Source organism: Lactuca saligna, chromosome 6, assembly GCF_052625555.1.
Source record: "Lactuca saligna cultivar CGN05327 chromosome 6, ASM5262555v1, whole genome shotgun sequence".
In the NCBI taxonomy this organism is placed as follows: domain Eukaryota; kingdom Viridiplantae; phylum Streptophyta; class Magnoliopsida; order Asterales; family Asteraceae; genus Lactuca; species Lactuca saligna.
This window is the reverse complement of record NC_136422.1, coordinates 179,683,539-179,755,627: the sequence shown is the minus strand read 5'-3', so window position 1 is coordinate 179,755,627 and position 72,089 is coordinate 179,683,539. Positions and strand designations below refer to the sequence as shown.

The 72,089-nt window shown below is 37.1% G+C and overlaps 1 protein-coding gene and 1 long non-coding RNA gene across 2 annotated transcripts; one reads left to right on the top strand and one right to left on the bottom strand.

The window, feature by feature from the left end:
• Positions 1–31,573: 31,573 nt before the first annotated feature.
• On the bottom strand, positions 31,574–32,392 carry LOC145001899 (root allergen protein-like). The gene is made up of 2 exons (XM_078961231.1): positions 32,176–32,392; positions 31,574–32,000 (listed from the first exon to the last, which is right to left on the bottom strand). Exons 1-2 carry the CDS (start codon positions 32,354–32,356, stop codon positions 31,705–31,707), a joined length of 477 nt encoding a protein of 158 aa, XP_078817357.1. The 5' UTR covers positions 32,357–32,392; the 3' UTR covers positions 31,574–31,704.
• A 1,639-nt stretch (positions 32,393–34,031) lies between these two features.
• Positions 34,032–36,568, top strand: LOC145003243 (uncharacterized). The gene is made up of 8 exons (XR_013661895.1): positions 34,032–34,291; positions 34,777–34,894; positions 35,276–35,408; positions 35,534–35,665; positions 35,763–35,831; positions 35,956–36,007; positions 36,171–36,246; positions 36,345–36,568. It is a non-coding gene; the product is annotated as an uncharacterized LOC145003243 (long non-coding RNA).
• The last annotated feature ends 35,521 nt before the right edge of the window (positions 36,569–72,089 follow it).

Sequence of the window (72,089 nt, the reverse complement as noted above, 5' to 3'; positions counted from 1 at the left end):
CTACTATTAAATGACTTAAATCTACAGAAAAGTGGATAAAATTGATTTCTGAACACTCAAAATGCGAAAGTGTCTTCAAGAAAAACCAAAAGAACACATTCCCTGCCATCAGAATCATGCCTTATTCTCGCCTGCCTCTTCTTTTTCTAAGACAAAATAAAAATGGTCAAAAACGTGGTTTTCGGCAACAAAAAGAGGCAAATCAGGAAGATTTGCATACCGACATCATGCGGTTTGGCAGTCCCTCCTTTTGGTTCTATAATACAGTTATACAACAACAACAGAAACAGAGTCTTCAAAACTCACAACACATTGCCGAGTAATCTTTCAAACTTCCAAACTGATTGACTTGAACATCAAAACTCCTGGTGAATTGGATGGTTTTTTCAGATGTAAAAGAAAGAGACTTTACGCATGTATATGGCTCACTTGGGCATAACCCAACTTTATGTAATTATGTACCAATTCTTAAAAAAACATTTAAATTCAGAAAATGATCGATAACACATGCAGATTGATTAATTGATTATGATTGTCAAAAATCAAAGCATTTTGAGTTTAAATCTTCCAAATTAAAATCCATTTCACATTCACATGACACGTCTCCATCATAATATCTACAACTTTGCATTAATATTAGATAGTACACATATACTGTCTTCACTCCCTGTTTAATAAAATTTTGAGGAAAAAGTCAATATTTTTAGAAAATAGGACCAAAGCGTTGTTTCTTTTTTACACACTAAAGTCATTAAGTGAAACAAACACATCCCTTAAATCTTTAAGAAATATCATTTAGTAAACCTGAGTTCAGATAGTGTTTCATATGTTCCCAATTATGCATTCCAGAGTACTTTTATAAGCCAAATCTTCATGGATACAATCTTGTGTATACCTTCTAAACTAACTCTCCAAAATTGCATGCATAACACCAAGAAAAAAAAGATTATTGATTTTATATGTTAAACAAAAAATATTAACCTCAGTTCAGATTGTCTTTCAGTTTACGTAATTATCTGTGTAGGTCAGCCAGACTTTTCAACATATAATAGAAACATATTACCTTCTCTTGAGCATTTCCACAAACACTTGATGTGCACTTCACTTCATCATATTACAGCTTCTATAGACAATTTTTTTCAACCGATATGCAGCCAACTAAGCTGAAAACCGACATGTATGGAAAAACGGTTCGGGTTTGCCCTTGATTTTGGAGTTGTTGTTGGACGTGTTTAATGAACTTATTAGAATAAACCTAGATATATGAAAAGATGATGAATAAATAAGTAAACACTCAAAATAATCGATGATGAAGATGAGAAACATATGGGTTGCAGTAACCTTCCCCTACTACAACCAAGAAACTTGTCCACTTCTTTCACCATTTCCCCTCAATAAGAGCTACTGTAAATAACAACTCATAAACTTGCTCCCAGAAAAAAAAAATATAAAGTTAAAGTTGACAAAATTTTTCTCAATTGATTTGTCATGGCCTATTTAACCTAAAGTCTCACATAAGCTGTACTCTAAAGAGAGAAGAAGTAAGAGAATTTGTCTTAGCAAAAAGATATTATGTATGATTGATTACCTGAAAGCAATAGCAATGTCATTGCCATATTTCTCCAAGGCTTTATCCATGATTTCAAGTGGGGAACCATTCTCAAGATCTTTAGCCAGTTTTTCAAAGTTCTGAATTTCTACCACATTCTACACAACATCTGTAAATTTAACACAAAAGGGCATTCTTGTCAATTTACAAAACCTCAAATTAATTTGTACAAAATTTTGAAGTCGGTTCTGAAGCAGAAGTATGAATAGCGAATCTAACTATCTAACCACTTCACTTAAAACTACAAAAGCAAGTTAATGAATTTTGACTGCTCATTTATACCTGCATATGAATCTAGAAAAGGGTGAAAACACCACCGAATCATCAATAAATAAATACATAAATTATTACTAGGAGCAAAAGTGGTGGGAGGCTGATAGGGGATCCGATGTGAAGTCTACAAAACGTCGACATCGGTAGACATCTGCAAACAGTATTTCAAACTTCAACTACCGTGATAAGGGTAGACATCTGCAAGCAGCTCAGGAAGTATCACCGTTAGATAGCGTCTCTCTTAATCTGAGAACGTCATGGAGGGTAATACGTTGTGGAAGACGGTGGAAGATATGTTGTGTGAATCCGATTGGAAGAGGTGGGAGGTGATCAGAGTCGTAGCACTGTAGTAGGGTACGTTGACATTATCGGCGGTGGGCAAGCAGCCTCCGACTGCCTTCCTTCCGATGGATTGAACACAGGACGCAGACACGTGACATGTTGCTTCTTTTTCCCTGTATCGATCTTTCGTCTGTTATTTGAGTTGATGTAAGAATTTTGGGGAAGCAAAGAGGATTATGATGTGAGAAGAATCGGTGGAGTAAGTGAATAAAAGGGGAAAAAATCGACAATATATGATGAAATAAGAAACGTAAATTGAGTGTGAAAACCTCGTGGGCTTTGCCTCAGTGAGGGGCTACTGCAGCAGTGACGATATCGCGTCTCTTTAGTTGGATGTAGAAGAAACGCACCTTCATAAGTTTAGAGCGGAATCAACATCAATAAACTCAAAGGAGATATTCGTTGCTACACCAACAGGTGGTGACGAAGAAAAAAGGATACGTGGTAGAGACAATCGATGGGTTGGTTGATTTAAGGAGGGGTGTAAGTGTGGAGCGATAGAGAAAAAAAGAAAAAAAAATCGATGTAATTAGCGGTGAAGAGGTGAGCAATGACGGCGGAAGATAGATATTGGGCAAGAGAGGCGGTGACGAACACAACATGAACACGTTGCAAAGATTAAAGCCAAAATCAGGGTCAAACCATCGATGAGGCAAAAACACGTGGACATACAATATAGAAAATGATAAAATATACCCTTCTAAAAGAAACAGACCACAATTATAAAAAGAATATAGATGAAGGACTATTTCTGTCAAAAAAATACATACTTCACTGTAGCTAAGGTAGGATAACTTTAAAAATATATATATATATATATATATATATATATATATATATATATATATATATATATATAATAGTAAAAAATTTGTAGGATAGCGTTCGGATGGGAAAGATAACTTTATGGAAAGATAGAAAGGAATGTGGCTTTTTTTACGTAAATGATAGAAAAAATGGTTTTTCTTTTCTATATACATTTTCTTATTAAAAAAAAATTGTATGGTACAATTGTTTAAAGTTTTTTGGGTACAACTGTTTAAAGCTATTTCTAATTGTATGTTAGAAAAGCAAGTGAGATTCGTCTATGTGAGTATTTTATTAATAGAATAGGTAGACATGTTCTTGATTTTAAGAGATGTGCGGGATTACTATTATATTTTTTATTATTATATTAGTTGTCTTTGGCTATAACTAGTAGATGTGGTCAGCCTTTTATTACAACTTATGTAACCGTCTGTTTTCCTTAAATAAAGATTTAAGCTTTAAACTTCTAATACTTTTTCTCATTTATTTCTTCTGTCTCTTTGCATTTTTTCTGGCTCACACGTTTGAACAATAATTTACCTTTAATATTGTATATAGTTAGACCTTTATTTCCCAACAAGTGGTGTTAAAGGAAGGTGATTATATGCCAAAGTATATGATAATGTTACTGATGGCAGATAAAGGTGAAGGTGTTCAAAAATCTGAGAAAAATTATAGTGTTATGTTACACTATCTAATGCTTAACAAGTTAAATTACTCAGTATGGGCGATAAAGATGAAAGTGAATTTGCAAGAACAAAGAGTGTGGTGTGCAATTCAAGATAATGATGTAAACGAACGGAAAGATCGAAGAAAGATCAAATGGCTCTTGTTGCTATCTACCATGCATTTCCAGAAGATGTGCTACTTCTATTAATTGAGAAGGACACAATTAAACAAGCATAGGAAACACCAAGGTGATGCACATGGGTGCCAATTGAGTAAAAGAGTCTAAAGTAGAAACCTTGAGGAGTGACTTCGTGGTTATCCGAATGAAAGACGATGAATCGATGGATGATTTTTAAATGAGATTAACTACCAATTTGACCGATATTCAATCTCTAGGTGAGAAAATTGAGGAGATTACGGTAGTAGAGAAATTTCTTCGAATAGTCCCACCTCGATTTATGCAAATTGTGATATCTATCGAACAATTTCGAGAGTTAAAATACATGAATATGGAGGAGGTTGTGGGTCATCTAAAATATCATGAAGAGAGGCTTTGGAGTTACGGAGCACATGGAGACGAACCTTGTTACTTACGCATGCCTCGTGGGAATCATGATCCAAGAAAACTGACAAGGGAAGCTCGTCAAACACCTTAAAGGATAGAGGTATTCATGATGGTCGAGGTCAAGGAAGAGGACGAAGACGAGGGTGTGGCCGATGAGGTGTCTATAAATCCAATGCAAAACGGAATGACCACAACAAAAATAAAAGCAAAGTAAAATGCTTTAAATGTGAGAAGTTTGTTCATTATGCATCAACGTGCCTGGAAAAGAACCGCAGTGAGGAGGCGAACCTCTCGCAAGCCAATGAAGAACTACCCATCTTAATGATGGAAATTAATATTGTCATATTTATACATATTTTTATGAATTATTTCCTTATATTTTAGTAGTATTTTGGTCTAAATACAAGGACTTTTGGTACTTATTTGTATAAATTACATATTTCAGACACAAGAAGACATTTTTGAAAAAAAGGGACCAAAATGGAAAAAAGTGGAAGTTGGAGGGTGAAGTTAGCAAATAAAGACCAAAGAAGCTTCAAAAGCATGTTTCAGGGCAATAACCACGGCGCGGTAAAGTCTAGCCCATGCTGTGGCGTCTAGAAGCATCTCGACTAAAGTAGATTACCTTGATGATTACGATAAGGAAATTGTTACCAGGGTGTAGCTAGCAATTAGCCATGTTGTCGTGGCTACTTTATGGTAATTTTTCCTCCTATATAAAGGACGAATTAAAATGCCACGAGGATGAGAATTTTCGAAGAGAATACTTCTAAGAAACCATAGAAGACATGATTTTGGCCAGGAGATAAAGAGAAGAAGAATAATTAGCATGAAATAGACTCAAGCATTCAGTTTGCATGATGTTTAGTTTTATCTACTATTTGATTGCATTTTTTTCTTTTCCAATCATGGGCTAATACCCTTAGTTTTCGTTTAGTGTAGTTGAACCTCAATTTACTATGAGTTAATATTAGATACACTGTTGTAAAACTCGCCGAGTTGGCCGATTACTCCTCCGAGTACTCGCTACTCGGCCCCTTACCGAGGCGAGTTACAAAATCCCGAGTACTCCCTAATCGGCCTATTTACTAAACTGAGTAGTTTTGTAAAACATGGTCAACTCGGTGATTAATATCTATAATATACTTAATGATTTATTATTTAACACATACATATGATTATTACTACATATATATATCTTAAATTTTCAGTAATTATTCGCAAAGTAAGACCATTATGTGATTTTTCAGCTTTTGTGTATTCACATGTATCTAATTTTGTTATATATTTCAATCAACTTATGATTTTAACTTATGATTTTGACATATATAATTTCCCTAAAAATATTTCTACATGAATTACCGAATCCGAGTACTCCCCGAGTACTCCCGAGTACTCCCGGGTACTAGCTACTCGGTAGTCGGCCGAACAGGTACCGAGTAACGAGTTCTGCAACCTTGATTAGATATATGGATTATTAATATTGGTTTTTACTTGTGTTTGCTAGATCAATCCTATCATGTTAATGTTTCTTTCTCTATTACATTGCCTTTAAATTATGTGTAGTTAAATAGCCATTGATTGTATGTTAATGATTTTTACTTGTGCTTGCTAGATTAATCCTTCCATTTTGTAGCCTCAAGTCAACCATTTCTTCCTTGTAGTTAGCTGGCTCATCAAAATTTACCATAGTTTTATCACTGATAAACGTATCACAATATGATGTAATATGATGTAATATGGAAGCCATAGAACGCAGGTGTCACGCTAACCCTACTAGAATGAAGAAGGGGTAATGAGTTGTCCATTGGCTCAAATGGAACTTCTTCCTTATGTTGAGTGCTAGTGTTTTATGAGCTTCCTTCATTGGATGACTCTTGAATTTCTTCAAGATCAATAGTACTCTCACTATCCTCTTTGAAGTTGAGATCTCTGTCATGAAAGACTCCTCTTCAAGCTATGAAGACCACGTTCTTACTAGGTCTGTAGAACAAATATATAAAGGAATTATGTGGGTAGCCAATGGAATAACACTTTTCGGCTTTGGGTTCAAGTTTATCATGTGTATCTCGTCTTACGAGTGCTTCACAACCTAGACCTTGATATGTGCGAGCGAGGGAGCCTTCCATGTCCACATCTCATGAGGTGTTTTGGCAACCCCGGACCTTGATATGTGCGAGCGAGGGAGCCTTCCCTATCCACATCTCATGAGGTGTTTTGGCGACCTTCTTTTTGGAACAAGATCACGATATGGGCGACTGTCTCTAAGGAATACCCCATAAATGAATAGGAAGAGAGTCTTGACTCATCATGGAAAAAACCATATTAAGCAAGGTTCGATTACGCCTCTTAGCCACACCATTAACTTGCAGTGTTCTACTAGGAATCAATTGTGAAACGATTCCACATTCCTTGAGATTGTTGCGGAACTCGATGCTAAGATATTCACCACCTATATTAGACTTAAGCATCTTTATCTTCCTACCTAATTGATTCTTGACTTCGTGCTTAATATCTTTGAACCTTTTCAAGGTTTCCGATTTATATTTGATCAGGTAGATATAACCATATCTGCTATAATCATTCATAAATGTCACGTAATATCGATTAACATCCTTTCTAGTGGATCTAAATATACCACATACATCCGTAAAGATTGGGTACAATAATCCTTCACCTCTTTCACATGATCCAATGAACGGTGATTTTGTCATCTTTCTCAAGAGACAAGATTCACATTCATCGTTTATCTTAAGATCAAATGATTCTAACACTCTATCCTATTGGAGTTGGATGATGTGTTTCATGTTTATGTGCCCAAGAAGACAATGCTACAAATATGACTTATCCACACAATTGGACGAATCATTATAAAAGACACTATTGCCTAGATTACCAAAACAAGTCAAAATTTCATACATACCATTACAATCTAAAGTGTTAAACATAAAAAAGACAATTGTGAAAAGCAGGAATAGATCAAATATAATTATCAAATAAATATCTAAAACCTTGTGTGAAAAATACATGAAATGAAATAATGTATTTTATCAAATCCGATAAATAACATCAATCAATCAAATTAACCATAACATCACTACCGAGCACAAGCTATGGAAGCAAGTGCCCTTTTTGGATTACTGGTCGCAAGGATATCAAAGTCGGGCTTAGACTTGGACTTACTGCTAGACCCTCTACCATGGTCATTCCCTTTTGTTGGGGTGCAAAGTTATTCATGATTGACTTTGTAAATGTTTGACTTGTGTAAAACCCACTTGCATGTGGAGTATTAGCCTTTTAACACATGTGTTAGTGAGAGTGGGAGAGAGACATGTAAACATCTCTATATAAAGTGGGTTTTTCCATGGTCTTTGTCACCATAATTGGTATCAGAGCGGGTCTTCAAGATCAAGGTGATTTTTGAAGAACAATTCTCGGTTTGGTAATTTTTGTTACAATTTGAATAATTTTGGTGAGTTTCTCTCTATGATCTCTCTTAATCTCATTGAATTTGTGTGTTGCGTTCTTAATTTTTGATCATTTGACTCATTGGATCAAATTTTCTTTGAAAAACTCATTTGTTGTGATCCAATATTTTTTGTTGATCAAAGCCCGATCCAATTCCAAATCTATTTGTTCTATTTGATTTTCAAATTGTAATCATTCTTTTAAATCAAAATTATATTCAAAATCAAATCAAAATCTTTTGTGTTACTGTTCATATTAGTTTTGTACTCAAATAAAGTTTTTGAATATCATTTAAATCATGGATCAACTTCAAAGCCCAATTGATGATTCATTTTGAGTGAGCTCATTACTGTTCATGTCCGATTTCTGTGAAGCCCAATTTGTGAATTTTTATTGTTCATAGATCATTAATAAAGCCTAAAATTGTTTATCGGACATTTATCAATCAAAAATCTATTTTCGTTCTCACGATTGTGTTCTTGGCTATCTATCTATTTAGTTCTTTATTTCAACAATATCAATTCTTGAACGATTATTTTTCTTCAATTGATCTTATTCTTATGTCAATTTAATATGAACGACTTGAATTCATCTGATCTAAATTTTTGTTTTTCTATCTTATTCAACAATTTATCAATCTAAACTCGTTTGAATCATATATTCTGAACTATGCAAATCAATAAACCTTATTCAGTAATTTGTGTTTCTTTTTGTTGATCTATTCTTTATTCATGTTTGCTGAACTGATTTTGATTTCATGAGATCGGAAATGATTTTGTTGATTTGACATCAAAAGTATGTTAAAAGTCAAAATCAATGGTTGACTATGTGATTGAAAAAAAACAAAGAACGATAAATATAAGATTGATTTCGAAGGTTGTTAAATCAGTTGAGGGTTGTCGATTGGTGTCTGGTGATCGATTTTGGAGTCATGATAGTCAATTTTGGGAAGCGATAGTTTTGTAACGAACTGGGAAATTGATTTGATTTCGAAGGCAATGATTTGGTATCGATCTTATGAGTCAAGTCTTTTGGTTTTGATTTGGGGTCTGTTTATTTGGAGTCGGGAACTCGAAGTTGTTTAGATGTCGATGTCGACTGGGATAATTTGGATTCAAAGAACGAAGATTTGGAGTCGATGGGTTGGGGATAAACACGAATTGGAAATTTTGATTTTGGGTTTGATGTTCGAAGGAGGTAATGAGGATTAAGAATCGAAGGGAATGATTGAATGTTCGAACTAATGTTGGATTCGGGTTATTGAACGAAGGGTATTTGGAAAAAGAAATTTCATTCACAGGGAAGAATGTTCGAAGTATTTATAAAGATTTTATAAGAAGGGGTCAATGATTTGGGAAGATCTGTAAGAACGAAGAGCTTATTCTTCAACAGGGAAGGCATCGTATGCTTCGTGTTTGATTAGGGAAGATAAAGTTTCGTACCAAGGGAAGATAAAGTTTCGTACCAAGGGTGGACAAGATTTCATATGAAAGAATTGAAATTTCGTATGTTTTCTTGTGTGAAGTTTCGTACAAACCGTGCAGTTATTTTGTACGAATTGGTAACGAGTAAGATTCGTATGAATTGAAAGATGAAGAGAACATAAAACTTACAAAAATGGTCCCTGCAACTTTAACGAAGTGGCACAAATGGTCTAACTTCGAATGTTAGGGCAAAGTTTTGTATTATTTGCAAAATGTTTCGTACGTATGGAATGCAAAAGAAGAAAGTTCGAAAACATCCCCTGCAACTTTCGAATGTTTCGCAGTTTTCGCCCAAATTTGAAAAAGAACTGTTTTTGCTGAAAATTGAAGAATATGCATTTCAAGCCCCTGCAGTTTGTGAAAATTGATGCTTTTTACCCATATTTCAAAAAAGGTGGAGAGTTTTGCATATTTTGTTGTATTGGGCGCAACGGATCACTCCAGAATTTTGAAATTGACAATTTCTACACATTTTTGAGAAATTTTGTCAAAGGCAATCCGTGAATGAAGCTAAAAATTGATTATTTTTTTGATTTTTGGGTTGAAGCACAAAGTTTATGCCACATGTTAAGGAGGAGTTTTGACATGAAAAATTCCAAATAGAGCACATTCTTTTTCCTTTGGAGTTTTATAATCAAATTTTGATTATAAAAAGGGAGAGAAGTTTTATATGAAAATTCGAACTTAAATTTTCATATTACGTGGATTTGAAGACTGGACTGATCTTGAAGTTTTAAAGCCGCGAGATGATGCAATTGGAAATTCGGAAGTGATGTATTCGAAATGAGTTTGGTTTTATTGAAGATTTTTGGGGTGTGCTTTTATGTGCAACTTTAGGATGATTATTTAGAGTTAATCATTCGTTGCTGCTCGGATTGTATGGTCTCACATCCTAGAGCCCAAATTAAAGAATCATGGAAGAATTAAAGATTTATGTTCGTTTCGACATGTGTCACCTTTGAGGCTCGAACCGGGTAGTTGCTCGACTTTGAAAGAATTGAAGTGGGTCATTCATTCCTAACTTTGAGGGGGAGAATGTTGGGATGCAAAGTTATTCATGATTGACTTTGTAAATGTTTGACTTTTGTAAAACTCACTTGCATGAGGAGTATTAGCTTTTTGAGACATGTGTTAGTGAGAGTGAGAGAGAGACGTGTAAACACCTCTATATAAGGTGGGTTTGTCCACTTGTAGAGGTGTGCTTGAGAGATGTAAAACTTGACTATGTAAGTGTGTGTTATTTATGTAGTCTAGATCTAGATCATTTTTATGTAACACCATATACAATCAATACATCTCTTGAACACCCAAATCACCATGCTTATTTGTGCAAGATTTAATTCTGCATGTTAAACCATGGTCTTTGTCACTACACCTTTCCTATTGGATTGGGAAGGAGCCCTCCTCTTTTTCCCTTTGCCAGATCTAATGGACAGGATAGATCACTCGTTGTAGAAAGAGCATGATTTTTTTTCATTCCCGACTTAACAGTTTACAACAAATTATGGAGGTGGGTCAATGTCATTTCCATGTTGTTCAAATGATAAGTCAGAACGAACTAATTATAACTAGGAGGCAAGGAGTTAAGGACCATGTCAATAACCAACTCCTCGTCAAACGACACATTGAGCCTTTGTAGTTTTTCCACGTACCTTTCCATCTTTTAAACATGAAGGAAAAATGATTCTCCTTTCTTGAGCTTGCAATCCGTAAGAGACTTGACAACTTCGAAACACTCTTGTCTCACCTTCTTGTGAAAATTTATAGAAATGTTGAGAGCCATATCATATGGCTAGTATTATTCATAGAACTTAGCCAGCTCAGGTGCCATAGTAGCCATGATAATGCTAGTAACCTATATGGCATCATTAGAGTGTTTGTTATAGGAGACGATCTCCTTAGGAGTAGCAGTGGAATGATTAATTTCAATAAGAGGCATTTCGAGGATATATTCCTTGCCCTTATAACAAAGAGTCGGCTTTTCGTTTGATAGCATCGAGAGTAATGAGAAGTTTGAGTTGGAGGGGCCGGATTGAGTAGTAGCGAGATCACCATTTCCAAACATCTATATAAAGAAACATAGTTTTTAGTTAGTGATGTAAATTCTTAATACTTCACCAAATATAAATATTCAAGGCTAGGATCCAAAAATACAATTCATAATAAAGAATAGTGATGTTGTAATCTAATAGCAAATTTAACAAGTTAGGTAATACAAAATTACCAATTTCAATCTAGTATGAAACTCGTAGATCATTTGAGATTTATTGAATCTAATCAATTACATGTTTAATCTCATATTATGCTCTTCAAATTTGTGATTAGGATGCCGAAGATCACAAATAATATGTGAATAATCATGCGAACTCTCTTAAAAACCTTGATTTCATTTATCATCTCGAATTAATGTGCCAGTAAACCACACACACTCCATTAACAATGATGATTTTCGATTTGTTCATCACTCAACTTTATACTCCCAAATTAGTGGAACTCTTAACCACACGCGCTCAACTAACGACATGTAAAGAGTGATGTGCGTTTTCATGGATTAACATTAACATGCACTTCAGATTTTTTCCTAAAGTAACAAGAGTTCAAATTTATTCAATAAAGGTTCTAGTACTTTAATAGCGTTATAATCCATTCAGCCAATGACCCTCCCACAAATAAGGGAGCGGTGGGTGAGAGAGGATATCCAGTCACCGGTCATTTTATAGGCTGCTTTTTTATACCCCCCCCCCCCCCTTTAGAGTATGGCTTCATGAATGAGGTGTACTAACTATTCGACTGAACCAAACAAGGAACAAGAAATTAAGTTGAACCAAACATTCTTAGGCTATAAGATCTTAATTATGCACAATCGTGATGCATACACTAAGAAACTACAATAATGATGTCAATATCATTTAAGGAAAACCCTAGGCTACCAGACATCATACAATCAGGAAATTCTATCATGCAATTCCAGAGGATCCCTAGCCTTATACTAGCATGTTGTTCAAACATATCACATAATCAAATAACTGCATGGTATTTTGGGGTCTACTTACTGGCTCCGGCTGATCGTATACTCTACATCCTCCTTTACTTATTTTGAAAACCATTTAAAAATCATTTGAAAATCTTTCCTTGATTTGAGACTGGATTCACATGAGTGTTCCTCCAATTCACTCAAACCAAGTCTTTGATACGAACTTGTAACACCCATAAAAATCATGCCAAATTTAAACTTTTAAAAATGTTTCAAAACCATTAATCATTACAAAATCTTGTTTTAAAAATAGTATAATATCAGAGTATCCCAGAAACAAAGTCATAAACATGAGGAGTTGTATGATCAAGCCTTTGCCTTCCCGCAATCACCTGATGTACTTGAAACAAAACTGAAATTGTAAGCCTAAAGCTTACTGAGTTCCCCCAAAATACCCATATACACAATAATACACATATAATCACAAATAGCATAGTATGGGTCCAATCAAGCATCGGGTTTGAATACCCCAAGCCCTCAACCATCCGGTTGGAATGCCAACATACTATGGGTCCAATCATCCTCGAGATGGAATACTCACGGCCTAAAACCATCAGGTTGGAATGCCCAAGTCTATTGGCTTTCGTACAAAGAAGATAAGCCTCAACCATCAATCAAACATGTGCACAAATAACAGCTAACCAATTAACAATCTATAAACAGACAAACCGATCTAACCGATCATAACCGTGTATAACATCCTATCTACTAGGATATTGATCTAAGAGATCATAACAACGTATACTATCCTATTTACCAGGATACTGATCTAACAGATCATACAATATTCAAGCATATAACATATACGGATAACAATCCAAAAGGGTTGGCCTTGGTGCCTTAGACCCTTGAGTATAGTGAGGAAACTCACCTCGCAAATGTTGATCTCAACTGCTAAACCGAACTCCTGAATCGTTGACTCCCCAAAAATCCCAAACTATTAAATAATGAATATTAAGTCAATAAATGGGAATATAAATCTTGACCAAGAGTTCTACAACTATCATAATCCATTTTGCCTCTTTCCCAAATGTGGGACACGACCCAGTGTCAAACCATGGGCCTAACTTCCTATTTGGGCATTATTCCAATATCCATTTTCAAAACTGGCCCAAAACACCATTATTTAGAAAACCCTAGCAAGGCCTAAGTCCAATTAGTCTAAGAGGTGGCCCAATCTCGAAGCCCAACTTGTACAAGCCCAACAGAGGGTCGTACGTTGGGCGTACCTCTCTGGTACGCAGGGCATACTCCGTCTCGCGTTGATTGAAAAACGAGGCCATTGACTCTGTACATGAGATGTACTACTCCCTATGCGGGTTGTACGTGAGTCTGTACTAAAACTCTCTTAAGTGATTAATGGATTAAGCACTTAAGCCCATATTTCATATCCATCGACCAAAAGTTTCTTAGAATCATAAAGCCTCAAACTTTATCACTTTGGATGTCTAGAAAGCTCTTAATCCATGGTCTTAATGTAACGCTCTATTCCGAATTGACTCCTAGTCTGAGGTGGTGGCTTGAAGGTCGGTCATTCTAAGGATTAAGGCTCTTGAGAAGGTAAGATCTAGCCCTTTTGGCTACGGGTGATGTATTAGAAGTGATACGGGTGTTCAGTTCGTGTTTTGGAGCCTAGAGGTATTTTGGTAAAATGGTAGTTCCGGTTTTTGTGGAAAATGGACTTTTGTTTGAAAGTTATTTAGGAAAATATGAGTTGATATAAGTCTATGGCTTCTCTTTACCTTTCTGTGGATATAAGGATCATCGAAAATGTATTTATAATGAAGAAGTTATGGCCTTCGGAAGTTTAGTAGTTTTAGGCTTAGCCGAGTACGTTGGGCGTACACAAGGAGTATGTTGGGCGTACTAGTGAAGAAGGCAGTAAGTTGGGCGTATTTTTGAGTATGTTGGGCGTACTGGCCATGAGGATCGCGAATGTTTCCCGGAGTACGTTAGGCGTACCATATGTATGTTGGGCGTACTCCGGTCAGATCAGAACCCAATTTTAGGGTCTTCGACCCTATTTAAGCTCCTTATCTGATAACCTAACCCTAATATCTTCAGCCTCCATCCCTCTAAACCCTAGAAATTGACCCTTAGCCTCCATTTGAGTGATTCTTGAGCTTTTTGGTGATTTAGTGTGTTTTTGTGCTTATGGTGGAAGAAGGAGTTCCTTGAGGAAGCATTAATGGCTTGAAGCTTGTGGATCAAAGCCTTAATCATATTGATCTAACTCCAAAAGTATATACTTTGGATCTTGGTGGCTTTCTCATGTGGATCTAGTCAGGTTATGACTTGTTTTGTTGGACATTGAAGAAGAAGGAACTTGGTAATCAAGTTATGGCTTGAGTCAAGCTTCTAGATCCAGAACCTTCATCAACTTTGGAAGCTTTTGGAGGTATAAAGTCTCAACCTTGTAAATTCTTTCATGTAGATCTACCATTGTGGGTGTTGGATCATTTTGGTCCCAAGGATGGAACTTTATGGTTGAAATCCGATTCTTAGGCTTTGAGTTGCCCCTCTCAGTGTTAAATAAGTCCCTAAGGAAGAAAGTTGACATCTTGATGGTCTTATTGGGTTCATGCTTGAGTTAGAGTCACTTTTATGGAAGTAGAACGCCATTTTTGGACTTTGGGCTTGTTTGGGGCATGCAATGTCACCAAGTCAGTGACTTTATGGGTTTAGACGTTAAGTATAGTTCAGATCTATGATTTGGACTTATTGGATCAAGTATTAAGCACTTAATGGATGTTGTGCATGAGCTGTTTGTACGTTGGGTGTACTATATAGTACGCTGTGTGTACAACCCATTTGCTCAGTATGCTAAGTGTACAGAAGAGGTATGCTAGGTGTACGCTCTCAGAAGGACTTGGGCCTTAGTGAACTTCAAACCTTTGCGCCATAATGGTTTTCGGCCCAGATTTCTTGATAGTTGGGCCTAAATTCATCTTTATGCTAATAATGGAATAGTTGGGCCTAGTAGGCGTTGTGGCCCAATATAAAAATGAACTTCGCATTATGGGCCTCGGTTTGGGCCAATTCGTGGACTAGTTGATGTCGACCTTCGTGGGCAATTTGGGTCAGGATTATTGACTAAGGAAAGTATTGGGCTTTAGTATAAGGTCCATTGGAAAGGTATGGGCCCAATTTGGAAAATCGAGCCATTGATGGTTTTATGGACATTATAATGTTGGGCTTTTGTTTTGGGTTTAGGCCCTTAGTTTTCATATTTGGCAAGGGTAAAATGTTCATTTTACCCCATGCATGGATTAAGGATTATGGTATGGGACCCAATTGCTAATTGGGTATATTGATTGGTAGTGATAGCTCGGGTAGCTGGTGGGGTAGCAGCTAAGGATTTCTTCAGGAAGCTTCTGCATTCGAGCTGAGTGTTCTCACCATGCCAATGGGTTTAAGGCACCAAGGGCGGCCCATTTTATGTTATGTGGTACACTAGCTGTAGTAGAGATATGTGGTATGATAGTTAGCTTTATGCTAAGTGGCATGCTAGTGATTATATGATATGTGTTATGCTAATTGTCATTATGATACTTGCATGGAAGACCCTGGGGAGAGCCCGTGGCATTGGACGTAAGACCATGCGGGTTAGCCCATGGCAGTCCTGGGTGAAGACCATGTGGGGTAGTCCATGACAATTTTGGTTCAGGTATCATCAATTTGGAAATGAAGAGCTCGGAGTGATCACAGTGCACACACCTATGATTTCTGCAATGAATGATTTTGGGATGAACTCTGATAAGTGTTTTACTTAATGATGATTTGGAATGTTTGGAATAAATGGTGTCAATGTTTTAGCTATGTTAAAAATGAAATTTTTACCCTTGATTTTTGGGTCGTTACAAGTTGGTATCAGAGCCTTGGTTTGAGGGATTTGGGGATACCTTCGGGTGTGTTTGGACTCAAACTGAGGAGCTGTAAAGCTTTCAAAATTTTCAAAAGAAAATGTTTCAAGGTAAAGGTTTTCTAAGTCAAGAAAGGGTGTGGTCCATACAATCAACCGAGCTCAATTAAGTTTCCCAGAATACCCACAACTGTTATTTGTTATGATATCATTTATGAATATGAGAATCGCATGCTAGTTAGGTCTAAGAGAGATGCATTTATAAGTTGTATGAGCTGGTAGACTTGCATGCTAGTGCTGAGTAGTCAGCAATAGGTTGGCCTGATATGTGGTGCTTGTAGCCATGAGGATATTGGATGTCATGCTGGAATTAGAATGATAATTGGTATTGGTAACTTTTAAGTGTATGTTTTAAAAATTGTATATGGTTAGGACTCATTCTTGTTCTGTGTACAATTTGCATGCATAAAGGAAGCCGACAGCGAGGATGGATGGATGTGGACAGCATGGGTTGTGGTACGTGGACTAAATGTCTGATGATAGCTTCGCAGGTTGGAGACTACCCTAGGGAGAGCCTATGATGAGATTAGTGATAGGTGTTACCTGCTTGAGGATTGGATGTGAGGATAGACTGACTTGTCTAGTGTATGCTGGTTAGATTTACCGATTACCTGAATGTTGCTTGCTTTGTGCTTTGTGGAACTCTTGGGTGATGAGAGTCAGCTACTAAGTGGATATGACGATATCCAGGAGGTGGATGGTTGGCATCATGAGGAGTCCTTAACAGTTGATGGTAGAGTGAGGTTGGAAAGCTAAGAAATCCTAGGATATGCTCTAGTGAGATTAGTAGGGCAGTTCGGTGAAGTTGGGAACCTAGGGGGAGCGTAGGAGGTGCTACGGTAGAGATTGTCTTGCTATTTAGCAGACATTTAGTGTACTGGTGGAGTAAGCGACTTAGAGGATTCAGGAGGATTTCTAAGGAAACTATGGATAGGTGTGAAGGTAGTATTGGGCCCGTACTACTGAAAGAACATTATCCATACTCGAATCGGTGAGAGTCTTGGAGAATTTAAGAAGCTTATGCGAAGGAGAATTCTTGGTTATGCATTGATCTTACGATTAGCTGCTTTGCAGAATGAGGATGAGCGTGCAGGGATGGGACAAGGTCTGGTCCCAACTCTAGTGGTGAGCCAGTTAGTGGAAGGACTGCCAGGATTTCGAGTTCGCCTCGGATCTTTTATATCATGCGGCAAGGGTTGACTGTGCAATCTATTTCACATTCGGGTTTGGAGACCAAGTCACAGGGATAGTTGTAGCCCGGTTTACAGCAAAGATTGCTCCAACTATTGTAGTATAGTCGTGGCGATTGAGCTGGTGAGTGTGTCAGGGTGAGAGACCCTAAATGATTTGAATCTCAGAGTTGAGGATGGAAGATTGATTAGGAGTACCTCATGAGAGAGGATCAGGTTAGGCGAATTTATTTTAGGGTCTCTAGAAGAGATCAAAGAGTGTGGATCAGAATTTGAGAGGCTAGCAGGGCCAGATCCAGTGCAATGCTTACAAAAACTGCGTGATGAAGTTTTGTTCCGAGGGTTTGGACTGTTATTGTGATCGGAATAAGGTGCTACATTATGTTCTCAGGGTGGTCGGTGTACCACAGGAGGAGGTGGTCAGGAACCCTTAAGATGTTCGTGGATATGCTATCTTCGACCATTTCCAGTGGATATCGGGTATTTGTAACGCTTGGGGGATTGTGATGAGTTGGATCTCAGCTTGGTTGACTGCTATTGTCTGGGTTAGAAAGGGTTGTTAGATGTCATTCGGCATGTCAAGGAATCTTTGAGAGATCTTCTAGCGAATGTATCTTGCGAAGCGAATTCTGTTTGTACCATGATTGCTCCAATGTCGTTATCGGAATCTATCCAGTGATCCAGGTCGCTACAGGTGTAGCAGGTTTGGCCACGTCAACAAGGATTAGCCATAAGGATCAAGCCCATTACTTTTTCGTTATGTGGACAACAAGGAGGTCGACTATCTGGCGATCAGGGAGGAGTAGTGAGTGGACCTGATCCAACCATTCTTGGGGTTCGCTCAAGGGCTTGAACGAGGGAGTATGGCTTGTTTTCAGTAGCCTTAGTATTTATGTTTTAGGAGGAGCCATTGGGATTGTTGGGGAAAGAGAAAGTTGTCACTGAGGTTTTGGTTGGACTATCCGTTCGTTGGACTCCGAGATCTGAGCGTGATGTCGCTTTTAAGCGTTTGAAGTCATTAATGTAGTTGGGATACAAGAAGTGTTAGCTGGATTTCATGTAGTGTGTTGTTTGTGCAGGGTTATTCATGGTGTTCTAGCTTTGGCAAGTACCGGTCATCAACAATGTGAACATTGGAACGTAATGAGGATTAGGAATCATTCAATTCTTGTGTGCTGGGCGGAATTAGTTGAATCTAAGTGGGGGAGAATTATCTATGTATCCAGGATAGAATCGAGTGTAAGACGAGGATGCGTCTCATATTTCCCTTTAGGGGAGGAAAACTTTCCCATAGGGGTTGACTGAATATAGGATGTCGTGGATGGGAGTTCGGGAAACTCCTAAATATTTGGATTGTATCGTCTGATGCCATATAGCAGTCTTTGGGGGAGGGAACCAGGTAGAGTTCCAGTCAGTGTTTGAGTTCAGTTGGGAGGATAGACCACGTAGGCGCTCAATGTTGAGATATGTTTGGATTGATAGATGAGCAATAGGGCTATGGTCAGTGATAATGTTTTTGGATAAGGTGTCTAAGTCCATAACTATTTCTGGTATGTACTTGACACGACCGACATGATCCATTTGGGTTGCATGGCACCATGCAATTGGATAGAATAAATGAGAGAAATAACACTTGTGGATTATTAATATATTATAAGTTCTAATATATTAATACTATTATTTAATTAGTTTGATCAAGAATTAATTTAGAATTAATTAAGTGATCAAAAGATAACTAATTAAATATATGGATTGATTGTGTAAATCATCCATAACTTGTATAGTGGGCTAAGAGGCTCCATGGATTATCAAGTTGGGTTAAACCCATAAGATGCTCCATGGATGCTCCATGGGAGTTACAAACCCATGGGTCATGGAAATGAAGAGGCATGACACATTAGGGTTTACATGGTGTACCCCTAGATTTGTCACACTATATAAGGAACATACTATCCACCAAAATCAGCTACACAAGTACAAGAGAGGGCTAGGCTGATTTTCAAGTGTGTGTATTCTCTCAAAGGTCATTCAAAAGGCATTTGGTGTTGTGTGAAGCATCACACTTAGCATGCTAGGCTCACAAGGTTTCAAGGAATCAAAATCAACTACTAGGTATGTATTTCTAGCTATCCTTTTAGGATTAAAGTTCCCATGTATGCTAGATAGGATTATGAACCTTGGAAACCAAATTTTGCATGTATTTAGACAAACATAGATCCAAGGTTTATTAGGGTTTCATGTACACTTAGGAAGTGTTAGAATACTCAAAACCCATCAGTGGTATCAGAGCCTAGGCTTGTTTGTTAAATACCTGATGCAAACTTGTTTTTCAAAAGCCAAAAACTATCCAGACAGGAAAACTCGACGAGTTCTGACCAAAAACTCGCAGAGTTTGTGTGTTATAGCATGAACTCGACAAGTTTATCACCCAATGAGTAGTTTTTGGAGCTTGGAAATGGACTAGAAACATTACCCTAAACTGTTTTGGTGTTATAAAACTTGTTTTAGATGGTGTAATGGTGGTTCTAATCCATTTACAATGGCTAATATCAATTTTTCATGATTATATTTGTTCATTTGTTCTTGAAATTTTGATATGAATGTTCATGTTCTTATGAGTTCTTGATAGATCATAGGAGTTACTTGTTTATATGATTAATTCATGATCTTTATGTGTTTTAATGGAGTCTACAACTTGTCCTCAAGTTATTGATAACCAAAAGTCTTTTTGTGTTGAAAGCCATTAAAAGAACACATAAGTTATAAAATGAAGAGTCTTCATTTTAATGACTCATACGTTATGAATGTGAAAGATTTTGTAAAGTTACAAAACTTTCCCTCAAGTTTTGGAACATGTAAATTCACTTAATAAACTTTAGTTCCAACCCTTAGATTTTTAAAAGTTAAAAATCAAACCTTATACTTTATAATATTATAAGTTAATAATATATATATATATATATATATATATATATATATATATATATATATATATATATATATATATATATATATATATATATGTATAAGATTAAGTCGTCTTACCACAAGTACGCCTCATTCACGAAGCCGGTCTATAAGGGGGTATAAGGTTGTTGCCTATAAAATGGCAACTTAATGGGTGTCCACTCTCACCCACCGCTTCCTTGATCGGTGGAGGGTCGTTAGCCGAACGGGTAGGACAAGGACTTATAAATTCTCATTAAAAGTATGATGAATATTATAAATTAACTAAATGATTTTATTAAATTCCCAATCTTAGTTACTTTAGGAAAATGTGAATAAGGTGCTAATCCATGAAATTACACTTTACACTTTGTTTAAGTCGTTGGTGGAGCAAGTGTGGTTAATTGGCACACTAACTTAGACTTAACAAGGTAGGTAAAGGGTGAATTAAGGTTTATCATAGTATTGATGGAGCGTGTGTGGTTTACCGGCACATCGATTAAGTGATAATCTTTAAGGGTACCAAGTAATTTGCATGGTTACTTCACACCTCGTTTTGTGATCCTCGGTATCCCAGTCACAAAACTTAGAGGGCACACTCGAGATTGAAACATGTTATTGAAAAGTTCTATGAATCTCAAAGATTCTAGGAATTTCTAATAACCAATTAAAACACCTAATAATTATATTTTGTTTTTCATGGTGGAAATTGGTGAATCGTCATTCACCTACCTTTCAAATATGTTATAGCTTAGATTACATCATACCTCTTCTAAGTTATAATATATTGTGATTAGATCCTAGACTTAATATTACATTTGGGTTTTTTATTAAGGACTCTCTTAATATCTAAACTAATATTGTTCGCTTCATTCAGATGTCTTCAAACAACGCTGCTTGTGGCCTAAATGACTTTCAGAAGGAATATATTATCTTGCTTTTACTCAACTTAATCTTGTTTATTGGCTCATTAATTAAATCTTCAATAATCCAATTTTTTGCAGGTATGTGCCATTATTTGATTATTTCAAAGAATTCTCAGATGTAGCATTCAGAGTTGTTACAGATGATTATGTAACTTTAAATAGTTGAACTGGAATTGTTCACTGTGCTCCAACATTTGGTGAAGATGATTATCGTTTTTGTTTGGAAAATCAAATTATTAATAAGGTCTAAATCATGTTAATCACATAAGCATGATTTCTTTTATATATAATTTTTCAAATAACAAGATCTTACTTTTTCTTGTATATCCAGGGAGAAAATCTAGTTATGGCAGTTGATGATGATGACTGCTTTATAGAAAGAGCTACTGATTTCAGTGGTCGATATGTCAAAGAGGCAGATAAATATATCATTCAAGCAATGAACGCAAGAATAGTTGAATGTTATATAATTACCAACAGGGACATCTATGTAAAATGATTATTTTTTACCTTTTGTTATGGATGTATGCAAGATAAGGGCAGACTGATCAAATCTGGAAGCTTTACACATTCATATCCTTTTTGTTAGAGATCTGATACCCCTCTCATCTACAAAGCAGTTCCCAGCCGGTACATTATTTTTTCTTATCTCTTGTGAAAAATATGTGAATGCCATTCTCATCCTCATTATCTTTTTGGTTATTTAGTAGGATAAACTGGTTTCATAAATCATAATTAGTTTAATCTTGTATCTTGTTCAAGGTTTGTAGCAGTGGAAAAGTTGAAAGATCAACTGCTTGAAAACAATGAGAAAACAAAATGGGTTCCTACTTTTGTTAAGGTAGGTCATTTATAGTGTTTGGTATAATTTAGTCAACAAAGGAATGGAATGACTCATTCCATTATATTTGCAATTCCATTCCATCTTAAAAATACAGGAAACACGGTTTCACAATTGGCTGGAAAATGCAAGAGATTGGGCCATTAGTAGAAGCAGATTTTGGGGAATTTAATTGGTTTTTATAAAAAGGAATTATAAGTATGGATATCATTACTATACATATATTTTTTACAAAATTCTTATTGGTGCATTCTAACACACAATAGATATGAGAAACATTTGAACCTACCTACCTACCTAACTATATATATATATATATATATATATATATATATATATATATATATATATATATATATATATATATATATAAGAACACAATGTGACCCAAAAATATCTATTTCTAAAGATGGAATATATACACAAGACTTATATTGAACGAAAAAAAATGACAAAGGTTAAAGGAAAGAAATGGCAACATACTTTCATTAATTTCTTTATCATAGCATCATGCTTTCATTTCTTCCTATTACAAGATAGTATTATGAAAAATGTATCCACTTATAGCTATTTCATCAAAATATGTAAGATTTTGTATTGCTAAGAATAACACTTGAAGCTACAATGCTATTATTGGGTAGATTTTTCAAAGGTGATGGCCTTAATAAAGATAATATTGAAAGTAAAATGCTATAATACAGTTAAATGAAATTAGAATGCATAAAAAGGTGTACAAGTGTACACCAACCAACAACGAACATGAGAGAGACAAAATCAAAATGTCCATGGAGGAGGAAGGATGATGCCCACTTCACCTCTCTTATGGATCCTCACATCCATACCATTAGGTAACTTATGCAAGGAAAGTGAGATTGCTATAACAAACTAAGAAAGACAGAAATGAAATTACGTTGTAGTTTCTTGAATTTAGCCCAAGAGTGAAACACGATAAATAAAAAGAATTTATAAAAACTACATACCAAAGATTTCAGCATCGACACATTTTTGTAGAACCCAAACCCGATTTTGAAGTGTGGTTGGTTAGAGAACCAGTGATGAGAGCGATTTAATAATGGCTGGTTTTATGTGAAATTTTGGATCGGATTAAACCGAATAGTTTCTTCAAAAACCACGTTGAACCGGAGTGATAGAACACATAAAAAATCATTTGATCCAGTTTATTGGAATTGTATAGTTGAATTTCACCTAACCTGTTTAAAAAACAACCACTTTCGAAAGAAAAATGAAAATTTTCGGAGTGTACACCACTCGGATGGGCATCGCACACCACCGTGGGATGTAGAATTTTTTTGTTGAATCGGCGTTTGAGTCTGTAGTCGAAGCAGGAACTGCCCACCAGACCGATGTAACTAAAAAATTGCTTTTTAAAACATTGGTTGGAAGTACATGCATGGTGTGAATATGTACACATGGTCTGATTTACGCATGTTATTGTTGAATTTTCTAGTCGAGTGGAACATTAATTAATTTATGTCCTTGTTTGGGGGATAACTTATATTAGTTGATCACCTCGCTTGGTGAATGTAAACCACACCCCAGCTCTACCAGAAAGAGATCTGCATGACCTTGACACTCTCGGTGTAGACCTGATGTGGCAGCGTGGCATGTACGACACTACTCTCTCAAGCGTGATAAACAGCTACTGCTGAGCTCCACATTGTTGCTAGATACACACACACCTCCATTATCACCTACCATTTTCTCTCTTCTTAACCTTACCACCTTTCTATCTTTATTTCTTTACCCAACGTCACACTCAAACACCCACACTCCACCTTACTTATTGACATTCAATTCCACATCAGCTCTAGCAAGGCCTACCCTTGTACCCTATCCTCTCATGCCACATCATCCGCATACTATGTTATGAAGACACCTAGCCTCCAACACTCCTTTCTTTTAGACCAATTAATTTTTTAGTACCATTTATTATCTTTAACAACCATTGACCATTCCTTACCCTTTAACAAATTTTTAACCCATTATTTTTTATAGAGTAATTTCTTTTATTTATAACCAATTTTTTTGAACCGATATTTATCCATATTTCACATTTGTCTGATGTTTCCTTCTTAAGGATTAGAACTACTTTATCTTGTTAATTTTAATAGGGAGCTCAATTTTGCTTATATTCAAGGAACTTCATCAACTTATATTCATTTTTGAATTCAAGCTTTTGATTTCAAATTTACTTATTCCATGCTGATATGAGATTTCTTTAATTCTTTTAATGACTACTTACTTAATCAATATATTTTCATCAGCAGCGAAAGCACAAGCACTTTTCAAATCATTATCGTTCGGATCAGCAGTGTAAACATCCAGAGTGTAAAAGTATGCACCATAAGGTTTGATACGCATCAATAGACCTAATATGCATCAATAATGGCTTCCATCAAAAATGTTTTTCACTTCTCGGCAACTTTGTATACTCAACAACGTTTGCTCATCAGCAATATGATATGTCAGCATCGATACTTATCAGTAACGTTTGCTTATCCACTAAAATTTTGCTCATTGGCAACAACATAGCATGTCATCAGTCTTCTTTGAAAGTCCCAGGTTAGCAGTGTTGGTCGTCATCAGTTCTTAAAATATAATAGTGATATTATCAACAACAATTTCTTAGGTATTATCTATATTCATTAAACAATCCAGTAGCATAATCAACCGACCACACATGCCTTGAAAGTATTTCTTTTAGTTTCCTTCTTCTGTTTTACCGAGACCCTTCGTACATTTAGGTGAGCATGCAAATCTCCTATTATCTGAGGTTCTCTTGTCCTATTTATTGATTCTTGATCTTTATTACATTATTGATCAGAAATAAAGGAGAATGTAATGAGCATCCAGATATGATTTATATATTGTTTGAGTTTAGATATTTAAGAATCTTGAAGACTATGATTTATTTAGTTATGCAATGTAATAATGATTTTTGGTCACCACCGATCAAATTTTTTGCATCACTAGATTGATCCAATCCAAATTGTTTATTACTCATACTCTACTGTTGGATGTTTCAAACTTTCATAAGGTTCTTATTTTTTAGATTATTAGTGATTTTTGTGATTTGAGGATGAAGAGATACTTCATACTTTAAAATCAATGTCTGATTTGATTTTGGATCTTTAGATCAGTACTTTTTGGAAGAAGAGATACTTCATACTTTAAAATCAATGTCTAATCAACTTTGTAGCATTGGATCTCACTCTCGAGTATCAAAGAGGTTCTTAGAAGACTTTCGACTATGATATTCCATAACCCAGATTCAAGGATTATACACATTTAAGAGTTTTAAAGACATCTCAACATTCAACACCGCACCTGATAGGAAGGCACTAGTTTAGATCCACAATTTCACATCCGTGGACCCGAATCGGAGATGGATTAACCTGACCAAATTAGAGTATCCAAATACTTGACTGTACAAAGTTGTGTTGCCCCCACGTTCTTTTTAATTCACGACATTATATTTTCTAAGTTAGTTTTATTTGTTTGAAGTTGTCAAAGTAGTAAGGTAATTTTTTGAATTCAACAAGTGTATGAAACGTGGGGTAGAAGTGTTGATGTCGTGTCTTTCTTTTCACAGTTATGTACTGGAAAATTGAGGAAGGAGGAAAGATTTGATTTTCATGAAATTTATTCTCTGTAAGTTGGAGGATAGTCTATTCCTTGCTATTCTACTTTTTAGTAGGAAATTAGAAGGTGATCTTGGAAGGCTAATCTAGATTCTCGTGGTGTAACTGTATCGAGAGTCCTGATTAGATAATTCTGCTCATCAATAGTTTTCAAAGTAGGTGTAATTGTAACTCGTAAAGAACTGTTGACATCGGTTTTCGCAATCGGGTTTTTGCGATCCTAAATGGGAACTTCGTTTACCCATCATTTGGTATCCGAGCAACATGGAAACCCGAAGCACTACCGATTTGAAGAAGATTTCAGAGACAATGTGTTAAAATTTATAATTTTTATTTTCAAACTAACATTTTAGTTTATATTGTTTAGTTTTTTTTTATAAGAGGGTGTTTCAGGTAATATTGAAATGTTGAAGGAGTGAATGTGTTCAGTTCGTTTTTTAGCTCGGGTCAATGCACGGGTCTTCGGGTAGAAGGTGACCCAAATACTTAAAGGTCTAAGCAGCTTGTGATGGTTCATTATTCATTCATTCAACTCACAAATGCTCTCTTTTTCTCTCGTTTTAGGGTTTACTTGATATTCAAGGTTTTCTCTGTATTTTAGCAATATAAGTTTGTTGTTCTTAATCATCTTTTAGATTAGGTTAAGTGAACTGTTATTGAGAGTAGTATAGAGATTGTGTAGTGAGGTTTGTGTTGTAAGTCTATGAAAACCACCTGTCTGTTAGTCCTAAAATGATATAATAGATGGTGATGTTAGGTATCTTGAGTTGTTGATAAAGCTTTTGAAGAATGATTTTTGTCATGATCTATTTAGGAGCTGAAAAGAAGATAGCAAGGATGGAGATTCAGAGGGATAAAAGAAAAAGATGGTTATACATTTCTTATTACATTGAGAAAGTCTTGCGGTCATTCTATCATGATCAGTACAATCATGTTGGTAATTCTCTAGAGGTTCTAAGGAATTAAGGGAAAGATAATTGGGAAGTGGTTAAATAGATCTTGCGACACTTGAAGGGAACGCTAAAATTTTGTCCAGTGTATGGTGCTAATGTACCATATATGGAGTTGGTTGGATTGATATCCTCAAACCAGGAAAGTCATCTGGTGATACGAAGATCATTGGCGGTTGGTCATTGATAGGTTATGTATTAAAAAGTCGGGTGCCAAAGAGAATCCAGAAGACATAGTGACAACGACGTTGCCCAGAAAGAAGTTCAAGCTTTCTTTAAACTTGTTTGATGTTTGCAAGTGGTAATCCCCTTTAGGTCTTAATGGAAGGAAGGAAGAAGGAGTTCTTGTTTAAGGTGGACTTCAGAGGATGTTCAACTCAAGGTGGAGATTGTTGAATGTGACTTGAGAATTTGGAGCATTTGCATGGAGCATTTGAGTTCAACAGAGCACTTGGATTCTATTGGAGCACTCGGAGCCTAATGGAGCACTTGGGATACTTGGAACATGCAACAAAGGAATAGATCATCTGAGAAACGAATGAATATCATGTTAATGGAATAAATAATGTGACAAAGGAACGAATCTTCTAAAAGAGGGTATGGAGCACTTACGAGGGGAAAAGAGCACCTTGTGATGCTCCATGATGAATATGTGCTATCCTTGGAGGTAGATGCACCACTCCATGATCAAGGTGTGCCACATGTGTTCCTTGATGAACTACTTTTGTTATGATGCTCAAGGAAGATGCTTATCAATGATGCTCATAGAAGATGCTCATGGAAGATGCTCATTGACGATGCTCACAGAAGATGCTCGTTAACAATGCTCATGGGCGATGCTTATCGATGATGCTCATGGTCGATGCTCATGATGTTGAAGTTTCTAGAAGCCACTACATGGCAGATTGTGATTGGTTGATTCCATTCATGGGCTTATAGGCCAGGAGTGTGGCCCATTAGGTTTTAGGTCTGATTCCTTCACTATAAATAGATATGCCTACTAATCAATTGAAGAGTCTTGTATTCTAGATTGATAGACAAAACTCTATTGAATTGTACTTGTAACCTCTGTGTGAGAGTTCATAAATAAAGAATACTCCCCTTCTTCCCGTGGACATAGGTCACCTTAATTGAGCCACACAAATACTATGTCTTGTGTGCTTTTAGTTTTTCTTGTTTTGCGCTTATTTCCTAACATTAATGAACCTATATCTCCTACAAATGGCAAGCAATGTTTAGCATTATTCTTAATTCCAAAACAGTAAACACTCTCAAATCCTAAATAGCAACTTCGAGATTTTAGAACTATAGAGGTTTTAAACTCTAAAGCAAGCTAAGCTAAAACAACGTGAGTACTTATGTGATTTAGTGAGATGCATACATGCTATATTTATATACTACTTTGCCATTCTTAATTGCTTAATGTTTGTTTTAAAGTCATATTTTAGTATATTATCAAGATAGCATGAAAGTTTTACACATGTTATGTTTGGCCATTTAAATACACATCATATGGGGTATTGTATGAAGGGTCGTCTTGCAAATGGACCTTATGGGACAGGTTTATATGGATCCGAGGCTAGCTAACCTCTCAGCAGTTCGGCCTAGTTACATGTAGCTATGAGATCTCAAATGAATGTTTTAAAGTATGTTTAAAAAAGAATGCATAAATTATTATTCTTGCATTTAATGTTTATATGCTAAATAATCAAAACCATAACTAGTCAGTAAGCTTAAAGCTTATGTATTCATGTATGACAAAAGGAGTAAGGGACAACATAAAGTAGATTCTATTTTAAATATATAAAACTGAGTGTAGCATAAGTTATTGCAATAGTATTTTATGTTATTTATGGTTATCAAGTTTTCTTGTAATAAAGCTGTATTACTTCAAAGATATTCTTTAAGGGGCACAATAAAGTTAGATGATGGTACCTGCAGGATCGGGGGATCACATTGGTCCATCGAAAGATTATGTCTCTTTTTACGCTTGTAATTTTTTTCAAGAATGTTGCATACATGTTCGTGGTTATGAAAAACAGATAGCAACTGCAAAAATGCTTGATTTTAAAGTGTTTTTATCGATAGATGGAGCCTTTTTAACTAAGATTTCATCATTGATTGGTATTTTCTTCATCATATCATAATTATCTCACATGTTTGCTTAATTACATAGGTTTATATAGCACTTGTGTACATAATATTCCGTTCTACTACTACTTTTTAGCATGGACATGAAGTGTCTGATGAAACGCTATAATGGAGTTTTTACTAATGTGATGACTTAAATTGCAGATGTGGATATAATGCTTCAAATCGTAAAAAGGCGAACATGGTTAGTTTATGAGGTATGATTTTACCTTTTTACTTTTTTATAGATAACCAAATTCTAAAGAGTAGTTAATCGTAGGTGGCCAGGTGATAAAGAATGGGACACATGTGTGCAAAGTACAAGTTTCGGGTGGATGCAAATGCTTGAACAGGAAATTAGATTAAATAAAGATAAGGAGTTGTAAATCTGTCATTTGGTCAATGGTGTCCCTACTCCCAGTAACTTTCATCCCTTGCGAATGAGCTTAATTTGGAAATGGGTGAGATTTGTAATATTTTTGAAGAAAAAAAGGGAATATATAAGTTTATTTATTTGTTTGTTACAGGAATATGGTAATGTACAACAATATAGGATTCAAGTAATTGAAGATGTTTGGTATATGTTAATTGAACATTTGGTCAATGGTGTCTCTTCTTCGTGGTGCCAAAATGCACCCTTTATTAATGTGTGGTATGTAGTAATTCAAAATGGAATAATATCTGTTTCCAATATGATAGGTCATATCGGTTCATGTGTTTGATCAAGTTAAATGGTTTGGTAGTGGAATTTTTTCTGAAAAAGTTTTCAATTTTCTTGATTTTCTTAAGGAAGTGCAAATCTGGAAGATGTAATGTGAATTAGATATCTCAAGCCTAAAATATGAAAAATATTAGAAAACATGTTTAACCGGATGAAATATGATTGAGTAATTACCATCAGTTGCATAGATTGGGATATCTTTTTATGCTAATAATATTCTTAATATTATATCATTCTATCAAACATACTAAAAAACAAAACAACCAATTAAAAACGAAAGAATACAATGTATGGATTACCTATGGATTATCCTAATCATAATAACCTAACTGTTAGCACATAGAGGACACTTTAGTTGTTCATAATTTGTTTATTGAACTTTTAAAATTATTGTTTTTTTTTTTCAAAGTTTATTATATTATGTAACGTGACCCAGAAAAAATAGCCTAGCTTCCTAAGGTTTACCTGATCATTTATTACAAATTTCCTTACTAACAAAAGTAAACGAAAGGTTATTTTTTATCATTTCGATTTACCTAGATCATGTCCATTATTTGCACGAAGAAAAATCTATTTTTTTTTGGGTTTGTAATCCAATGATATGCAATCACCTGTGAAAATGAAAATTAACCAATCTCACAAATGAATGGGACATGCAATTATGCGCCATTAGATTATAGTCTGGTACAATGGGTTCGGTATTCTAAAGGGTTAAAACAATTTCGGGATTCCTCCATAGTTAGCTTTCATCCATCATAAGTGAGACTTTGAAGATCTTTTTGTCTAATTGAACCATCAAGAATGAGGCACTCAAGTCATCAAGGCAATCTTTTCAGTAAAGGTAAGTTCAATTCTATCTACTTATATTGTCGAATGTAATTAATTGTTTTTTAAATTTTATAATGTGATGAAATGAAACATGGATGCTATAATAAACAAATAACTAAAAGTGCATTGTTATTTCTTATATTTAACCTTATAAAGAAGGACCGAGTTCAAAAAGTAGCAACATAATTTCATCAAGGTTGTAGAACTCGGTATTAGCTCGGCCGACTGCTGAGTAGCGAGTACTCGGGAGGAGTACTAAGGGAGTACTCGGATTTCGTAATTTATGTAGAAATAGTTTTAAGGAAATTATATATGTCAGAATCATAATTTAAAATCATAAGTTTATTAAAATATATATCAAAATTAGATAACTGAGAATACACAAAAACTGAAAAACACACAATAATTTTACTTATTGAATAACTATCATTAAACATATTATATATATTATTCATCGAGTTTGACGAGTTTTACAACACTGCTCCTTCAGTAAAAAACCGATTGGGGAGTATTCAGATTCTATAACTCAACTCGATAGTAGGTCGAATAAGGAGTACGTACTCGGCCGACTAATCGGCCAACTCGGCGAGGTTTACAACACTAAATTTCGTTGGTATGTGTATTATAACATCTCACTTCTATTTCTTTCTTCTATATCATTGTACCTCACTTCTATTTCTTTCTTCTATGTCATTGTACCTCTAATATTTTTTGTTGACACAATACGATTAAAAAATCTATCCAATTATAGCACTGAACCTCCATTATTTTTCTTATTAAGATATTATACATTCAAATGTTTACTAGATTATGCCGGTGAATTTCTTTCTATTTGGCCAACATTGCCATAGTTGGGTAGATTACAATTTTTGGTGTTACACCAAATAAAATGGAATTATGATGGTATCTATCGAACATTTCAGTATCTAGCATAGATAGATAAAAGATAGATATTATGCTTTCAATTTTTTTTTCTTTTTTATTTATAAATTTATTCATAACCATCAGTTCATACAATGTAAGCTTTCACTTTCCTTCAAATATTTTTTACAAAAAGAAGGAATCTAAGTAGTTGTTCACACATCGTAAAATATTTTTTGGCTACCGAAAATTACTGATTTCGTCCCCAAGTACAAGATTATTCAATATGTGACCCAAATATATAACTAATGGCCTTTTATGATATGATAAAGAAACATAGTACAGCAGATGTAGAACACAACAGGACTAAAGTCCATTTATTTTTGGCAAAAGAGAAGGAACTAGTCCAAAACATGCAACATAAAACACCTCCATCGATACCTCAAGACAGAACACCTTCATTCGAGATCGATAAATCAGTAAGCATTAGGATTGGCATTGATATGGGCCTCCACCGCCTTAAAAGTTTTAGTAAAAGATTCTTTTGTAAGCTTGACCTGATCATCTGTGAGCTTATTATCGCCTTTGCATTTATTCACAATGGTATGTTTGTACGTGGATCCCCCATCAGCTGAAGGTATAAACTTTACATGATGAGTGGCAGAGTCTAATACATCCGTCAAAACGTCTCCTTCGAAGATCGTGTAGCTTAGACTAAGGTTTTCTTCGTCAATAGTATCAATCTTAGATTTTCCACTCGTAAATGGAAGACCTGCATCATGAACGAGAAAACTTTACTTATATATATGTTTAATCCTACCATAAAGAGTAGACATCCGAAATAAATAAGGGGTATTCTTGAGAGAATTTGGGTCTCCAAAGACTTCTTTTCTTGATGACAATGAACAAGGGCGTATATAGAAATTAAATGCATAAAGCTTACTAACCATCGCCAAAAGTGATATTCCTGACAGTTCCAGGGCCTCCATCACCTTTGATAATTTCAACTGATTTATATGTTTCAGGATCGACCTTGTGTGCGAGCTTATCGAAGTCATGGTAAGCCTTGAAAAGCTTAGGAGCAGGAACCGTGGATTGGATTTCAACATCAATATTAAAGAGAGTCATTCTTGTAGCTTCAAGTAAAATGTTTGACAATTTTTCTTTTTGCGTTCAAGAAAATTGATGGTTGTGTATGGATGAAATGTTTATCTTCTTGCGATACGTATTTATAGGCTGCTCTGAATGGAGTTTGCACTTGGTATGAGTTTGTTTTACGCCCACCAATATTGAATCGTCCAATATTTAATGATTTGGATTGTTGGTTTACTACACCGACTCCCCTCTGAGCAACACGTGTGGGATGCATTTTTTAGATTTTTTCCAGAGAATTTAGTACTTTTATGAATTTTAAGGTTATCGGGAAATTATCATATAATTGAAAATTATAGATAACTTTGACATATCTGAATCTCGAAATTCGGGATTTCTAAAAAGAACAAAGAAAATACTCGGAACTAGGTGTAAATGAGCCGAGTCGAGCCCGAGTTTGACCAAGCTCGAGCTCGGCTCGTTTAATTTTGAGGAAGTTCGAGCTCGAGCTCGATCTCGATTCGAGATTTAAAATGAAGCTCGAGCTCGGTTCGTGAACAATTTAGTGGGCCCGCGAGCCTAATCAAACATAAACGAGCCTCTATATATATGTATGTGTATGTGTGTGTGTGTTTATATATATATATATATATATATGTATGTGTGTGTATATATATATACATACACACACACACACACACACACACATATATATATATATATATATATATATATATATATATATATATATATATATATATATATATATATATATATATATGCTCATTTAAGCTTGTTTAGGCTCGCGAGCCCATTAATTGAAGCTCGGCTCGAGCTCGTTTAATAAACGAGCCTTATGTTTAGGCTCTGGCTCAGGCTCGTTTAATTCGATCTCGAGTCGAGTTTTTAACGAGTCGATCTCGAGTAGCTCACGAGTAGTTCGGCTCAATTACACCCCTACTCGGAACGGGTCATCCTAGAATTATCATAACTGAAAATTATAGATCATTTCGAGTCATTTCAATTAATTTATATTTCATTTTCTAAAAATAATAAACAAGTTTGGAATGGAACATTTTGAACTAATAAAAAAAATTGTTATGTAAAGAAAATATACATTTCATTTTCGTATTGACATATCAGATCAACTTGAAAAATATTTGGTCTTTTAATAAATTCTAATAAAAAGTTAAATAAACATAGCTTAATGGAAGTATATTTATGATATAGTCGGCTTAAAATCAAACATTTAATTGAAAAACGATTAATCATATAGATCATGGCTTTGAAAAATGATGAACCATACAGATCAAATATCCAATAAATCAAACCACATTCTCAACTTAATCTGTGAGTACACACTATAATAAAATACCATTTAGTGGCATACATTTTTAATGACATATTTTTTATTCAACTAGTGGTATAATTTATATGTCATTATAAGTTTAATATATTTAATAACATTTAAAAATTTATGTCACTAATATTAAATCTTATTAATGACATAAAAATTTAAAATGCTACTAAAAACTTCATATTTTTTTGTCATATATTTTTTATATGTCACTAAACTTTTATTGTGCGGTTTTACTAATTTGTTTTTGTGCCACTAAAAAGATTGAACTTATTCTTATCCCTTTTTCAATAATGAATCAGTTTTTAGCTAAAAAGTATATATGAAATTTAACATTTCCCCATTTCTTATACATGTCCCCTTTTACTTTGTAGTTCTCAGAGAGCAGAGACTAATTGTTTTTTTACCCTAATTTCGTCACTCTCTTTCTCTCTCATATGCTCACATACCTAACACCACCTCGATACCGCCATTGCCGCTCACTACTTCCATCTCCGATATCACAACACCAACGTTGCTACGCTACACGATTGTGATACTATCCTCCACTATACACTAGAAATTTAGACTCCGCACAAGGAATCTCCATCTATTCTCTGCTCGATTTCAATGAGGTATTCTTTTCTTCACTCTAACCATCGAAATTGATTATCTCAACCAGAAGAGAACGTTGTTTGGATACGAGACTTTAAATTGAAGTGAATAATCAATATTAGATAACCAGAAAATCACTTGATTAGTTCAAACTTTAAAGAATAGATACCTAATTCTATCACTTCCTTTCTAAAAAAAGATACCTAATTTTATATTTATCTTATTAGTAATTTCGTCAATACAATATCATATTATGCATCCATTTATCTTCCCTCTAGATAATCATAGATCGTAATTATAGACAATAAATTAAGCATGTTGTGGATACCTAGTTATCTGTCTATCAAGCTCAACGAATCTTGTCTGATCATTTCTCATTGTGAAGCCAATCTCAAAAAAAGAAATGATAGTGTCCGAAATGGTTTTCCATTAGCAACAATATATTAATTTGTGAGTTAGAATATAATCAAAATAAAAATATGTGTTACTACATATCTATGACCAGGTCTGGAGATCTTAGCATATCCTTGCAATCAGTTCTTGAAACAAAAGCAGGATCTAGCGAGTAAATGGAAGAATTTGCATGCACAAGGTTTAATGCCATATATCCCATCTTCCAGAAGGTCGGTTTTTTGTCACACTTACAAAACATACATGTTTTTTGAACCATAAATAACTCATTTTCATAAATGAACTGAAGTTTGAAGGGTGAAAATGTATATAGTTAGTTGTTTCTTTGTTAAAGATTTGTGTTAATAGACCAAAAGCATCACCTGTGTACAAGTTTCCTAAAGAAAAGAAAAGGGAGGGTTTATTGGGTCTAGCATCAAATGGAACTTCACTAAGTTTCTAGTGGATAAATAAGGTCGAGTCATAGGTCGTTATGGGCCAAATGCTACACCATTATTCATTCATGGAACAATATTCCATGAATATTTATTCTCTATTATGCATCACATGCAGTGAGTTTATTATTAAATTTAACTTGTTTATTGTTATTGCAGGGAGATATTCAGAAAACACTTAATGTAGAGTGAAAAGCAGCTGAAGGAATGGGATTTACCTTTATAAAAACCATCTGAAAGTGTGATGGTTTAAGCCATAAACCCTCCATAAGTCCATATTAATAACTAACATGTATGATTGTTTTTACTTCCATTCTTATAGTTTTTTCTTTATTGGTGATCATGTTATGCCGAAGTTTAAGCTTATAGTTGCATATTCAGAGGACTAACTTTACCATGAATTCCTCATCTAATCAGTATCTCAACTCAAAGAGGATGGATGTAGATGATCTTATACATCAGTTTAGCATGTGGGGAGATTTCAAAGGCAATATCTATCAGGATGCATATGTTGTCATTATAGGGATGGATGCAAAGCTAAACAACCATGTAATCATTTAAAATGCTCATCTTTCTTGTTATCCTCATAATTTTTTTATTGCTTTTCTTAAAAAAAGAATGTATATTGTTGTGTTTTTAATCGGAGAATGCTTGATACACAACAACTGGACCTTCCAATCTTTTCGATCAAGAAGCAAGTAAACCATGTGATAAGGTACAATATGCTAATGACTAGCCTTGCTATTAACCGATATTAGAAGTCATGATATTCTACTTTATTTACCATTTTATATTTTTAGTTACAATTAATAACTAAAGTTTACTTTACATGTTTAAAGATGTCTTGCACAAAATGGTGAAGAACCTCGTAAAAGTCGTTTGTGGAAAAAGGTAGGGGATGTGAAAGAGAAATCACAATCATTTTCAATTTCGAATTCTAAAAACTATGAAATTTAAACTATCATCTAGTTATACAAAAATATGCATAAAATTATTATTTTTTTAGTATGCTTTCATTTAACAACTTATTATGAACATTGCATTTTGTTATTAGGCCTATATGTTCGGTAGAAGTTAGTCGTTTGAATCTGCTTCATCTTGAACAAGAACTTGAACAAAGTAAGCCACAGGTAAGTTAGCATTCATTTTCCATTTGTGGCTTATTTTAAAATACTTATCTTTCCATAGCTTCTTTTGATGTTTAATTATTAAAAAACAATTTATGCAGGTTGCTTTATTGAGTGGTGGATTCAATGCTAATCATCTTGGGATCACTCGAGCTGCAAACTCAAAGTTTACAAAATTATATGAAGTTTGGGGAAGAAGTTCAAATGCAATGAATTGTAAAGTTTTTTTTTTGTTACTTTTTTAGTTTTTTATATATATTTAATGTCTATATGATTGACATTTAAACATATTTGGCATCAATGTAAAATAGTGAAATTTTTATTATTTTCTATGGATCATATTTTAATTAGCTTTTTTATTTTATATCATAGATAAAAAATATGTCACTGTTAGTAGTATAATGTTAGAATCACATTAATATGTAATGGCACAAAATATATGCCACAAACTTTTATTGTATTGTGGCAATTAAAAAGTGCCACTAAAATAACATAAATTCTAAAATTGAATTAGTATTTACCAGCACAAAATATATGCCACAAAAAAATATTCTACGTGACAAATTAAAATATGCCACAAAAGCCTTAAAAACCACAGCGACAAAAGAAATAAGCGTCACTAAAGGGTTTTAGTGGAAGCGTTTCTAGTGACACTTATTATATGTGCCACTCATTCTCTGAAAAGCCGTTAGTGACATTTTTTGGGTTTTAGTGGCACTTTTTGTGTGCCACTAAATGACATAGTTTTTGTAGTGACATGTCAAAATAATATCTTAGGTTTCAGAAGCAAGCGTAGTAAGTAATATCAGACTATAGAATGGAATTTGGTAATGCCAATAACTCAGCTCCTAAGTCTTGATTACCAAAAATAAACATTTGAAAAGCTTTTTAAAAATCATTTCCTTGTATCACAATCATTTCCAAAACCATTTTCATAATCATTTTAATACTAGTAATTATAAGTTTAAGTATAGATATGATCATAATCAAAGATGCAATTCACATGTAACTAACACCATTCCTAATCTACTACTTTTAGCTTAGTTTCTTTCAAGTAGGGTCTTAGTGGTCTCTTGGCCTATATCGGGTAATAAGATAACACTAGCCCGTTGTCGACCACCAAGGACAACTTTTACGAAATTCATGACCATCACAAGAATGGTCGAGGAATATGTTTGTAAATTCCATCCCCGCGACCAATAAGGTTAACTAAGGGAGTTGATCCCTTGATGTTCCTGGTGTAACATCCCAAAAATACTAATAAAATATTCATTTACAAACCACCAAGAACCATACAATCATTTGTTTAAAAACCAACCAATGTTTAAATTTATTCCAAGTATCAGAGTAAATCAAAACAGATAATACGAAAATAAACTCTAAAGAATGTAGTGCGATCACGCCGAGTCATGCCCATTGGAACCAGAATTACCTAAATTATTAAAACCACAAAACCGTAAGCACAAAGTTTAGTAAGTTCCCAAAAATACCACATATGATACATATCAATGGGACCAACCCTAGGGGTGTATAGCAACCATACATGAACGTTGCGATACAACCATAGTCTTACAATCACTTCCAGGTTAAAACCTAACTGCAACCTTTCCGCCATGATCCAACCATGGTCTTCCATGTAAGTCACAAAGACAAACAGTGTTGTGATCCAACCCCAGTCTTTCATACAAGTGTTATGATCCAACCACATTCTTTCAAGCAAGAGTACGAGTGATAATCTAGCAACCTATATAGTATAGTGACAAGACTCACCTCATAGACGTTGTCCACAACTAACAACCATTACATCTAATAAATGGGTGCTATACACCTCCTTATAAACCACACAAGATAAACCCTTAGTCCAGCTTCTAAAAAAAGCTAATTGACCGAAAGTCAACCAAGTCAAAAGTCAAATGGTCAAAGTTAAAGTCAACTTTAGATGGTTGTCACGCCGTCGCCATCCTTATCCATGTCGTGGTGGCTTCTCGACAAAATAGTCGAGCGAACCTTAGTCCCCAAGTTGTGGCGAGCAAACTGCAACGTTGTGCAAATTAGGCTCTCACAGCCTAATGGATTAAGCTCTCAATCCATTAATCCACTCTATTCCAACTTTCCAGAAAGCGTCCTAAGGTCCAACACAAAATAAAAATCGATGTTTTTCAGTTATGCATGTCCAATGTAAGTCTAGCACTCAAACTAAGTAAAAATGGAAACATGATACAAAATTCACAAACCACATTCAACTCTTAGATCCGTAAGATATAATGCCTATGTGACACGGAAGAACCATAAGATTGCTAACTTTACACCATCCATTCACTCTAACCAAAACCATGGACCAAAAACATATTAAGTGGCCTAATATTAGGTCTAAGGATTTAATGAGCAAGGTGAAGACTTTATACCTCCAAATGATCAGAAATGAAGTGAAGATACAAGATCCAAGATGGAATCGAGCACACAAACACCAATATGAGCTCATTTTTCTTTCAACCTTCACAAAGTTGGCTTCACACACTCAAACACACATATTGAGGCTAGATTTTGGATGGGATAAGATCCCAGAGGGTGGAGGCTACCAAACGAGGCAACCTTATGAATTAGTGCCCTTAAATAGGGCACCAATCCCAAAAATTAAGTTTTTAGCCCAAACATGTCCCCACATCGTGGCCACACATCATGGGAGGCTAAATGAAATATGCATCCAACCGGGCTATGCCACATCATGGTGTGCCTCCTTAATGTTGTTGCCTTCCAAAACTCATAAATTAATGAAAAATTCAAACCTCAAAGATTTGGATGTTACACCCGGTCACCCACGAGCCAACCCACCTTAGCATGCAATTCATATATATATATATATATATATATATATATATATATATACATACATACATATATATATATATATATATATATATATATATATATATATATATATATATATATATATATATATATGATGTTATAAAAGTTTCTTCAACACCATATAATCAATTCCTTTTTAATTTGTAAAAACTAAATAGCAAGGAATTATATATATATATATATATATATATATATATATATATATATATATATATATATATATATATATATATATATATATATATATATATATGGTTAGGTTTATGTGAGAGCACTATATTTTATGCGACGGAGAGATGCAATCCTAGTCACTTATTTTGTAGAAAAAAAAATATTTTTAAAATACAAAATAATTGAAAATTTTTGAATTTTTTTTAATATTATTTTCATCACTTTTTTATCCAAAAAAATAATTAAAAAAATTATAGTTTTTTTTTTTTTAAATATTGTAGTAGAATATTAGAATATTGTAATAGAGTATTAGAATATTTTACATATCTGACAAATCTACTAGAATACTAGAATATTCTAACATTCTAAAAATCACACAGGGCCGAGGTTGGTCGGCTTAGCAACTCGGTGGTATTTTGCTGATGAGAGAGAAACGATTTTCTATCTTTTTACCCATTAACTCACATTCCTTTTTAATAAAATACTTCCTTTTCAAAAATATAACCGTTTTTTTTTCCAAATTTTAAACTGTCAATCTTCAACTATATCGTCATCATTATTCATTCTTCACCCCCCATTCAAATCTTCTTAATTCAATTCTCTTAACTTTTTTATTTTTCATCTCCATCTAAACATCATCACTAAAAATGGCTCGTGTTTGGTCTCCCAAAAAAGAGATGTTACTGGTTCATTCATGGATTGATGTAACAGAAGATCTAATCCATATTAACGACAATCCAAGTAGTTTTTTGTGGAGAGTCACCGACACATATAACAGTCAAGCCCTTGTTCCTCAAAGTAAATATCAACTCTTTTCCAAATGGAGACATGCAAATGCATTTTCAACTCATTTTAACAATGTATTTAGTAGGGTGATACATGAAGCCAAAAATTGTTAAAATGAAAATTCTTTGCTAGTGAATGCTCTTCAAGCTCATGTTGAAGCTGACAAATATTTTAGGTTTGTTGAGTTTTGGCAAATTGTAAGACATTTCCCAAAATTTGCTCAAATTTAATCTCGATGTCTTTTAACTTAAGTTTTTTTTTTCTAGTGTGTTATGTTTTTTAAGTTTAAGTATGTATTAGTTTAATTTCAAGTATGTTATATTTTTTTAAGTTGAAGTGTGTGTATTATTTTAATTTCAAATGTGTTCTGTTTTTTAAGTGTTAGTGTGCGCCCTTTTTTGAAATGAAATTTTAATTTAAAAAAAAAATAGTATTTTGAAATGTTTACTTTTTTTTTTACAAAAAATATCATAGCAAGTGCGGCAACCTTTGCAATGAAAATAAAAAATTAAAAAAAAATACAAAAAATGGTAAAGATGATATGGATTATATGGACCGTGGCAATGTGTAAAGCTGTACTCTTTTTTTTATGAGATAGAAATATATTAGATGATGACGCCTTTTATCTTGTCTTTTATATGTTCTATTTTTGGCATGGTAGGCTAACCGCCTTCGTAGATGGCTTCATACCATGTAAGCAATGGATGTGAAGACAGATGAAAACTAAGATATACTAAGATTAAAATTGTTTTGATACAGATTAACAACATCATTTTGATATATTTAGTGTTGTAATTTATCGCCATCGACGCCACCATGTTGTTTGTGTATGTTAATATTTTGTAAACATAAGGCGTATAGAATTATGGTTTTAAAATAAAAACGTTTTTTCATAGAAACCTTATTAACGACAAGTTTTGAAATATTAGATTTTATAGTTCAAAATAAATATTTTGTAACTTATCCAAACTCTAAGTATTATGATATAAAATGAAGTTTTATTAAAGATAAGATACCGTTTATTATTGTATGCATGTAATATATTTGACATTACATGTTTTTTAATTAGAACTAGAAAGGTTGTCTCCGCTACGCGGGGGTCAAAAGCTTTTAATATTGTTTCCGAATCGATAAATATAACAGACGTAGAAAGTGCAAGGATGGAAAACCCGAACTTTGCCCTGGATCGTTTTTTTCATGTTTTTATGAAAAAATGTAAAAGTTTTGACTGCAAGGACCAGAAGTGTCAAAATGGCTAAAGAATTAAAGGGGTAGAATTAGTAACTTTTTTGAAAAATGATCAAAGTTGTCAAACCGTTAAAGTTTTGTGGTCAAACTTTAAATATTAAAAGGTTCCTAAAAAGTATAAAAATATTGATTGCAATGACCAAAAATGTCAAATTGACTAAAGAATGAGGAGCAAAGTTGCCAAAAAACATCCAAAATTATTATTCCTAACTTTGAAGTCCAACAATAAGGACCAATTCTGCTAAAAAAATAACAAGTTTACTATTTCTAAGATTCATTTCTTTAATATATATATATATATATATATATATATATATATATATATATATATATATATATATATATATATATATATATATATATATATATATATATATATATATATATATGGAAAAGTGAAATCTAACCACCTGCAATATCTCTTGATGGCCTAAATGTATTCGAGATATCTATAACTAGTTATAGGTCGATTATACAAATTTCTCTACTTGAATGATTTGATCGGAAATCTCTTGGCATAAAGGATACCCAAGCAAAAGAAATCTAGGGCATAGATAAGATCAAACATATCTATTAATTAAAAAGTTATTTTGAATCTCATACATCTAAGAATTATAATTTGTGTAACTGATAGAGATATATACCTTGTTGGAATGTATAATGAGAAAAAAAAACACCTAACCATTTATTTATTTGCAACTTCGTTCTTAGAATTTAAATCGTTAATGTTTTTGGAAACAAAGGAGTATTAATTTTAAAAGAAATACATACTAAAGTAACATCAGAGTTTGTATGTTCGAACCAAGAAGATTAAAATAGTTGATCATTGTATAAGTATTCAGATTCGTCAATGAATTGAAATGAACTTGAAAAACATAATTGATAAACGTCAAAAAACTTCAAAGAAATTAATTTCAATCACGAAATTATATATTTACGAACAACTTTAAATCTATGATGAAATTAAAAAAATTCTCCAAAGAGTTGAACGAATCATGCTTCGATAACAGTTTAGACTCGAGCATGTAAGAACAATTCACAAAAATAATAACACAAGATGTAAGAACAATTCACAAAAATAATTAACACAAGTGTGGGAAAGACTCGTAAACCTAACACAATGACTAACACATTATATATAGGCACATAGGTGCAGTAGATTTGAATATTAAAATACATAGACAAAGACAATAATGTGTGCAAATTGTGCCATGTAATAAAAATATATATCAAAAGAACTTAATAAGCTCTAGACAATACTTTGATATATATTTTACATTTGATATGCTCTGAACTCTATTAGCTATCGGAAGTGAGGATTTCGACATGTTCCATACTTTCGACATCTTCACAACAAAACATGACACAACAAAAGTTATGATATTTTTGAAATTTATATAAACATGTTCAACATTTATTCACATAGAAATAGGCATAACAAATAAAACGATACTTTTTCTCTGGTCTCAAATAACAATATTTGTACTTCAACAATAACATAGAATATAAAATATAGTTTATTGTCTTAACTAATTATTTAAATCGATATGATTTTAAAAATAAGCTTCTGAAACGGTCGAAAGTTCAGTACAATCTTGTTGACACGAATTAATTTCGGAACTTGGCACATGGGTCAAGACGCGACCCTGATAATGATTTGACGTAAAATCGGCTTATCAGTCTAGTATAAATAGTTCTATGGATTCTCTAATGGGTTCCTTTCAGAAATTGAAATCAAGATCGGTGAGGAATGGTTACGACTTAAAGGTATGGATAGGTGAGCCTTGGTTTGAGTGAATTGGAGCAACACTCGTGTGAATCCAGTCTCAAACTAAGGAAAATGATTTTCAAAATGGTTTTCAAATGGTTTTCAAATGGTTTCCAAAATACTTAAGGAGGATACGATGTGTACGATCAGCCGGAGCCAGTAAGTAGACCACAAAATACCATATTGTTATTTGATATTGTGATATGCTAGAACAACATGCTAGTAATAGGCTAGGGATCTTCAGGAATTGCATGATAGAATTGTCTGATTATATGATGTTAGGTAGCATAGGATTCTTCTTTATATGAAATTGACATCATTACTGCAATTGCTTAGTGTATGCATCATAGTTGTACATAACTAAGATTCTACTGCCTGAGAATGTTTGGTTTGGCTTTATTTCATGTTCTTGTTGCATGAAGGGCTTAGGGTAGGATCAGTTATTCGATTGTCTATAGGATCCAGCGTTATTTATGGCTAGCATACACGAGTGTTGTAGGGTTGGTTGAAGTTTTATGAGTCAGTGGTGTAGCGGGTCAGCGCGATGAATGATTAGCCACTCTGAGGAGAGTAAGAGCATGGTGAAGGTGCAGCCGTGGTACGGAAGTTGAAGATCAAGGATTTCGTATGAGGATCTGTCTGACTTTATTGCATTTTAGTGCCAGTCGGCTCCTCTGCATGAATGATGCTTGCTTTGTGCTTTGTGGAACTCATGGGTGATGTGAGTTAGCTATTAGTTGAATATGTCAAGTCACATGTGAAAAAGGTTGGATAATCTCAGAGTGACGGATTTGACCCTACTACACAGCTCTCCTTTGAGTAAAACTGTTGTAGGGATAAGTTTGTTACTCGAAGGATTATCTGAGCTTTGTTGCATGTGATTGTATTCATGGAATAACTAATTGACATTGTGAGGAGTTCTTCAACAGCTGATGGTAGAGAAGTTTCGAACCCTAGGATAGCCTAGGGAGTATTATAGTGTAGTTGTTTCACCATTGAGCAGGTTTCAGGATTATTTTGTGATTAGGTCATAGAGGACCCAAGATGATTCTTGAGGAAAGTATGGATAAGTGTAGAAGGTAGTATTTGGCCTATACTACTGGAAGCACAAGATCCATACTTGATTCAAGGAAGATTTTAGGGATTCTAAGGACTGGTCAGAGAAGATAGCATGGTTGGATACCATGGTTCGAGGCAGTGGTTTCCTATATGTCGATCTTTTGGCTTGGGCTGTCCAGGCGAGGATGGATTTTGTGTTTGTTCAGGCACCTGTGGTGATATTGATGTGGGTTGAGTGGTTCAGACCCGGATGAGTATGTTGGTTGGAGGTCTTAGAGGTTGGCTAGAGGTCATACCTTGGGCCTCGTGGCATAGGGAGTAAGCAGTTGATATGATCATATTGGAATTGCATCTGGGATTTAAGTGGCAGATTGTCGAATTAGATTGTCGTTATCAATGGCAAGGATCTTGCCCTTCAGATTTCCGAGTTCAAAGGAGTGGGAAGGCTTGTGACCTCCCGAGTTAGGTTGGATTCTCACCTTGAGGTATATTGATCGCGGTGGTTGGTGATAGTATGTCAACGCCAGTGTACGCAAGTTGTTTGATGTGGCACGAGTACCGTAGCAATGCGAGCAAGGGCCGTATTCTTGGGAGATGGGAAGCCAGGTGTCGGGTTTTCATGTGGGTTGCAAGTAAGGGATGTAAGTGGTTATTATTGGAAATTCAGAGGTCTTCAGCTGGAATTCAGGTTTCTCTTGGGGATCGTTTGATCCGTATCCAAAGGATTATCCTGCATATGTTTTTCGTTCCATTATTAAGTATGGTGGTACCTAGTTAGATTGGTTAAGTTATGTTTTGGTTTCCTCACCAGTGGGTGGTGGTTCGAATTCTAAGTGGTAGAGAACTGGGATTCTCAGGTTGAGCGTCAGTCATTGAGGGTTTTGTCAGTTTGCTGTTTCGTTTGCTGCTTTAAGATTTGTTAGGCAGATGTTGATCGGTGAACCCTTTCCAGAAGCGGGTGGGTTGTGGTTCTCTGGTTTAGGTGTCAAGGTGTCCTAGACTATTGGTCCTAGAGTTCTTCTTTCAGTGGGAATTCTCTGAAGGATTAAAGTGGTGATAGTTTAAGAGCAAGGAATGTGTCACCTACCCTCATGTGCAATATGTTTATGTTCCCTTGGTCCTTGGGTATATTTACCCTCAATGGTGAAGTGGAGTTCTGATTCATAGCAGACTTAGGTTTTGGTACCTTATAGGTTAATCTTTGAGATCTTCTCGAGCTATTGGTGTAGTAATGGAATCCGTTCACTCTCAAACAAGTATGGGGTCTTGGGTGACCGATCATGAGGATGTTTTATGTTTTGATTTAGGTGGCCTTTCGATTATCTCTGGTGTTTCTTTTCTCCTCATATTAGATTACGAGTTTCTTAAGTATGTGTATGGGGTGCTCCTTGTGAGTTGGGCAAGAGGGCATTAGGGCTCTTGATTCAAATTATGTGCATAGTTCTCTTGGGTTTTAACTTCCGATTTGGATCAAGAGTGCAACCGTTATCTTATCTGCAGATCATGTGCGACTTTGTTTTTGTAAGGTTTTGCTTTGGGAGCAGCTATTTTGTACTCAGTTTGCGCAGTGAGAGTGTCGATGGTGTCAGTGAGTTATCAGGAACATTTCAGTCATATGTTGTGGGCCTAGTGATCATGATCGTTCATTTCTTCTGCTTGTAGTCCTTTCGGTGTGGACACATTGACGGGTGGTCGGGCGAATCGTAAATATGTTGGTTGGATAAGGGAAATGGTGAGGATTGAGGGAAGCATCAGTCAAGTATCAGAAAGTCTCAGCGGGTTGTATGCAAAATAATTCTAGTTATTCGCAATATGTTATTAAATTTGTGATCCTCAAGTTTAAAATTGCTTACGCAGGTGAAATTCATCAAGTACTTGGTGATTGTATCGAGTGGATGCCCAGGTGGGGGTGCACCAGAGTTGGTAAGGGTTGGATGTATCGTAGAAGTTCATGGTTTGATCGTTATTGATCGACAAAGCAGTGGATGGTATTGGCATAGCAAAGAGTCAAGGGTTGTTAACATTTTGGGTTCATCATATGGTTTGGTTTTGGGTTAATTCCACGGTCGGTGTGATGTGAGGATCATTCTTCTTGGTTCTGGTAGTGCCCTAGTTAGGGATTGGGGGTAGATTCAAATGGATATTCATCAGTTTAAGGAAAGGTTTCATGATGAGGTATCATGGATAGCCATTCTCGAGTAGGCTTTTGGTGGGAACTTGTGTTGGGAATCACGAGTGGGCCCGTGCAAGGTCTGCACCAGAGCGAAGGGGGTTTAAGTAATTTTTATGTCAAAGGTATCAGGTGGAGGTTTCAGAGTTTAGCTTATGCATCTGTGCTCAAGGGTGGCTCCATCTTGTGAATGAAGGGCAAGTGATTAGGTTTCGAGCTCTTAGCAATAGTGTATCGACCTGACAGTCGAGGAAGTCTATATATTGTATCTCTTGTGTGTTTATGGAATTGTTATCATAAAAGGTTGGATAGATTGTTCTATGGATAAGTGTCATGGTTTTAGCAATCAATTTAGTTTGGGAGGTCTGTCAGGGAGTCAGACCAATTCGATACCCAAGTTCGGATATATAAGATTGGGTCTTTGCATGGGACCATGGGTTATTCTTCTTCAGGTTGGCAGTTTCTGTTTAGCTTTGATTGTTTTGGGAAGGTCGTTTTATGTGCAGAATTTTTGGGTGCGTTCCTCAAGTGTTTGTTTTGTTATGAGTGTTATTCGGTGACGAAATATAATTTAAGTATAACTGATATGTAGTTGTATATGATCAGTGATTTCGCCCCTTTACGTGTCAAGATAATCTAGGTTGGAAGTATTGGTTTAGTATGAGCTTCTTATGGAATTGGTATGATAGTGAATCAGACTGGGTGGTCTGTCAGGAAGTTAGGTCAATTTGAGATTCGGGGTTTCAAGAGAGGTAGAGGTGGTTTTGCGTGGGTTTAAGCTCGTTTCTTCTTCAGGATGGTGAGTTTTACTAGGATTGGTTCCAGTTGCCTTGGGGAGGCGATAGGTTATCTTGGGTTGTGGTAGTGCAGCTCAGATTGTATGGCATGATGAGAAAAGTAAGGACATATTTCAAGGATAGAATTTAATTTATGTGGGGGAGAGTTGTAACATCCGAAACCTTGAAGAGCAATTGTTGAGAATAACCCTGTTTCTAGGTCAACTCGACGAGTTAGAGGGACTAACTCGACATGTTGAAGATGGAAGAATCGCGGGAATTAAATGAACCAACTTGACAAGTTGAGGAGCCTCAACTCGACGAGTTGGCAGCTGGGAGGGAAACCCTAATTTTTAGGGTCTTGCACCCTATTTAAAGGCCTTAAGTCCTCTTTCTAGCCTCCTTATCAGCCTCCATTGTTACCAAAACCCTAAAACGAGTTGTAGCCTCCATTGTCAAGTTTTTGAGCCTTGGAAGGAAGTTTGGTGTTCATTTTGTGCATTGTGAAGGAATTAGAAGATCTTGAAGTTTCTAGCCTGAAGAAGGAAATCGTGGATCCATAATCACTCCATTTCTTGCAATCACTTTAAGGTATCAAGTTCATACCTAGACTTTTAGGTGATTAGATCTCCTTATTTTGGGTTTTTGTTGTGTTTTGGCCTCTTTTTAGGGATGATGATATAGTGCAATTAAGGGGTTGTTCTTTCAGATCTGAGTAGGATTTGGTTCCCTTGAGCTTAAAGGTGCAAACTTTATGAGGATTTTGGTTTCATGCATGCATTAAGTCTATTATTAAGTCCATTCTAAGCTCAAGAGCTATTAGGAAATAATTTGTGGTTTATACTTTACTTTTGATATCTTTTAGAGTTCTCGGTCTAGGACCGAAAACACCATGTTTTCAGTGGTGTTTGGACCAAACGCAACTTGTGATTTCGGTGGGCTTAATGATGCTTTCGGTTAGCTTGGGCTTGGACCTGTTAAGGCTTTGTACTAGGTTTGTATAAAAAAATTTCCAATCATTTAGGAGTCAGAGTTGTTCATCATTATTGTATTCGGCTGTTAAGAAACTCTTGGTGTACTTGACAATTTCAACTAATAAATCGTGTGCATTAAGAGTTATTTGTGTGTTCTTGAATCACTATCTGATTTATATTCCGCATTCTTTAGATAATTTGATTGATATCGTATTGATCTAAGTGTTTTGGGACCTACAGTTGGTATCAGAGCAAGGATTAGTATCAATCGAATTGACCAAATATTAACCATTTCTTGGTGTTTTTGAGTTTTTTTGATGAAATTAGTGTCGTTGTTCTTCGTGTTCTTCACTATTTTAGAGATTTTGATCAAAATTGGTCTTAATTAATTACCAATTTCGTGTTTTTGGCACTTTTGGGCGTCTTCGGTCAAAACCTAGGAGTTCTCGGCGGCAAGCTCAGGTTCACGGTTAGGTTTAAGAATTCTCGGCGGCCAGCTAATAGATTTCGGTTAGGGCAGCTCCTCGGACTCAACTTCAGAGTTCTCGGTCAAGAAGCCTCGTTCTCGGTCAAGAAGCCTAGTTCTCAGTAAACTGTTTTCGGTCAAAATCAAATTACACAATCAAATTCCTTTTGGTAAATTATGATTTCTTACAATAGTACAAAAGAGGTTAGTGAAACTTTCTGTACTCAATTTTGTAGTGTAACAATTAAAAATTATCACGATCAACATAATTTATTAATTAGGGAAATTGAGGACCTAAAATATAAAGGATATCCTCTCAGAAAGGCCCAAAAACCCTTAAAAGAAAATTTAGAGGCCCAAACCAAAGATTTAAAAAGAATTAAGGAAGAATACAATACTAAATGTGAACACTATGATTATGCTCAAGAAAAGATTGTCAGTTTAACTGTCGAGCTTGACACATTGAAAATTAAGTTTGAAAGCATATTTTAATTTTAAAATTTTTGATGTGTCAAGTAAGAAATTTGAGAAAGTGATTAAAAAGCAACTTAGAATGAAAGACAAAAAGAATGTAGGTCTAGGGTATGATAGTGTTCCTCCTCCATTCAATGAAAACTACACTTTTACTCCTATGACTGAGGAAGAAAAGGAAAGGGAAGCACACCTATAGTTTGGCAAACCTACTATAGTTGAGCTAGTAAATAATGATAGTGTGAACGATACTAATGTTTCTACCTCATGTGCAGATAAGGTCACGGTGCAAGATGGTCATGAGAAGAACAATAATAATTCTAGTTTTGCTGAAAATGACTCAAAAACTTGTGAGAATGATACTCCCACTATTGAAAAATTCAAGCCACAAAAATATGTTAAACAATCTAATAAATGTTCATGTGCTTGTGCTTGTGCTTGTGGAAGTTCCTTGAAACAAACTTTATTTGGACAAGGACCAAGTCACAATCTTATTTATTTGAAAAGACAGGCTTGTTTTAACTGTGGGACTCCCGGTTACATTGCTAGAAATTGCCCACATCGTTCATATGTTCCCTACTATGCACAAGGTTGGCAGAATGTGCCAAGGGGGAGATCTTCCAAAAGAAATCCTTCGAGGTCACATTCACGCAATGGTGATTGGAATGCTAAAAAGGCCAAAAATCAGACTCCCAAGGACAAAAGGGCATGTCGCACAAGAACCCTAATTCGAATGATGGTTCGGCCAAACTGAAATCGAGAAATTCGAATTCATCTCAAGGGTTGTCTTCTAGCTCTTACTTACAATAAAAGCCTAAATCGAAAGGTAGTCATGTTCCAAAGGTAAGTGAAAAAGGTCTCTTTCGGTCCAACAAGAAAGTACCCAAACCTAATTACCAATGGATTCCTAAAGGTCACATTTCAAAATCACCCAAAAGTCTTGTAACTTCTTTATTTTCTTATCTGATAAACATGATATGTCATGGGAAAGAGTATTTTGTGTAGATAGTAATGGTAAACCCACCTTCAAAATGGACTGGGTTCCAAAAACCAACTAATCCCGCACTCTGTTTCGGAGCAGCTATGGAGGAATATCATCAGACTTCGGTATGTTGATAGTGGCTATTCCAAGCACATAATCGGAGACATCTCTCAACGGCGCAATATTCAGAACTTTAATCGAGGGTATGTGTCCTTTGCGTGAATGAAGAAAGAAAAGATCACAAATGGGACCGTATTTAACGGCGTGGTGAATTTTGAATATGTTAACTCCGTTCCATAATTGAAACACTGTTGAGGCTGAATACGTTGCTATCTTGGCATACTATTCTTAGGTTATCTGGATCCAACTTCAATCGTTGAATTACGGTTTGAATTTTCTTGATACTTGTAGGTTTTCTTAAAATGATTCTTTTTGAAGACTAAAAGTTTTTTTTATACATTTTGTATTTTAGTTTTGTTTTTGTTAAATTTGTTTATATTTTTCATCTATGCACAAATTTAGGTGGAGAATTAAAACAAAAAAAATCATATAGTTAAAAAAATCCAAAATTATGTTTCTTTATGTTTTTATTTCTTTTTCAGAAAAATAAAAATCCAAAAATATTGTTTTCGAGCGTACGCTAATTTTATTTTTATTCTTAGTTGTTTTATTGTGTGCTAAGTTTATTTTTATTTTTATTTTTATCTCAAAATTTCATTTTTCTTAAAACGCAAATTCAAAAGAATAAGAGACTCAAGGAAACTGTATCAGAATTTTCTAAGCAAGGAGAAGAAACTTGGAAAGGAATTGACGTTCATTACACTTTACACTACTTTCACAAGGAATTCAAGGCATGAAACTGTACAAACTATCAGCTAGGCATTATCTTTCTAAGAACTGTCGTATTCAAAGAATTGAAGGCATGAAAATGTACAAACTGTCAGTTAGATTGTATACTTCTAAGAACTGTCGAATTTATGGAATTAAAAGCCTGAAACTGTACATATTGTCAAAATTGGTCTTGTCAGTTATCTTTACATAAGAACTGTCATGGCACTAGGGCGATTCACCCAACCGATAAATAGATATCGTTGAACATCTCGCCCAGGGTCTTGATAATCTCTTTGTCATGCAAAACTCTGGAGACTCAAATGTATTCTCGGATACATTCTTCGTAGGTAAGGAATTAACGGTATTGGCACTAGGGCGATGCAACTCGCATGGCATGATAATCACTGCATGTCCCGCCAAAGGGCCTCGACCTCGTGTCATGCTAAACTGTGGAAATATGTCTTTGGATATCTTTGTCACAGGATGGTTTTGTGAGTTATTCCTAATTAACTCTCACTGGCACTAGAATGGTACACTTAGCTGAGATTTAGAAACCATTGAACGTCTTGCCAAGGTCCAATTTAACTTGTTAACTTGATCTAGGATATGCAGAGGCTAACATCAAAAATAGCCATGGTTAGTTCTCAGATACTTAATAAATCACACTGCATTCCTCCGTGTTGAGACAGATATTGCGAGTAGTCTCCTTCTGAGTCAAGGTTGGGTCCTTGAACAATTGTGGTGAAAAGGGTCTTTATTACTCTATGATCCACAGGGACACTTTAAGCATGGTTACTTTTCAAGACGCATCTGTAATCCACAAAGAAAATTCATTCGAAGGAACAAGAAGTGAAGATTAGTTTTCAATACACAACCTTTCAACCCTAGAAGCAAGGTAAATCTATATTTGAAGTTATGTGTCAAATTGCATTGAATCCTCCTCAATCAGTTTGCTACTATCTATGAACTTGCTAAAGTGATCCAGAAGAATCGATCTCTCTATAATTATATTTGAAGTATTTCAAAGCTGAAAGTGCTAATTTTCAAGAACCTTTACAAGAAGCCTCTATACCCAATGTGCGTTCAAAGTCAAACTTTTCAAAGGAAGTCCAATTGTTTAAGATACAGTCATTCATGTAGAAATTCATATGTTCATCTTGAAGTTGTGAAGAAATCGAAGATAAAAGCTGAAAGTCAAGAACAAAGAGAAGATTGAAAAGAAAAGAAAGTTGTAAACCAAGAGGGAGATTGTTAGGACATGAGTTGTGGTTTATACTTTATGTAACACCGTAAATTTCAAAACAAAATTTTCAATTTTTATAAAACATAATTCCATCAATATTCATCAAACAACCATTTTAATTATCCAAAATAGGTCAATTCAAAATCCCAAGATCACAATGTAAAAACTCCGAGCGTGTGTGTGTACGGATCAAGCCGGCGCCTTCCCGCGATCGTCACTAGTACCTGAAACAATAACATCAAACACTGTAAGCACAAGGCTTAGTGAGTTCCCCAAAATACCACATATAACACATATTAGCCACTCGAGGCTATAACTCTGTGGGTCCGTGCACCCAAACTCTGTGAACCCTCAGGTTCTAGCTCTGATAACATGCACTACATAAATCACATAGAAATAATGCAGTACAACACATAACATGCATAGCATACAATACTCTATCACATAACTCAGGTTACCTACTCAAGGTAATATAGTATAGTGAGAAGACTCACCTCGCGTATCTCGGTATCTCACGAATCCTGGAAATCCCTCGTGCTCGATCCTCCGAGCTCTAATCCTCCTATAACATTATATGCTTCTAATTAACACTCTATATCTCTAAATAAGGAGTCAACACAGGTCAACTCTGGTCAACGGTCAACGGTCAACTCTAACCGGACTTGGCAAGTACCAAGGCGACTCGGCGAGTCTAGACGTTTTTACCAACCCTCTGAAATCCTCTTACTACACGTCGAGTATCCCCCCCTTTACTCGACGAGTTTCACCTGTATGAATCGCGAGGCCACCCCAACTCAACTCGCCGAGTCTCAAGGACAACTCGGCGAGTCCAAGGTTGACTCAGTCCACCCGTCACCCTCCTCCAACTCACCCTGACTTACTGAGTCTACCCATGACTCGATTGGACCACTCGCTGAACAGTCACAAGGCAATCTTCAAGATACTCGCCGAGTCGGATGAACAGACTCGGCGAGTCCATGCCATGCAACCATTCCAACTCGCTTCTAAGGTCAGATCTGCTTCCAAAAACTATAGATCTGGCCTCCCTCGACTGATTCATCACGTAAAGTTCCCATCTTGGTGCTCATAACACCCCCTATAGCTCCATAATGGAGTTTTTGACCTAAGGCATGAGGATTCCAATCCAAAGCCTCCATTGATCCCCAAAAAGCTTGGGTAAAGGGACACTCTGGACCTCTAAGGGTCCAGATCTATGGTTCCAACCTCATAAGGGACCAAAAAGGGCACCAAATCTAGCCATGAAAGGGTTCAACAAACCCTAAATCTAAATAAACAACAACAAACAAGAAGGTAACTCGGATTTATTACCACAAGATGATGCTCTGGACTTCCAACCCACAGAAATGGCTCCTTCTTGCTTTCCCTTTGGCTAGCTCTTCTCTTCCTTGCAAAAATGGCACCTCCAAGGTCAATAATGGCCTCCTACTTAGCTCCAAGTGCTCACACACGATTAGGGTTTCACTCAAGAGGCTGGTGGGCACAAATGACGGCCATTAGGCCCTTTAAATAAGTCTCAAACCTGAGAAATTAGGGTTTCATTACACAGTGCAGACTCACCGAGTCCATATCCTGGACTCGCCGAGTCCAGGCGCGATCCTTCGTCCAAATCCGCGTCCCTACTCGGCGAGTCTGAGCTCCAACTCGCCGAGTCCCCCTCACAAATCAACAAAATGCAATTAACATGATACCTGATAAAAGTCCGGATGTTACAACTCTCCCCCACTAGAACTAGACTTCGCCCTCGAAGTCTCGCTCTAAAAACAGCTCCGGATGCTGCTCCTTCATCGTACGCTCTGGCTCCCAGGTCATCTCTGATCCCCTCCGGTGTTGCCACTGAACCAACACCAGAGGTACCTCCTTGTTTCTTAGAACCTTGATCTTCCGATCCCTGATGGCCACTGGTCTCTCGACATAATTCAGGCTTGCATCTACCTGAATATCCTCTAGCGGAACCACTGCCGATTCATCGGCTATACACTTCCTCAACTGCGATACATGAAAGGTATTGTGAATCTGTCCCAACTCTGTTGGCAACTCCAACCGATAGGCTACCCGGCCTACCCTTGAAATCACACGAAATGGACCTATAAACCGGGGCCCCAACTTGCCCCTCTTCCTGAACCTGATCACCCCTTTCCAAGGAGAAACCTTCAGGAGAACGAAGTCGCCGACCTGAAATTCAAGCTCGGACTGGCGTCTGTCCGCGTAACTCTTCTGTCGGCTCTGGGCGGTCAATAACCTCTGTTTGACCTGCTGTATTTGCTCTGTCGTCTGAATCACGATCTCTGTACTGCCCATTACCCTCTGCCCAACCTCACCCCAACAAATGGGAGTCCGACACCTCCTACCATACAACAGCTCAAAGGGCGGCATACCGATGCTCGAATGATGGCTGTTATTGTAGGAAAACTCTGCCAAGGGTAAATACGTATCCCAACTACCCCCAAAATCCAATACACATGCTCGAAGCATGTCCTCAAGCGTCTGAATCGTCCGCTCGCTCTGGCCGTCTGTCTGGGGGTGATATGCGGTACTAAAATGCAGCTTAGTACCCAACTCCTCATGAAATTTCTTCCAGAATCGGGAAGTGAAACGCACATCACGGTCCGAAACAATCGAGATCGGCACCCCATGCCGAGATACAACTTCCCTCACATAGATCTCTGCCAATTTCTCCGCCGAAGAACTCTCACTGATGGCAAGAAAGTGAGCGCTCTTTGTCAACCTATCCACAATCACCCAAATTGCATCGACTCCCCTGGCAGTCCTCGGCAATTTGGTGATGCAATCCATAGTGATCTGTTCCCACTTCCACTCGGGAACCTCCAATGGCTGCAACTTGCCATGCGGTCTCTGGTGCTCGGCCTTCACCCTTCGACAGGTCAAACACCTCTCGACAAACCACGCGACGTCCCTCTTCATACAAGGCCACCAATACTCTTTCCTCAAATCCAAATACATCTTTGTAGCCCTGGGATAGATCGAAAATTTCGATCTATGAGCTTCCTCCCTCAATGTAGTACGCGTACCGCCCACAAACGGTACCCAAATCCGGCCCTGATAAGTCATAAGCCCTCGACTATCCGACACAAACTCAAAAACCAAACCAACGACCCGTTCTCTCTTCTGCATCTCCGGATGCACAGCCTCGGCTTGTGCCCCACGAATGGCATCCAGAACTGGAGCTATCACGGTCAATCTCAAACATACATTTCGCAGCGGAGTACTCTCCGCCCTGCGACTCAATGCGTCGGCTACCACATTAGCCTTGCCCGGGTGGTACAAGATCTCGCAATCATAATCCTTGACTACATCTAACCACCTCCTTTGCCGCATATTTAGGTTAGGCTGATCCATCAAGTACTTCAAGCTCTTATGGTCCGTGTATATCGTACAACGAACCCCATACAAGTAGTGCCGCCAAATCTTGAGAGCGAACACCACTGCCCCCAACTCCAAATCATGTGTGGGGTACCTCGTCTCATGAGGCTTCAACTGCCTCGATGCATATGCTATCACATGTCCCTTCTGCATCAGCACCGCTCCCAGCCCTAAAATCGATGCATCACAGAATACCACAAAATCTTCCATCCCTTCTGGAAGAGCTAATACCGGAGCTTCACACAACCTTTGGCGAAGCGTCTCAAAGGAGGTCTGCTGCTCGGGACCCCTTAAAAATGTAACACCCTTCCAGGTCAATCTGGTGAGTGGCACTGCAATCTTGGAGAAATCCTTGATAAACCTCCGATAATACCCCGCCAACCCAAGGAAGCTCCTGATCTCAGAAGGTGACCTTGGCACCTCCCACCTCATCACCGCGTCAACCTTGGCCGGATCGACCAATATCCCTTTCTTATTAACGAGGTGCCCCAGAAACTGGACCTCCCGCAACCAGAAATCGCACTTGGAAAACTTTGCATAAAGTTTCTCCGATCTCAAAACTCCAAGAACCTCCCTCAAATGCTCCTCGTGTTGCTCTCTAGATCTCGAATATACCAAAATATCATCGATGAACACAATCACCGACGATCCAACATCGGCCTACATACCCGGTTCATGAGGTCCATGAACACAGCTGGGGCATTGGTGAGCCCAAAAGGCATCAACACAAACTCATAATGCCCATAACGCGTCCTGAATGTTGTCTTCTGGACGTCCTCGTCCCGCACTCTCACCTGATGATAGCCCGACCTCAAATCGATCTTGGAGAACCAAGATGCTCCCTGCAACTGATCGAATAAATCGTCGATCCTCGGCAACGGGTAACGGTTCTTGACCGTCAGCTTATTCAATTCTCGGTAATCCATACACATGCGATGCGAGCTGTCTTTCTTCTTCACAAACAGAATGGGTGCTCCCCATAGCGAGCTACTCGGCCGAATAAACCCCTTCCCTAGCAGCTCCTGAAGCTGCGAGGATAACTCTTGCATCTCGGGAGGTGCAAGGCGATAAGGCACCTTAGCGATAGGCGCGGCTCCCGGAACCAAATCGATACCGAACTCCACTTGCCTCACGGGAGGCACACCTGGTAACTCTTCGGGAAAAACATCTGGAAACTCACGCACCACCGGAACTTCATCCATTGAACTCGGTCTCTCGGAGATCACTCGCGTATCCATCACATACGCCACGAAACCCTTACAGCCCTGCTGTAAACACTGCCTCGCCCTAGCGGCCGAACAAAAGGCCGATCCAGAACGTGTACCCTCGCCGTAAACCGAAAGAACTCCCCCACTAGGATCTCGTATGGTCACCAGCTGACGCTCGCAATCGATAACCGCGCTGAATAGGCTCAACCAGTCCATGCCCACTATAACATAGACATCACCCATCGCAATAGGAATCAGGTCGATCGGGAACTCAACCCCAAAAATCTCTAACACGCATCCCCGGAGGACCTCCGTGGCACAAATCACTTTGTCGGCGGCTATGGAAACCTGCAGAGGCCGACTCAATGCCTCACGACTAACACTAATATGCTGACTAAAGGCCAAAGATACAAAAGACCGACTCGCACCCGAGTCAAATAACACTAAAGCAGGCACAGAGTTCACAAGGAAGGTACCAGCCACAACGTCGGGTGCCGCGCGGACCTCTTCCGCAGTCAGCTGAAAGGCGCTCCCTCGAGCTCTCGGTGCCTCGTCCTTCACGGGTCGACTCTCTGTAGCTCTGATGGCGGCGGGAGCAGATCCCTGAGACGCTCCACGCAGCAGCGGACACTCCGCCTTCCGGTGTCCGGTCTGGTTGCAGTGGAAACATACTGCAAACTCCTTGGGCCAGTCCTTGGCCATATGCCCCTCCTTGCCACATTTGTAGCAAGACCCTGCTCGACAGACTCCATCGTGACCCTTGCCGCACTTCCCACAAGTGCGGCCCTTCTGGCTCCCGGTTTTGGGATCAGCAGGCTTGGCCCGCTTGGCTACCGGCTGAAACTGTGCCGGGCGCCGATCCCTCCCTAGAGACTCCGCCTCCTCCCTGGCCTGAGTCTCAAGCTCAATCTTCCTCTTCCGGGCATTTGCCTGAAGCTCAGCAAATGTCCGATACGAGGAGTTCGTAGCGAACTCCCGAATATCCCGTCTCAGAATGCTCAGGTAGCGGCTCATACGTGCCTGCTCAGTGGACACGTGCTCAGGGCAGAACATCGCCCTCTCATGAAACATCCTCGTGATCACTGTAACTGACTCGGTACCCTGCTTGAGGGTCAGAAACTCCTGTGCCAGACGCTCCCTCTCCACCTGGGGAACATACTCATCTCGGAACATGGTAGTGAACCTCTCCCAAGTCACTGCCGAAAGCTCAGTAGGCGTGAAGTGCGCCATCACAAACTTCCACCAGTCCTTCGCTCCCAAGCGAAGCTGGTTCAGCGCGAACCAGACCTTCAAATGCTCAGGGGATGAGCAAGTGAAGAAGCACCCCTCCATGTCAGATATCCACCTCATAGCTGCCACCGGATCCTGTGTACCATCAAACTCTGGTGGTTTGGTGTTGCTGAATTCCCTAAACAGTGACGCATCACCTCCCTGGGGTCTCGCCACAGCGATCGTTGCGGTAGCCGCTGCAACAGCAACCTCAGAAAGAGCGGCATAATGCTCGTCAAATGTCTCAATTAGCACGGTCTTAATAGACCCGAACATCTCTGGTATCTCAGCTCTGATGACCGCAGCCACCTCCTCATGAATGATCTGTCGAATCTCCTCATCACTAGCTCCGGCATCCTCCGGCATATGACGTGTCCTCACCATGATCAACCTCTGAAATACAACATGCGATAAATTAGAATTCACTCGAACACTCTTACATTCGACAATCCACCCCTCCTTGATTCTTGGTATCCCAAGATTCTTATTTGGACTGTGTACTGCCCCGGTGCTTTCAGTAGTACGGGCCCAATACTACTGTCCACACCGTCTCAGTACACACCCCAAACCTTCCTCTTCGGATCCCAATCCCCAAGTACTCTATCATGCTTGAACCACTTTCTAACAGATCTCTCATAAACCCCTAACTGCTACCTACTCACTCTCAGCATCTCATAGCAGCTCACCCCTCCCTAGGCTAAGGCATCACAAATCAAGCCACTCTAGTCCTATTAGCAATACCTAGCCTACTCTAGCATGCAAACACATCATATTAATATTAATTATCACGTAATATAAAGGTATTTTGGGAATTCACCGTTCGGGCGCTGACTGATCGTACACACGTTTCTTCCTGGAATTTGTTTCTTTTTCAAGAAAATCTTTTACTCTTAGAAAATTTTGGTTTTATTTTGAAAATATCTTTCCAATTCCTTAGTTTGAGTTCAAATACTCCCGAAGGTGTACCCGAATCCCTCAAACCAAGGCTCTGATACCAATTTGTAACACCGTAAATTTCAAAACAAAATTTTCAATTTTTATAAAACATAATTCCATCAATATTCATCAAACAACCATTTTAATTATCCAAAATAGGTCAATTCAAAATCCCAAGATCACAATGTAAAAACTCCGAGCGTGTGTGTGTACGGATCAAGCCGGCGCCTTCCCGCGATCGTCACTAGTACCTGAAAAAATAACATCAAACACTGTAAGCACAAGGCTTAGTGAGTTCCCCAAAATACCACATATAACACATATTAGCCACTCGAGGCTATAACTCTGTGGGTCCGTGCACCTAAACTCTGTGAACCCTCAGGTTCTAGCTCTGATAACATGCACTACATAAATCACATAGAAATAATGCAGTACAACACATAACATGCATAGCATACAATACTCTATCACATAACGCAGGTTACCTACTCAAGGTAATATAGTATAGTGAGAAGACTCACCTCGCGTATCTCGGTATCTCACGAATCCTGGAAATCCCTCGTGCTCGATCCTCCGAGCTCTAATCCTCCTATAACATTATATGCTTCTAATTAACACTCTATATCTCTAAATAAGGAGTCAACTCTGGTCAACGGTCAACGGTCAACTCTGACCGGACTCGGCGAGTACCAAGGTGACTCGGCGAGTCTAGACGTTTTTACCAACCCTCTGAAATCCTCTTACTACACGTCGAGTATCCCCCCCTTTACTCGACGAGTTTCACCTGTATGAATCGCAGGGCCACCCCGACTCAACTCGCCGAGTCTCAAGGACAACTCGGCGAGTCCAAGGTTGACTCAGTCCACCCGTCACCCTCCTCCAACTCACCCTGACTCACTGAGTCTACCCATGACTCGATTGGACCACTCGCTGAACAGTCACAAGGCAATCTTCAAGATACTCGCTGAGTCGGATGAACAGACTCGGCGAGTCCATGCCATGCAACCATTCCAACTCGCTTCTAAGGTCAGATCTGCTTCCAAAAACTATAGATCTGGCCTCCCTCGACTGATTCATCACGTAAAGTTCCCATCTTGGTGCTCATAACACCCCCTATAGCTCCATAATGGAGTTTTTGACCTAAGGCATGAGGATTCCAATCCAAAGCCTCCATTGATCCCCAAAAAGCTTGGGTAAAGGGACACTCTGGACCTCTAAGGGTCCAGATCTATGGTTCCAACCTCATAAGGGACCAAAAAGGGCACCAAATCTAGCCATGAAAGGGTTCAACAAACCCTAAATCTAAATAAACAACAACAAACAAGAAGGTAACTCGGATTTATTACCACAAGATGATGCTCTGGACTTCCAACCCACAGAAATGGCTCCTTCTTGCTTTCCCTTTGGCTAGCTCTTCTCTTCCTTGCAAAAATGGCACCTCCAAGGTCAATAATGGCCTCCTACTTAGCTCCAAGTGCTCACACACAATTAGGGTTTCACTCAAGAGGCTGGTGGGCACAAATGACGGCCATTAGGCCCTTTAAATAAGTCTCAAACCCGAGAAATTAGGGTTTCATTACACAGCGCAGACTCGCCGAGTCCATATCCTGGACTCGCTGAGTCCAGGCGCGATCCTTCGTCCAAATCCGCGTCCTTACTCGGCGAGTCTGAGCTCCAACTCGCCGAGTCCCCCTCACAAATCAACAAAATGCAATTAACATGATACCTGATAAAAGTCCGGATGTTACACTTTACTTTTGATAGCTCTTAGAGTTCTCGGTCTAGAACCGAAAACACCATGTTTTTGGTGGTGTTTGGACTAAAATCAACATGTGATTTATGTAGGCTTAATGATGCTTTCAGTCTGCTTGGGCTTGAGCCTGTTAAGGCTTTATACTAGGTTTGTATAAATAGTTTTTTAGTTTTTTAGGAGTTAGAGTTGTTCATCATTATTTTATTCAGTTGTTAAGAAGTTCTTGGTGTACTACAAGATTTCAACTACTAAATCATGTGCATTAAGAGTTATTTGTGTGTTCTTGAATCTCTATCTGATTTATATTCCACATTCTTTAGATAGTTTGATTGATATCGTATTGATCTAAGTGTTTTGGCACTTACAAGAGCTTTATTTAGACATGCATGAACGTAAAGTTGGCAACTTGACATGGTTTTCCAGCTCAGGGAAGTCAGATCTACGTTTTGGAGTCATGTCCTTATAGATTAAGTGTTTAATGTATTATTCGGTTTTCCCCGACATTTTCATATTGATAAAGGAACTTGAGAGTTTGTTGGTCAGCTCGACGAGTGTTAGATATGGTGTCTAAGTCCATAACTATTTCTAGTAAATACTTGACCCGACCCGGCATGGTCCATTTGGGTTGCATGGCACCATGCAATTGGATAGACTAAATGAGATAAATAACACTTGTGGTTATTAATATATTATAAGTTCTAATTTATCAATAATATTATTTAATTAGTTTGATCATGAATTAATTTAGAATTATTTAAGTGATCAAAAGATAATTAATTAAACATATGGGTTGATTATGTAAATCATCCATATCTTGTATAGTGGGCTAAGATGCTCCATGGATAATCAAGTTGGGTTAAACCCATTGGATGCACCATGGGAGTTACAAACCCATGGGTCTTGGAAATGAAGAGTCATGACACATTAGGGTTTACATGGTGTAACCCTAGATGTGTCAACACTATATAAAGCTTATGTTTCTCCCAAAATCGGATACACTAAGAAACAAGAGGGCTAGAGCCGATTTTTAGAGTGTTATACTTTCTCTCCAAGTTTACTCCATAGCATTTGGTGTTGTGTGAAGCATTTGAGGCATCACACCTGGGTGCTAGGCTCACAAGGTTTCAAGGATCAAAAACAACAACAAGGTATACAGTTCTATCTTTTATTCAAGTTAAAATTGTTCCCCATGTATGCTAGATAGGATCATAACCTTGGAGATCAACTTTGCATGATAATTAGACAAACATAGATCCAATGTTATTAGGGTTGCATGTACACTTAGGAAGTGTAGAATGCTCAAAACCCATCAACGATTTGACTTGGTTTTTCCCGATCAGTGCAGTTGATGGAGAAACACAACGATTTGAAGGATAACTCGGCAAGTTGAGTCAACTTGGACCATTGACATTGACTTTCGATTTACATGTTTGAACAAGTTTGTCACAAGGGGTAATTGAGGTAATCTGAATTGTAATAAGGAAAATTATGGGCTTAGGATAAGGCCTATATGGGGTTGGCCCAATTTGGAAAATTGGGCCATTAGTGGGACTTTGTAGATCTTTTGGTTTTGGGCCTTAGTTTTGGTTCATGTTGGGTCAGGGGTAAAATGGTAATTTACCCCAAGTTAGAATTATGGACTACAGCATGGAACTTAATTGCTAATTGGGTGTGTTGTTGGTATTGATAGCTCGGGAATCCGACAACACAACAACTAGGGATTTCCTTCTAGGATTGTTATCCTGGTCTATCATATGATTGAGTACTGCGGTGATCTGTTAGATATGTATCCTGGTAGATAGGATGATGTCATGCTTAGTGATCTATTAGATCTGACTATTATCTATTCTGGCTATATGTTTTCTAGTAGCATGTGTTGATGTAGTGTGGTTGGGTTGAGACTGTACCGCTTTGTGCTGCCAGTCAACAAACCCAATAATGTTTTTTATCGGTACATTATATGTATGCTTATGTGTTATGTATATGTCGACATGGTTTGTGTGTGGTTAAGTTGAGGCATGTGACATCCCCAATTTCACGTCCAGAAAAGACAGATTTGTTTATGCTTTGTTTTATAAAATCAGAGTAATCATCTGATTAAAAGAGTTGCGGAATTTGTTCCCAAAACAAAATATGATAAATTTTATCAAAACGTTTCTCAAAGAGAATGTATTTTCATTAAGTAACAAAATCTTGGTATGTCATGTTCTGATACAGACCAAAAGCATAAACAGTACAATACAGACCTTAAAACATAACAGTTATTTATAACTACTGGTCTATAATCCAAAATCTCCCGTCAAGTCATCCGACTTATACTCTCGTGTCATTACCTGTAATACAAAGAAAACTGAGTAGGTCAGGCTTAGAATCCTGGTGAGCATATAGGGTTTCAACCCACAATAATATAATTATTATTATATTTAATCATCATACAATAGACCCCAATTACCCACCCCATTATCTCTTTTTTGTTTCTTAAAGATTACCCTAAGAATCAACTATTCCTCGTTCATTTATTCCTAAGGAATCGGCTCAAAATCCATTTATTCCTAAGGAATCAAATATTCCTCGCTCATTTATTCCTAAGGAATCAGCTCAAAATCCATCGTTGTCAGGCTTTTCTCAACAGACACTATATCTGTAGTTACCAAGCGCTAACTCCATAGTCATCGGGGTTTATCTCGTTTATTGACAGTATTAGTTCCAAGACTTCTCTAGCAATACATATCAATGGGTTTTAGAGTACACCGGTGAGCTCATCGTTCACAACACCTACAAGTTGCGAGCTTGCTAGTGTTCCACAAGGCTGTCTAGAATAGTCCGTGGTTGTCATCCCTACTCAGATGAATGACAGGGGCCATCGTTTGGGTAAAGGTTTCACTCATTTTTCACCTGTCACCCTCATCTCATGATCTATATCATCTTTCGTCTCATCCTCAAACTAATCTTTCCTCACACACCAACTATTTCATCTACCCATGTTCTACCCAACATATTTGTAGATATAAATTACATATATAGTTTAAATCATTTAAAAACATGTATAAAACATTCATTCAACAACCATCTCAAGTAAACAAACAACGTATAGATACATAGCACGTATTTCATAGCAAATACTTCATATATGCGGTAGAAGAAAGTAACTACACACTCACATGTTAAGACGATGCTCGGACAACACTACGGCTCTCCAAATAGCATTCTTTGATGAATTCGGGATATCTTCACACATCGGGTTTCTCGCGGGCAGAGCTTCGGCTTGAAACTCTTTTCTCCTCGAGTTCTTCCAGGCTTTGGGACTTGATTCGGGTGTTGGGGTGATACCGGGGCTTCGGGGGTGCTTCCAGATGGCTTAGAGAGGGTATAGAGAGTGAGAGAGTAACAAAGTAGCAACCAAAACTGGCTGCCCTTCGATTCCTATTTATATGGCTGATTTTCTAGATTCACATCGTAAATCTCAAATATTCACGTCGTGAGTTCAGTCGTCATCAGGTGCGTCATCGCAACTTGTATCTGCCAGGCGTCAGAAGTCAGTTCACATCGTGAACACTGTTTTCACGTCGTGAACTCTGACACAACTTTGGGGTTCGCGCCCTGAACTTCAAATATTCATAACTTTCGCATACGAGCTCCGTTTTCGACGTTTTTTATATCCACGTGTAGGTCAGATTATGCTCTACAACTCTCATTTACACTCCGTTGGCTAATTTTGACTTTATTTTTAATATATTATTAATATATTATTTTTAGTAGGTCGGGACAGGAAAACTCCGTTATAAACTCATAACTTCTTCATTCGTCATCCGTTTTTGTCTGTCTTTTCACCGTTGGACTACTATCGACGAGATCTTCAATTATCGTGTAGATTGTTTCGGCTAAATATCGCCTGATCTCATATTCGAACTTCGGGTTGTACACTGCTAAGCCAAAACTTCGAAAAATCATAACTTCCTCATACGAAGTCAGATTTGGGCATTGGTTTTCATGCACGCTCTCAGTTTAACCTATTCTACGACTTTTGTTTAGATCGCTAAATCTAAATATCGCTCTATCGTAAATTCAATATTTACGTCAAGTTGTGTCGTGCCGGTTGTGTTGCGAAACTTCGATAGGTTATAACTTCTTCGTTATAACTCGAATTTCAGCATTCTTCATATATCCAGAACCCTTGTCATGAGCACTACAACTTAGTTAAGATTATTCATTTTAAATAATATTTTATCAAAAAGTCACTTTTGATGCTTATCGTCTCTAAATTGACTAGCTCGGATCTACAGGCGTTACAAGGCATACCTGCTTTGTGTTGAACGCCAACAAACCCAGGGCAAACCGGATAGACTGAAGGCCTATGAGGCGAACCAGTCAGGACAAAGGCCCAGAGAACGGTCCAGACAGGATGAAGTCCCGGTGAGGCGGTCCGGACATGCTGAAGGTTCTGTGAGCGGTCCAAACATGCCAAAGGCCTGATGAGGTGGTACAGGCATGCTGAAGGCTTTGTATGCATATTATTATTTGTATATGTTATATGTTTGGGTGTTGGTAATTTGGGGGGAACCCACTAAGCTTCGTGCTTACAATTTTGGTTTATAGTTTCAGCTACTGCAGTGGATCGTAACAAGGTGAAGGCGTGACCATACACATCCTCGCATTTTGGACTTATGATTTTCTGGGAAACTCTGATAATGTGAATGTTTTGAAAACTACGTTGAAATAGATTTTAATTTTTAAATAATTTTTTAGGAACAACAGTTTTTGTAAACACTTCTTTAGAAAAAGAGTTCTTTTAAAAAGTTTAAATTTTATGAATTTTTATGGATGTTACACAACGTGTCATCTTGACCTGGTAATATGTGATTATGTTTACATAACGTTAATCATGTAGCATTGTTAGAACCCGATGTAGTTATCAGAGTTCATAATATGGTTTTGTTATGAACTCAATGGTAATGTTTATAAATGAAATATGCTGGAGAATTCTCGATTTGGATGACCAAGGTTGCGATACCTAGTCTTTAAATATATGAAATTGAGTTAACGAATTATGGGATTAGGTTGTTTAGCAGTTTTGATATGGAGTTTAATTAGACTAGCGAAAAATGGGTGGAAAGTCTTGCTCCTAGTGAATTGGGAAAAGTATTGAGGAACTTGCTATATTGTCCAAACAGTTTTGGGCAAGCATTTGAGTCTCTAGACAACACCAACTAAAGGCCAAAAGCAGATGTTATTTTTTAATAACTGGTCAATATAATACATGTGGATATTTATGAGTTCATAAAAAAAAACAAGTATTCTATATAATGTTTAATATTAACTATTTCATCACTTAAATGATTATGTTATCAAGATTGAGATTTAGTTGGTATGGCTAATAGTTTTAATATGAAAACTCTAGCATACATTATGTTTATTAATTACATGGAATTTCTACAAGTTCTGTTATGAAAATTTTAGCATTTCATATGGTTAATATCAACTGTTGGAACAGTTGATGTTATTATGTGTATAGTTGTGAATTATCTTATTAGAAGGCTATAAGTGAATAGGTATTGAAATGCATTATATATGCTAGTGGTGTGATATACTCCAATGTGAGTGTTGGAGTTCGTAATTTGGTATGCATGACAACTATCGAGAATGTATTTCTCATAAGTAGTAGTTATCAGTGAATTTATTCATGTTATAAAACCTAGTGGTAGGTTACGCTCACAAGTTACCTAGTGATTGGTTATGGTCATAATTTCTTATAGAAAACCCCAGTTTACATGTCCTAGTAGCATGATATAATGATAGGAGATAGATTCCTCATCAGCTTCCTGATAATTTTGTCATCCCGTGGATAGCAAAGATTTGATTATGGACTAATTAGGGCTATTTATTCCCATATGTATGAGTTTATGTGTTAGGATATCAAGTCTTGTTGGTGCAGTCTTATATGTAGGGTTATGTAGTGGGTGCAGTCTTATCTACAGGATTATATCTTAGACTACAGTCTTATCTACAGGGTTATGTTTAGGGATATTACCAAATCCCAATATGTATAGTTTTATATGTAAATTTATGCTTTGAGGGTATGGAATTCCCCATGTTTGTTTATTATGACATGTTTAAATGTTAAATGGTTGCCAGTATGTTTTAATTGTAACATTGAAAGCATGTTTATATTGTTTTGTTTGGTTAAAACCCGTGTAGCTTGCAAGTCTTTTCAACTTACATGTTATTTTTAAATGTGTTATGTACTATGGTATCATATCAAATATTAGATATGCAGATAGACAAGGCTTATAGGAAACTTAGTAAGTCTTTAGGTTGTTTGATCTCTTTGCTTTTACTATGGTTGTTGATATTATTGTTGTAACACCAAATGTAACGCCACAAATTTCTAGCCAAAATTTTCATTTTTATTTATTCAAATATATCATAGTATAACTACATTGTGCAGAAACATGTTCAGAATGCGTGTGTATAGTCGAACCTTTCCTTTCTCATGTATCAATGAAGAACCTGAAAAACATATATAATCAACTGGGTAAGCACAAAGCTTAGTGAGATCCTCAAAATACTACGTTCCACAATACATATACATGCATACAAACAATGGTTCCCGATTTGTCAGTAATATGTGTATCATAGACTTACGGGCCAACCATTTCGTTTTCAAACACAGTCGATGTGTACTTGCAGCGTACATGTCATTTCATCAACGCAAATCTATGTGTACTTACGGACTACATTCCATTTTGTCAACACGAGTCTATGTGTACTTACAACCTACATGCTATTTCATCAATACGCGGTCTACATGCTCCTTACCTCTTTGTTTTGTCATCATCCCCTAACTAAATCTAATATCACTACAATTACACACATAGAGACAACACTTTAGACTCTACTAGTACATGTATATTTACACTTAAGGACATAGAGATTATACCATCAGCTCTACTGTACTAGCTCTCTATCCTAACATACATGGACATATATTGTAATACATAGTATAATGAGATAACTCACCTGGACAATTTCTTATATGATTAATAGCTTTCCAGGCGATCCTACTGGCAGACAACGCGCCTAGCGAGTATTAACCTATAATACTATTACTTATTAATCCTTATGACAATCTGTTAATGAAAGCTAGCTCTTTCACTAATCCCAATGAATATTAAGAGTTTCATCAAATAAGGTCAACCAGGCAGGACACTAGGGAGACACGGCCATTTCGGCGTATAGCCTTTCTGAAATCTAACAACCAAGCCAACATGACCATTCTAGAGACCTCTCCCATAAGTAGATTAATCAGATTTATAACTATAATTACTAATAAATCTTATTTATATATTCATAACAATGACTATGAATATAAATATAAGTTACACTTAAAGCGTAGTAAGTGCAGCTTAACTTATAGGAATTTATAGTGAAAATTGGGTAATATAGTTTAACATTATGGCATGATCATAAAGGATATGAAAAGTGTAAGATAAGTACATTGTTATATGTATATAGGGACTATGGACGCGACATGACAAAGATATGGCCACGATGTGGTAATTTTGATTTAGTAAAACTTCATGTGAGTGTATATTCATTGGGCAAGGTATAAGTATAGGTGTTAGAAAGTAAGCCTATTTTATGAGGATAAGAAATTAATAGAATTTGAGATGATAATTACCATATTGATAATAAAATAAATGATGGACTTCCTAAAATCTCATATGGAGAATGTGTTGGAAGATAGAAAAGGTGAATTTATTTGAACCTGTGAACTAGTAAAACAGAATGGTGAAGTTGAGATTAAATGCATATAATGTTCATGAAGTGTTATGGGAAAAATCACTACAGACACATGATTCTCATTTTGACATAATGGAATCATAAAGTTTTATGAGAATCAAGTTTAGGATTGTAACATCGTAAACTTCAAAACAAAATTTTCAATTTTTATAAAACATAATTCCATCGATATTCATCAAAACAACCATTTTAATTATCCAAATAAGACAATACAAAATCCCAAGATCATAATGTCAAAACTCCGAGCGTGTGTGTGTACGGATCAAGCCGGCGCCTTCCCGCGGTCGTCACTAGTACCTGAAACAATAACATCAAACACTGTAAGCACAAGGCTTAGTGAGTTCCCCAAAATACCACATATAACACATATTAGCCACTCGAGGCTATAACTCTGTGGGTCCGTGGACCCAAACTCTGTGAACCCTCAGGTTCTAGCTCTGATAAACATGCACCACATAAATCACATAGAAATAATGCAGTACAACACGTAACATACATAGCATACAAATACTCTATCACATAACTCTGATTACCTACTCAAGGTAAAGTATAGTGAGAAGACTCACCTCGCGTGTCTCGGTAAGTCGTAAATCTGAAATCGCTAATCACTCGATCTGCCGAGCTATAGTCCTCCTATAGCACAATACATCTCTAATTAACACTTTCCCAACTAAGGTTGACCATACTATAACAGGTCAACTTAGGTCAACGCTGGTCAACGGTCAATGGTCAACTTTGACCGGACTCGGCGAGTGCGCTATAGCGACTCGGCGAGTCTGAGCGTTTACACCAATTTTCCCTGGAATCCTCCCTTGACACGTCGAGCATTCTCCTAACTCGAAGAGTTACACCTGGCATGAGTTGTGGGGCCACCACGACTCAACTCGCCGAGTCTCAAGAACAACTCGGCAAGTCCAGCTTGACTCAGTCCACCTATCCACTCTGACCTCCCCCTGACTCACTGAGTCAACCCTCCCCAACTCGGCAAGACCACTCACTGAGCGGTCGGGCAACATTCATACTACTCGCCGAGTCTGTTCTTCGGACTCGGCGAGTCCGTGCCATGCAATGACTCAAACTTGCTCATAAGGTCAGATCCAGTCCATTAACCCATAGATCCAGTCCTTCCAAGCTCATTTAGCACGTAAAGTTACAATCTTGATGCACATACAACCTCTATATGACCATATATGATGTTTTTGACTCAAATACTACAACACAAGGTCATAAACTCCATTGCCATACATAAAGCTTGATGAGTGAGGCTCTCTGGACCTCTATGGATCCAGATCCAAAGCCTCAACACAAGGAGGGAACCATTGGGCATCAAATCATCCCATAAATGTCCATAAGAAGCCCTAGATCGCATAATACTTCACCAAACAGAATATAAACCGAAATCATACCTCTAGATTGATGATCTAAGCTCCAAATCCACGAAATAGCAACCTCCTTTGCTTCCTCTTGCCTAGAATCTCCTTCTTCTTTGCTAAATGGCACACACAAGGTCAAGAAATGCTCCTCTCTCTCTCAAATCGGTCAAGCACTCAAGGGTTTCTCTCTAAGGGTTGGGTGAGCACAAATGACGGCCATAAGTCCCTTTAAATAGGTCTCAAACCCGGAAATTTAGGGTTTCACTACACAGCGCAGACTCGCCGAGTCCATATCCTGGACTCGCCGAGTCCAGGCGCGATCCATCGTCCAATCCGCGTCTCTACTCGGCGAGTCTGAGCTCCAACTCGCTGAGTCCCCCTCACAATTCAACAACACAAATTACATGTTACCTGATAAAAGTCCGGATGTTACAAGGATAAAGGAAACACTATTGGGATTGTTTCACCATTGCAAAGTAGTGTCAAAGAATGTATGATATTCTATAACGGTTAATATGGGATTAGATATCCCATGTTAAATAGATACTAGTAGTTAACCAATTAGTCTATAGGTCCACATGAGGACTGATTTGGGTTCCTTGCTAATATGGTTGTTTTTCTAAATAGGTCAATGTTTTGAGTCATCGAATATGATGAACCTGTATGGCGTGTTAAAAGGCCTTGTCGGCTGAGTTATTCTGTAACGATGCAAATTTTCAAATAAATTTTTTTTTCATTTAAAATAAAGTGATTTCATTCAACCAATAGTATTTATTCCACGTTTCATATCAAATACATATATAAAATCCCCAGGATCTCAAATAGCAGCAGTGTGTATGCATCATGCCGGCGCCTTCCCACGGTCCTCGCTAGTACCTGAAACACATACATAACAACTTGTAAGCATAAATGCTTAGTGAGTTCCCCAGTATACTACTTACGCATATACGCCTTTCCAGGCCTTGAGATAATCGCCTTCCGGCCCATAACATATTTCCTTCCGGCCCGTAACATAACGCCTTCCGGTCCATAACATATTGCCTTCCGGCCCATAACATAACGCCTTCCGGCCATAACATATTGCCTTCCGGCCCATAACATATTGCCTTCCGGCCCATAAACATACACAACAATTTATACATTAATCTTAACACATATAGCACATATATCATATATCATATCCGACCTTTCGGTCACACAGTCAAACCCTTCCGGGTACAGTATAGTGAGAAGACTTACCTCGTGGTAATGAAAACTATCAACTCTTGAAATCACTCACACTCGATCCGCCGATCTACAGACTCCCTATAATACCATATACCCTTATTAATACTCTTATCATTCAAGACAACTGACCCTAAGAAATTATATGCAGGTCAACTCTGGTCAACGGTCAACTGGACCGGACTCGTCGAGTGCAAAGGTGACTCGACGAGTCGAGACGTCCTCTCCAACTTTCCCTGATGTTCCCTTTCTACACGTCGAGTATCCCCCTTGACTCGACGAGATCCACGTGGAAGAATCGCGGGGCCACCCCGACTCCACTCGCCGAGTCTGAAGAACAACTCGGCGAGTCCCAGTGAATCTTCAAGCTACTCGCTGAGTCTGTTCATTGGACTCGGCGAGTCCATGCCATGCAGTCGATCAACTGCTTCCTGAAATACGTATGGTCCCGAAATACACAATCATGGGACTTTCTGGACCTCTAAACTCCTATTACTGGGGTATAAACGTTTGGGTAACAACATAATAATCCATCTACTCACCAAATGGGTTTCATAACCCTAAATTCGTGTACACATCAAAATAACAGGAATGATCCGAAGTATTACCTGAAAAACGTACCCTCCGTGTCCCCAAACCTCAGAACTCGATCCCCTTGATCTTCCTTTGGCCAAAACCCTTCCTCTTCTTGCCTAACAAATTCTTCAAGGTTCCAATAGCCTCTAATCTTGCTCTAGATGTCCACAGACGCTTAGGGTTCTTCTCAATCGGCTAAAAGACGGACAATGACGGCATATGGGGCGTTATATACGATCCAAAACCAGACGGCTAGGGTTTCTGCTGAATAGCGTAGACTCGCCGAGTCCATAATGGACTCGTCGAGTCCAGTCGCGAACCCGCGACGCAGTCTGTGGTCCTACTCGGCGAGTCTGGCTCCAACTCGCCGAGTCCCTTCCAAAAATGCCCCAAAAATAGTTTTAAAGCAATACCTGAAATTCTGGGCTGTTACAACTCTCCCCCACTAGAACTAGACTTCGACCTCGAAGTCTCACTCTGCGAATAACTCCG

Coding starts and splice junctions, on each gene's coding strand:
- LOC145001899 (XM_078961231.1), bottom strand. CDS start 32,356: ATGACTCTCTTTAATATTGATGTTGAAATCCAATCCACGGTTCCTGCT. Junction 32,001..32,175: donor GAATATCACTTTTGGCGATG/GTTAGTAAGCTT, acceptor TTCATGATGCAG/GTCTTCCATTTACGAGTGGA.